A 72,089-nucleotide genomic window follows, 5' to 3' on the forward strand; every position below is an offset into this window, starting at 1 on the left:
GTACATAATACTTCTTGTGATGTTGCTTTCTGTTTAAACTTTGGGAGATGCTTCCAATTTTGCAAACCTGTAGAAATTGCGTCAGTACAGGCATGTTTTGAAAGGTTACAGATTGGACCATTTTGGAGAATAAAGTCGAGCAGAGTGGCGCAGCGGGAGCGTGCTGGGCCCATAACCCAGAGGTCGATGAATCGAAACCATCCTCTGCTAACCAAGAGTTGCACGATTGAACTGTTTCCACATCTGCAATGACTCTCTTTAAATGTTTATGTACCCCAAATTGCAGTATCCTGCCACAGTCCAAAACATATTGCAACTGGACCAGTCTCAAACCAAAGCAAAAGATCTTAAAGAAACTAAGTCAGTAAACATCCATTGCTTTCAAATCGCACTACACTTACCTAACTTGATGTTTGCAGAGTATTTACCAATTTAAATAACATGTAAACACGTGACAAGCAATTCCGTGATACGGCTAACTTGTGATTGTAGAAAAAGTGTCCTCCCAACTTAAGAGGTCAGTTTTTGACGGGCAACATTAAATATTTTCTTTGTGATAGAGTGGCCGAGTGGTCTAAGGCGCTTGATTAAGGCTCCAGTCTCTAAGGAGAAGTGGGTTCAAATTCCACCTCTGCCATTAACTCATCTTTCGCAACATAGATTTCAGAGAACGATTTATAGTCAATCAATTGAAATGAACTGCAATATGTTCATAATTGCTTCTTTGTGTACATAATACTTCTTGTGATGTTGCTTTCTGTTTAAACTTTGGGAGATGCTTCCAATTTTGCAAACCTTTAGAAATTGCGTTAGTGCAGGCATGTTTTGAAAGGTGACAGATTGGACCATTTTTGAGAATAAATGTCGAGCAGAGTGGCGCAGCGGGAGCGGGCTGGGCCCATAACCTAGAGGTCGATGGATCGAAACCATCCTTTGCTAACCAAGAGTTGCACGAGTGAACTGTTTCCACATCTGCAATGACTCTCTTTAAATGTTTATGTACCCCAAATTGCAGCATACTGCCACAGTCAAAAACATATTATAACTGGACCAGTCTCAAACCAAAGCAAAAGTTCTTAAAGAAACTATGTCAGTCAACATCCATCGCTTTCAAATCTCAAAACAATTACCTAACTTGATGTTTGCAGAGTATTTAACAATTTAAATAACATGTAAACACGTGACAAGCAATTCCGGGATACGGCTAACTTGTGATTGTAGAAAAAATGTTCTCCCATCTTAAGAGGTCAGTTTTTGATGGGCGACATTGAAGATTTTCTTTGTGGTAGACTGGCCGAGTGGTCTAAAGCGCTGGATTTAAGCTCCAGTCTCTAAGGAGGCGTGGGATCAAATCCCACCTCTGCCATGAACACATCTTTGGCAACATAGATTTCGGAGAACGACTTACAGTTGATCAATTGAAAGGAACTGCAATATGTTCATTATTGCTTCTTTGTGTACATAATACTTCTTGTGATGTTGCTTTCTGTTTAAACTTTTGGAGATGCTTCCAATTTTGCAAACCTTTTGAAATTGCGGACCATTTTTGTGAATAAATGTCGAGCAGAGTGGCGCAGCGGGAGCGTGCTGGGCCCCTAACCCAGAGGTCGATGGATCGAAACCATCCTCTGAGATCCAAGAGTTCACGATTGAGCTGTTTCCACATCTGTAATGACTCTCTTAAAATGTTTATGTACCCCAAATTGCAGCATCCTGACTCAGTCGAAAACATTGCAACTGGATCAGTCTCAAACCAAAGCAAAAGATCTTAAAGAAACTAAGTCAGTCAACATCCATTGCTTTCAAATCCCACTACAATTACCTAACTTGATGTTTGCACAGTATTTACCAATTTAAATAACATGTAAAACACGTGAAAAGCAATTCCGAGATATGGCTAACTTGTTCTTGGAGAAAAGTTGTCCCCCCAACTTGAGAAGTCAGTTTTTGATGGGCGACATTGAAGATTTTCTTTGTGGTAGAGTGGCCGAGTGGTCTAAGATGCTGGATTAAAGCTCCAGTCTCTAAGGAGGCGTGGGTTCAAATCCCACCTCTGCCATTAACACATCTTTGGCAACATAGATTTCAGAGAACGATTTACAGGCAATCAATTGAAATCAACTGCAATATGTTCATAATTGCTTCTTTGTGTACATAGTACTTCTTGTGATGTTGCTTTCTGTTTAAACTTTGGGAGATGCTTCCAATTTTGCAAACCTTTAGAAATTGCGTCAGTGCAGGCATGTGTTGAAAGGTTACAGATTGGACCATTTTTGTGAATAAATGTTGAGCAGAGTGGTGCAGCGGGAGCGTGCTGGGCCCATAACCCAGAGGTCGATGGATCGAAACCATCCTCTGCTAACCAAGAGTTGCACCATTGAACTGTTTCCACATCTGCAATGACTCTCTTTAAATGTTTATGTACCCCAAATTGCAGCATCCTGCCACAGTCCAAAACATATTATAACTGGACCAGTCTCAAACCAAAGCAAAAGATCTTAAAGAAACTAAGTCAGTCAACATCCATTGCTTTCAAATCTCACTACAATTACCTAACTTGATGTTTGCACAGTATTTACCAATTTAAATAACATGTAAACATGTGACAAGCAATTCCGTGACACGGCTAACTGGTTCTTGGAGAAAAGTTGTCCCCCCAACTTGAGAAGTCAGTTTTTGATGGGCGACATTGCATATTTTCTTTGTGGCCGAGTGCTCTAAGGCGCTGGATTTAGGCTCCAGTCTTTAAGGAGGCGTGGGTTCAAATCCCACCTCTGCCATTAACACATCTTTGGCAACATAGATTTCAGAGAACGATTTACAGTCAATCAATTGAAATGAACTGCAATATGTTCATAATAGCTTCTTTGTGCACATAATACTTCTTGTGGTGTTGCTTTCTGTTTAAATTTTGGTAGATGCTTCCAATTTTGCAAACCTTTAAAAATTGCGGACCATTTTTGCGAATAAATGTCGAGCAGAGTGGCGCAGCGGGAGCGTGCTGGGCCCATAACCCAGAGATCGATGGATCGAAACCATCCTCTGCTGACCAAGAGTTGCACCATTGAACTGTTTCCACATCTGCAATGACTCTCTGTAAATGTTTATGTACCCCAAATTGCAGTATCCTGCAACAGTCTAAAACATATTGCAACTGGACCAGTCTCAAACCAAAGCAAAAGATCTTAAAGAAACTAAGTCAATCAACATCCATTGCTTTCAAATCTCACTTCAATTACCTAACTTGATGTTTGCAGAGTATTTACCAATTTAAATAACCTGTAAACACGTGACAAGCAATTCCGTGACACGGCTAACTTGTGATTGTAGAAAAAATGTCCTCCCATCTTTTTTTTTTTTTTTTACCGTGTCCTGTGTGGCTGTGAAGCAAGCAGAATTGATGTCTGAATGCTGGTGACAAGCCTTACAGATTTATTCTCAGGTGGAGCATCAAAGCGTTTGCTTTTAATGTCACGCCTGATACTTAAAACTTTATTGTTATTGTTGTTGAATGCTTTGTAATTCCGACCAGACACGGAGACAGAGGTGAAAGAGAAAGGAAGAGAAAAGGTGGAGGGAGAGGAGGGGGGGGGGGGGTTCCACAAAAATAAACAATGAACAAGTGTCTGCTTCTAAACCTGCAGAAAAAGACAAAAAAAAAAAAAAACAAAAGGACACAAAAAAGGGACACAACAACAATACAACAAGATCTACCTATCACTGCGTCAACTTGATGAAAAAAAAAACAAAAAACAATATATACATATATATATATATATATATATATATATATATATATATATATATATATATATATATATACATATATATATATATGTATATATATATATATATATATATAATCAACATTGCTTAACTGAAGAATCACGATAATAAATCACAATGCATTAAGTGCCCCCCATAGTCTTAAGACATGTGTTGAACGTGCCCAAGCCCAAACTTTTGAGAGCACCATGTGAGCACCTGTGTGTGTACACGCGCTTGTTTATTTAAGGTTTCTCTATAGGAGCATCCAACAGAGAGTGTGAGGGACCACAGATCCGCCCCCCAAAGATGCGCAGGAGACGGGGGGAGCTCCAAGTCCCAGAGATCCAGGCGTTGCCCCAGAATGCAGGAACCCCAAGGAGACTGCAACCAGAAAGGCCCCCGCCCCCCTCGAGAGGCACAGAGGATCGCCCCGGGGGGCCACAACCAGCAGCCGGCAGAGTCCCTGGAGATATCAGCGGCAAGCCCACAGGCCCGCCCGCAGCCTCCCACCCCCTAGCCGGCCGAGCCCGGGACCCAGCGACCCGGGACCCAGAGGTGACCACCCCCGCCGGGGACCCAGCAGAGCCCAGGGACCCAGACCCCACCAGGCAGCCACCGGGATCTATCAGGCAGATGCCAAAATCTTAAACCCCCAGACCCGGTTGCCACGAACACTCAGGCAGACCATGGCACAAGCCCCCACACCAGGTGTGGCAGGGGGAGGGGGGACAAAGATCTATATCATCAAGAGAAGTTCCAGGAGAGGGGAGGACCCAAAGGCCCCACCTGACATATACAGTCATACACAAACACAGTCACACACTCCCTCCCTCATGCTCACACATACACATACAACCCAAGACTTACAAAAATGCACGCCGGACACCCACTCATGCTCCCCATACACACCCTATTCACTCTGGTCCCGGTACTGCTGCACATTGGGTACAACCATCACCGGTAACCAGAGTTTGACCCTTTCTGCTGGGGTGCTGATGAGCAGGCTCCCCCGCCCAACGCTGAGCACAGCAACCCACCACCCCAGACCCCAACCAGACGGCCAGATCTCCCTCCTAGCCTCCAGCCCCAGGAAGCCTAGCAACAACAGAGGTGGCTAAGACCCCTAGTCTCCCTCCACCTGCTCCAATATAGTGTTGTGTGATCATGAGGTGTATTCCATGGCTGTGGTGAGTGGGCAGTGCGGGCATCATCCGGCATATGCCAGCTGATGCCACCGCACCACCCCACTTACACCCTCAGCCATCAGTGTCTAAGTGCAGTTTAAAATTGGAAGTGGGCACCGGCACTCGGGAGGAGGCTGAAATATCCCCCTGCCAAATGCCGTTGAATGTGCTCACTCCCAAGGCCCTAAGTGTGTGTTTGTGTGGAATGTCGTCAGTGGAAGTGTATAAGGTGCAAATAAAATTGGGGGGCAGGTTGCCACAGGAATGCGGAAATGGGGTCCATACCCGCACTCCCTGACTTGCCCACCCCCCAAGGTCCTATGTGTATGTTTGTGTGATGATGTGAGGGAGCAGGAGGAGAGAAATATGCGGGGATCAGGAGGAATTGCTGGTTGGGCTTAGCCCTCCAGGGAGCCAGCTCCCCTACTGGCCCCAATAGGCACCTCTGTTGTCAAACTGCCACCCAGGGCATGGAGACCCCAGCCCATCCTGCCAGGGCCCAAAGCAGCAGCATTACAGAGCCTCACGGAGTCCGAGGGCACCAACCCAGCCCCATCCCAGCAGAATATCTATGCCCACCCCTGCATTTGCACAACTTCCAGAATATATAAGACATGGGACATCCAGGTAAGGTTTGGTCCTCCCCGTCCTGGACCTCCCCCTCCCCTGTGATGGAACGGCAGAGGAGCCAAGGTCTACCTGATGCCCCCGAACCCGGGCCAGGCACTGCTGAGTGTTCCTGCCTTCTTCCCGGCAGCATACATGTCAGGACCTGACCCCCAAGGCCCCGCCCAGATCCCCACACGTGGCCGGCAACCCCCAAACACAGACCCCCAGGCCCCCACCCAGACCCGCCCAGGGGTATTGCAGCCGCCAGGCAGTGACCCATGGCCGCCGCCAAGATCCCCAAGGGGCCCCACTCACAACCGCCAGTAGTCCACCCCCCGAGGCAACCCAAGCACCTCCAGAGGGGGGCAACAGCCCCCCAGTCCCAGACACCCCCAGTGAACCCACCTCCAGGGAACATCCGGATACTCCAAACTCAGACCCCACACCCCCCCACAGGACAACATCAATGGCCCCCCACCCTCGCTATGTGATGGAACCGATCAAAGGAGCCCAGAGAGATTCATCTGAAGTGGAAGCAGAGGCTATATCAAGTGCAATATGATCTAACAAAAGATTTCTATACTGGTTAATGCAGAGACTTTCTCTATTTTTCCAATTCAAGAGGATAGTTTTCTTAGCGATGCATATGGCAGTCAGAACCACGTGAACCAAAGATGTTGCAATCGGGACATCGTGCAGCTGTCCCAGTAAACAAAGAGAGGGGGAAGCTGGGATATGACATTTCAGACATTTTGACAGATCCTCACATACTCTACCCCAAAATTCCTGGACAGGTGGGCAGGACCACAGTGCATGAATGTAATTGTCAGAAATGTTGTTTGTGCAGTGTGTACAGGTGTCAGACGACACAAACCCCATCTTGAACATCCGATGACCTGTATAGTGTACTCTGTGTAGAATTTTGTACTGAATTAATTGTACATTGGGGTGTCTGATCATTTTAAAAGTTTTTAAACAAGTTTGGGACCAGAAGTCCTGGTCAAAGCTAACTGATAGATCCACCTCCCATTTTTCAATAGGGATTGCAATTTTATCGTCTATTTTGGACAGTAGTCTTATATACTTTAGACAGTAGTTTGGGGGGTTTGAGATTATAAAAGTCTAATACCCTTGGTGGTGTTTGTAATTCTATTTTATTGAGCTTAAATTTTTGTTTGACTACAGATTTAATTTGGTGATATTCTAAAAAGCTATTCTTATCCATTCCAAATTGGGAGACTATTTGATTAAATGGGATGAAGTCCAATCCTTCATATATGTGTTCCAGGTATAGGATTCCTTTATTTTTCCAGTCCGGAAGGTTCATCATTTTGTTGTTTTGCAAAATGTCAGGATTGTTCCAGATAGGTGTGCGTCTGCATGGTACTAGTGAAGACTCTGTCATTTTAAGATACTCCCACCATGCTGTCAGAGAGGTGCTGATACTAATACTTTTGAAGCTTTCATGTTTTCTTATGCTTGGGCTAATAAATGGTAAGTCTGAAAGCTCTATCGTATTGCAAAGTGTCTGTTCTATATCTAACCAGGACTCGTCTAATGGGTTATCTTGCAACCATCTTGGTATATATTGCAGCCTGTTGGCTAAGAAATAATAATAAAAGTTGGGTAAATCCAGTCCTCCTCTGTCTTTGGTCTTCTGAAGCGTTTTTAAGCTAATTCGTGGAGGTTTATCCTGCCAAAGGAATTTAGTAATTGAGGAGTCCAGAGATTTAAACCAGTCAGCTGGAGGTTTGTTTGGGATCATCGAGAATAAGTAATTTATTCTGGGTAAGACCATCATTTTAATTGTAGCAACTCTCCCCATGAGTGATATTGGTAAGGATTTCCATCTTGCAAGATCATCTTCCACTTTCCTTAAAAGTGTAATTCAGTTTGGTTAGATCCGCTAACTTGGGAGAGATATTAATTCCCAGGTATGTGATATTCCCTGACTCCAATTGTGTTTTAAGCAAATTGACAAATGAGAAATTAATTGGTAGAACTGTGGATTTTAACCAGTTTATAGAGTAATCTGAAACTCTGGAAAAAGAGTTTATCAGTTCTATTGCTTGGGAGAGAGAGGATTGAGAATTCTGGAGAAAGAGTAAAACATCATCTGCATAAAGACTGATCCAGGGACGAAATTTTGATTTCAGAAGTGGGGGGGACACAGCAGGCTTGTGCGGATTTGGGGTGGGGGGTGTTATGTAAAGACCCCTTGACACGTCACGTGCCCATCTCAATAATTTTTCCATCCTTATTGAAGTGCAGTTTTGGCTGTTGACAATGGATAGGCCATTGCATTTATTGTTTTGGGTCTTTTTTTATTGTTTTTGGTGCAACATTTTCTAACAGGGAGTTAGATTCCTTTTTTATTTAATTTTTGTTTGTTATTTTTATTCATTTAGAAGTTCTGGTTCTGGACATTTCAATGTTAAATGAAGGTTCATTTGTTGCATTTTAAAGGGTGTACTTGCATTATTATGATATATTAACATTATATTAGTGGTTATTTTGGTCTAGATAATGTTGACAATGATATCGTTTATCATCAACAATTTGTTGGACAAAATATCGTCCAGCAAAATGTGTTACTTTCCCAGGCCTAGTCAAAAGTATAAAAATTATTTATACAAAAACGGTCCTCCTGAGATCTGGCCGTTTGTTCATTTGCTGTGTTAGAGGACATGCTGAACTAATGTTTTACACATGATCATCACCCTAACATTTGAGTGTATAAAAACATATTAAATATGTTTTTTCCCTTAAAAGTGTTTAAACAGTTGTTGCATTTCAACACACAAAAAATAAAAGGAAAAAATAAGATACATCTAATGAAAAGTGTACATCTTTGACATTAAGCTTAAAAAAATCTGTTGACGATGATGATACTGTTCATTTTTCAGAGCTTTTTAATGTGAAAATATGCATTGCAATAGATAAGTTTACAATAAAGTTAAATGATAAAAGTTTTCAAGTTACACTTCTACTACTACTACTACTAGTAATAATAATTATGATAATAGTAATAATAAAAATAATAATAATTATAATAATACGAATAAATTGTGTCTGAGGAGTCAGTTATGTGGAGATGAGTTTGTAAAAGTTAGTTTTGAGTATGTTTGTGAAGGAGGAGGTGAGTCTGAGCTTAATGCAGGGGTGTCACATGTCCAACTTACGTTTAGACTTTGAAAGAAGTCTCTTATATCCACTTTTCGTTTTCTTGACATGCTGCCTCCTGGCTGTGCCTAACTACCAAAGACTCACAAATGAACACTTATTCAAATGTTATGTAATGGAAGCTGAGCTGAGCTCTGATATTACACAGCGTCTAGTTGACGATGTGACTCAGTACCGGTGTTCCCTAGCGGCTCCAAACTAGCAAAACAACGTGAGCACGTTCTGACTGTTTACAACTTGAGTGACAGCAGCAACAGCCAATAATACGTTAGCAAGTATCAGCAGAGCCAATAGATTAGCTTTTGGGCGGGTCTAATAGTAAACCGGTTTCCGTTTCGGTCCTAGTGCTCAACCAAATCCATTTAATGGAGCGTAACATTGTTTTTGGATGGAAAAAAGTGCGGGGGACCAAAACTGCCTTTTGAAAAAGTGGGGGGGACATGTCCCACCCGTCCCCCCCCCCCAAAATTACGTCCCAGGACTGATCTTATGTTCTATTTTCTTACACTTTATCCCTTTAATATCTGTTGTTTGCCTAATTGCTGCTGCTAGTGGTTCAATAAAGATAGCAAATAGTGAGGGGGAGAGTGGGCATCCCTGCCTGGTCCCCCTCTGAAGACAGAAGCTAGCTGACATTTGATCGTTCGTCCTGACACGTGCTGTTGGTGAACTGTATAATGTTTGTAGCCAGTTTATGAAGAAGTTCCCAAAACCAAATTTATGTAAAGTTGCAAATAAGAACTTCCAGTTAACTCTATCAAAAGCTTTTTCTGCATCTAGAGATAATATACTAGTTTCTATGTTTCTACTGTAAGAGAAATCTATCAAATTAAGTAATCTACGTGAATTTGTGGGTGATTGTCTACCCTTAATGAAACCAGTTTGGTCAGGGTGTATTATGAAGGGGGTTACCTTCTCTAATCTTTTGGCCAGGGCTTTACAAATTATTTTGAGATCAACATTAATAAGAGAAATTGGGCGATAGCTGGTTGGAAATGCTGGGTCTTTGCCTGGTTTTAACAAGAGACTAATATTGGCTGAGTTCATGTTTGGCTGTAATCTGCTGCTCTCTTCGATTTCCCTCACCATTCTGAAAAATATTGGAGCCAGAATGATCCAGAATTCTTTGTAGAATTCTACTGGGAACCCGTCTGGACCTGGAGCTTTCCTATTCGTCATGGATTTAAGGGCTTCCTGGAGCTCCGCTGATGTTAGTGGCGAGTCCAGGACTGTAACTTGGCTGTCTGATAATTTAGGAAGTGTTATCCTGTCAAGGAACTCATTGATCTCATTATCTGATGGGTTTATCTGTGGTGAGTACAACGTTTGGTAAAAGTCTCTGAAGGTGTTGTTTATTCTTTCAGGGTCATATACTATATTCCCGGTTGAGTCTTTAACAGCAGATATGGTAGTTTTCTCTTTATTTATTTTTAATTGGCTAGCTAAGAATTTACCTGATTTATTACTATGTTCAAAGTTTTCTATTCGTAGTCTTTGTGCTAAAAATTGTGTCTTTTTGTCAATAATTCCATGAAGTTCTAATTTAGCTTCACGTAATTTGCTCATTAACTCTTCTTCTGTGGACGCCTCTAAAGACTTGACGATTTCTTCTAACTCCTGAATACGTTTGTTTTCTGTTTTTTTCTTATGTGATGAGAAAGAGATTATTTTACCTCTCATCACTGCCTTTCCTGCCTCCAAAATAATAAATGCTGATGTTCCAGGCAGGTCATTATGTTCTAAATATAAACCCCATTCCTTTTTAAAAAATTCTATAAAACCTTGTCTTTAAGCAGTGATGTATTAAACCTCCAGTTTTTGCTTGGTGGGATTGTCTTTTTATTTACCAGAGTTAAAGAAACCGGAGCATGGTCGCTGACAACTATGGGGTGTATCTCAGTGTCTGAAATGTCAGCCAACAATGAGCTGCTGACTAGAAAATAATCCAAACGTGAATGAGAGTGATGGACGTGCGAAAAAAAAGTATACTCTCTACGGTTAGGATGAAGAGATCGCCATGCATCACAAAGCCCATAATCACTCATGTACTGTTTAACTATGTTAGTGGATTGCCAATTGCGCTGAGTCCCAGCTGTACTGAGCCTGTCTGTTAAGGAATTCATCCAAAAATTAAAATCACCTCCAAGTATAAGTGGACAGTCCAAGTGTTCGGAGAGTACAGAGAAAAAATTATGAAAGAATGGAGGGTCATCAATATTTGTTCTGGTGAAGAACCTCGAGCAGATGAAGTCACCCCTAAAATCCCAGAAGCTGTTTATCTATAGAATCTAATAATTCTAATATGTCCTTACAGGGAGATGAGGCCTCAGGCGAGTCCTGAGGACGGCTCCTCTTGGTCCCAGGTGTTTCGGGTTCAGCTGCTGATTTCTTCGGACCCATAACGAAAAACTCAAAAACTCCGTCAATATAGTTTTGTAAACTTTCTAAATTTTCTTCACTTATCTCCAGGTTGAGTGAGTTATACTTACCAGATTATTTTTTGAGTTGTCAGTAGATAAATTAGGCGAAAATGCGTCTTAAGTGTGGATGTTTGTTAATGAGCGGCCATCTGCTTCAAACGCTGCCATGTATCCGGTGATCGGCCGTCAACGCATGCTCCTCTCTGGAAGGAAGAGAAGATTGTAGGTACAGCTGTGTCCTTCAGGCAAAGCCTCCCCTAAAATAAAAAATTAAATAAAAAAATTGATTCACACACACACACACACACACACACACACACACACACACACACACACACACACATACACACACACACACACACACACACACACACACACACACACACACACACCAGACAAGGTCAATTTCTATTTCTCAAAAACCCACTGGTACAACAGAGCACTGTGTGTGTGTGTGTGTGTGCTTGCGTGCATGCATGTGTGTGTGTGTGAGTGTGTGTGTGTGTGTGTAAAAGCCGTGTGGAGAGTGTTTGTTATTTATAAAGCATATGTTGTTAGATTTTATCCAGAATCCAGACTTTTACAATATATATTATAATTACAGTTTGATTTATTTGACACCAGTAGAATGTTTATTATTTTGTTAATTTCTCCTTAAATGCGTCACGTTTTAGCTTAAAATGAATATTTTTCATTCATCCCAATACAAAACCTTACACATTAAAGACTGACAAAAAATGTATTTGTTTATCAGAATAAATATCCATAGAATTAGATGGAAATTAATAACGTGATTGTTTCCCCATCTAAACAGCCCTAGTCACAGACAGTTCAAGGGAGGCGGAAATTTTTTTGTTGTTACACAGCAATGTAACATCTGTATATTACACAGCTAATGCTTCAATTTTTTCAATCTTAACCAAAATATGAAGTAATGTGTTTGTACCCTGGAGTCCGTGGTGAAGTGATGACTCTCAAAGTGTTCACTGCACAAGCGGGAGTGTGAATTGGGAGTCCAGCACTCTCTTCTTTGGTTACTTACCCAAAGGTCAAGCTTCTCTGGATCACCTAGAGATGAACTTCATACAAAGAACTACTTAAGCATATGGGTTTAAAATACTTAATAGCTTATCATGGTCTGTAGTAAAAGGTCTAAAATTAGGATAAAGAGTAATACAAAATGCATACTTTATACACACTTGAGTCTATCGCCTTATTGGATAGGATATGAACCTTTTAATGATCAATTTTATTTACTAATTTCCATTTTATTAAACTGCACTAGTTCCCATGAGAACAGGGCACCCGGTCACGGCTCTTTGTGGACAAATTAGTTATTTAGTCGCTCCCCACCACCACTATTTTACAAATATGCAAAAAATAAAAAACAAGCGAGTTTATCTTATGGCATACAGACTTCTGGAGACTAACATCAAGCACTATCAACCCACTCACTGAGCTGCAGTATTTCTGTGGTCAGGTCTCTCTCCGAGTCCAAGATCTCCACAAGCGGTCAGCCGGCGCAGCAGACAGGCGCCGAAGTGGTCAGAGATGCGCCGGGCTGACCGCTGGGGAGAACCGGGTGCAAGAATGGAACACAGAAGTCTCCCTCCGAGAGCTCCACCAACATGTCATATTTCAACCTATTTTTATGTTAAATGCACTGGGTTTTACACCCATCGACATATACCCTATTAATTATTTTACCGTGTTACATCTAAATTTCATGGATAAACAGTACATGTTAAAATGGTAGTTAGCTAGCTACTTTGATAAGCTCAGCTAGTGCAAAAGCAGCAGTGACCTAAAATACATAAATATAATTTTATTTACAGAAAAAATGAAGTGGAGACTCCTTTGACGCTCTATTAGTGCAATTGATGCCACAGCAAGTTATTTTGTCCAACAATTGCACAAAAAATATCCAAAAAAAGAATACACAAACACAGAGACTCAAAATTCCAGAACAGTTTCCAAGCCAGACCGAGGCTCTACTGAGGCCTTTCCACGGAGCTAGCTCTGTGGTCACGTGGGTCTGAAGCTGCGGTCACGTGGGTCTGATGCTCATTAATTATACAGAATTTTAAACTAAAACAGAAGAGTGACAAGAACATTCACCCCCCTCAGAGTTGTCATGAGTATAAACCAAATCAATTAAACCAAAAACATGTTTTGGATCCAGGCTGTAAACATGTTTATTTCTGCTGTGAAATTGGTATTTTTAACATGGGAGTCAATGAGGATTTGCTCGCTTCTGACACCAGCCCCAGCGGATGAGGGTGGAACTGCAATTCATTTCACTTCCGCGTTGGCCTCAATTTTCAGACCCGCATTGTGGGGGCTTGGTTTCTATTCACCACGCACGACTATGAGATGACAAGTGTTTTGAAAGAAAGAAACTGACAAAATCTGATTGGCTGTTGGCAGCCACTGACAGTAAACAAGTTCAGCCTCTGTCAACCTGACAAGCTGATAATCTCATTCACCATTTGAACATCATTTGAGATGTGGTGGTTGTCAGCACCACAAGTAGGAGAGTTTTACAGTCTTTATTGTGATGCTGCTTTAAATTTGGATGTTGTTCTTCTCTGCAATGAGAAGTGTGACACAAACACAGGTAATGCAATTGTGGCACTATGTGAAAGACAGAGACATGAAAATAGTAGCCCCCCATTTTATTTTAGCCTCAAAGACACTTTCTTTTAGTAAGGCCACTACGTCAGTTCTATTGTTATATACGTTCCGCCAGCAGAGGGCGCTCAGTCCTGTACACATCGGTAGCTGACGCTACACTAGAAGAAGTAGTGTCAGTGGTGGAGAGGCTGAGTACGGCCTGCGTGCTGAAAGAACTGGTTAATCAGATATTTTTCTGTCTTTACAGGTAAGCTGGGGGGTTGCTAAGAATCTTAATCTTATAAATTAATTAGTGTTATCAGTGAAAACACTAATTAATTTATATTTATATTAATCAGAATTATTATCGCGGGCGGCCGCCGCCAATTAATTCGCGGACCTCGCAGTAAAAACAGGTTCACTCTGTGTGGATATTTCAGCTCCTTCCCAGTCATGGACCAGGACAAACTTGGTATCGATGGATTCGTGGTAATCTCAGGAATGAGAAGCTGCCACTGTTTTTCGTATAGCATGATGACACTGGTGTTAGAGGATTGTTATTGACTTGGTTAGATATTTTAAGCCTATTTTAAATTTCTTTATATTTGATGTTGAAAACCGACAATCTTATAATTGGGCTGATAATGCAGTGATTATAAAATTTAGAGTACATTACATTTACAGAGAGAACCTGGTTTATTTCATGTCATAGGTATTTAATATATCAATACATATCAGCAAAGCTTAACATCATGAACCATGACAGACATGACTGAAGAGCAGATGAAGATATCATGCCAGGCACTGATGAGAAAATATTACAAGAATCTCACAGCTGAATTTGAGAATGAGATGCTACACCTGAGAACAATATATGGTGCCACATTTCCACACATTCGGTCTCCTCTTGAGCTGCTTAATGCCATACAGGATGCAATTACAGAGCATTTTTGGAGAAGTTTGTATTGGACTGAGGATATTTTGCACACTACCTGTGACTGTTGCTGGGGGTGAACGGGCTTTTAGCAAACTGAAACTGGTGAAAAATTATTTGAGATCAACAATGTCCCAGGATAGACTGAACAGCCTAGCTCTTCTTTCTATTGAAAGCCAGTTAGCCAAAGGATTGGACTTTAAAGATCTCATAAGTGATTTTGCTAACATGAAGACCCATCAGTGGGCATTTAGTGGAAAATAAATTCCAGGATTTTTGTTTGAACATATTGTTGGCAAATAAAAATAATTATATGTGAAGTCTGGGCATTTCACTTTTATTATGCTGGCATTTGTATTTGCTCAATACAGAGGTTAAACTAAGATCATATTTATTATCTTGTCTTATAACATGACAAAAAAATGTGTAAGAGAGATATTAAGTAATTGAGTATGGGGGCCCACCTAGAAGACTTGTACCTAGGGCCCAGAATTTGGTGCTACGCCCCTGGCTAAGATAAACAGATGTTATAATGGTGACAGACAGCAGTGGCAATTAATGACGAGTGTCTTGTGTGTGGTGAATGTTAGGCTAAAGAGCTAATTTCCAAGTTGGTCCAGTTGTTAGCCTGTGCCGATTCAAGTGTTAGACTGTACCGAAAACTGGCGAGTTCATGGCAGGTGTATTTTTTGGTTAAAGCCACAAGAGGTATGTTTTGCACAATAAGAGAAAATGCCAATTGATGCATGCTTAGTTCCTGAAAAGTGAATGCTGTAAAAATACGCTAAGGAAAGATGTTTATCTGAAAGAAATCTAGTTTGATTAATACAGTTACGAAGACAGGTTCATAAATAGATTAAAACAGTAGTAAAAACAACCAGATAAACCTAATGAGAGTTCACTGTGTTATTCGTTGGTGTAGTAAAATGTATTTTGGTGATTTAACCAGTTATTAAAATTGGTGCATATGAATATAGAACTGTAAAAGTTACTTGTATAAGGTAATGTCAGCGACACTAGAAGAAGTAGTGTCAGTGGTGGAGAGGCAGCGTACGGCCTGCGTGCTGATAGATCTGATTAATCAAATATTTTTCTGTCTTTACAGTTTTTCTGTAAAAATAAATATGTTGCACGGGAGATGAGTTGGCCCATCATTTCAGAAGTGTAACACAATGAATATATGAAGACAAGAGAAATGGGAACAGAGTGATACTATCAATGAATACTAGCAGGTGTTGGCAATATCTGAGCAAGAAAATACATGTATGTTTCCTTTTTGCAAAAGAAACATCGCAATAGCTTAGATAATGCATCTACTCACTTAAACCAAACCGTGTCTGTCTCTCTCACTCACACACACCCACAAAAATGATGTAAACTCCAAAGAAACACAGTATAAAACTGACAATAACATATTCAGTCTGCAAGCAGAAAAAGAGAGAGGTGACCTGAGATCTCTGAGTGAATAAGCTGATGGTTTACAGAAAAATCGGGGGATAATAAGAGCAGGTTGGTCATGGTTCAATTATCTGACTGATTCAAAGTGACTGTCCACTCCATTTGGAAGAACTATGTTGACCAGTCTGCAGAAACTACGGCTCAGTGATTTTGAAGTTTCCTTTCTCTCTGTTTCTTTACTACGGAGCCCCTCTGATGACATGGTCCAAAAAATAAATAAATTGTGGCCACGAAATACTATTTTGAGGGCACGAAATACCTATAACGTGCCCACGAAATACTTATTTTTGGGCACGTTATAGCTATTTCGTGCCCTCAAAATAGTATTTCGTGGCCACGAAATAGCAGGATGAGGTAATCCCGCCAGTCACCAGTAGGGGAGCTGTGGGTATAAAAAGCAGACTCGGGCAGTGTTTCCTTCCTTGTTTACGGAAGTAGCTGCACTACCCAAACAGAAGCTGTATGTTGGAACAGTGGCAGCGTAAGCTGGATGCGTGTAGATCGCGGTGTGTATTCTGATCAGCTGTTAAAAAGCAGATCGGTGATAACTGATATAGGCTATATACAGACAGAGGCGACATTTGGAAGCCTGACGAAAGCTGTAACGTTACCGCGTGCTGTTGGAAAAGAAGCGTGCTTGCCTTCTAGGTGATCTATTGCTGTCGGCGTGGTATGTATGTGCGGCACGCCCCCCCTTGCACGCTCAGTATGAATATTCTTTTCTTGGGTTAATAAGGTTTATTACGATTTTTATTTTTAGGACCCGAGGTGTTGTGGTGCTATGACAAAGTGTTTTGAGTCGCTGCTGTGACCCCCCCTCAACCGAGGAGCGGTTCGATAGAGCGGACCAACCTATTGGGATCTGTTTGGGCCGCCGCTCACTCGGAGCATAACCGAGGATTTTAACCAGTGCTGGTGCTCTGCCGCCAGACGTTCTCCCACCCAGCGTGTTGGTTGGAGTGGAAAGGGAGATCCTTTCTCCCCTCTGACGCATGAGGATTCTGGAGCACTATTGTACATTTTAACAGAGTTTATTTTATTGTGGTTTTTAACTTTGATTTGTTTTGTCCAGGCTGGAGCCAAGGGTGGTGGCAGTGGTTCTTCTGTGTGCGAGTTGGTGTGGGCCCTCCTTCACATCTGAGTGACCGTTCACTGGTGCTTCGGGTGATTTTTAGTATTTAGTTTGTCTTGTTGCTAGAACCTCCAGTGGGTCCACCGGTAAGCTCCAGCCTGGTAATACTAATTATTTTCTTTCCCTTGTTTTAATTCTTCTTTTCTATTTTTAAATTAGTAGTTTAAATTGCTGTCCTTTTAACAAAACATGAAATAAAATTGTGGACTGTGCGTACACCTTGTTTCTGCCGCCTTTGTGAGAGCATTGAACCTATGTGTGCCTAAAAGGTACCAATTTTATTTTCCTTGGGTGAAATTCCCAAGGTGGCGTTGTTTTAATCTTTTTACTTAACATTCTGTTTAGTACCAGTAAACCCCATACCACCTTTGCTTCGCCACATTAAGATATTAGCTTCTATTTTGAGATGACGTATTAAAGTCGGGTCCGCTCCAGCCAGTGACTCCGAACCTGACCACAATTCCCGTTACTGCAGCATTTGTTATTCCAGTCCGCATGGCAGCGGATCGCAGATTCAGCCACACCATAAAACAGCAATAGGTTGGTCTGAGGCAAAAGTGAACCTCATGGCTATATCTTTTCCCTACAGACATTTGATTACGCACAAGTAGGTGATCAGCTCAGGTTTACGCAGAGCAGAAGGAAGGAGAGAGCTCTGGCCGCACAGGTTAAACGTTCCTACTTTAAGAAAACCGTTAAATTGCATTTTTTATGTGCTACCTGGGCACTATAAATATTGATTTAAAATGAAATCAAAGGAAATTGTAATGGGATCGAATGTTTATGAATTACTATTTTAAAAATGAAAGTGATGGAGAAAAAGGTCGATCTATGACAGCTGCAGACGCGTTCCAGCGGAACCACGGCTCACGGGTGTACAAGTGAGCACATCTGGGCTGGGCAGCTATTTCGTGGGCACAAATAAGTATTTCGTGGGCACGTTATAGCTATTTCGTGGTCTCAAAATAGTATTTCGTGGCCAAAATTTATTTATTTTTTGGACATGTCATCAGAGGGGCTCCGTACTTTACAGTCCACTCTAAAAGGGGTATTTCAACATGATGCCATCCTCCGCTAACCAACATACAGTATGTCCAGTCCACAAAATATAAAAACTTATAGATTGAAAGAAATAATTTTATGAGACCAACTAAGTGATTTTATTCAGAGAGTAAAAGTCTTGTCTTCTGCTTGGGACCTTGGGTTTACAGCTCAGATAAAGGAGTCAGAAGAAGGACCTTATTATGGCTTCCCTTCTTTGTAACTAGGTCATAGAGCAGTGTGTTTTCTGGTTTGGAGATCAGACAGATAAGATGTGGCACCCAATACTCCAGGCAGATGAAACAGCCTGGACACTTCTGTGGGATGACTTCTGACCTTACAGTGGAAACATACCTTTGTTGGCGTTTCATTCGTCACACTTGTGACGTGATCCCGTATATTGCTTTCATGCTGCCTTCCTGGACCAGGTCACTCATTTCAATACTCTGCAAACATCAAGTTAGGTAACTGTTGTGAGATCTGAAAGCAATGCATCTTGACTGACTTAGTTTCTTTAAGATATTTTGCTCTGGTTTGAGACTGGTCCAGTTGCAATATGTTTTGGACTGTGGCAGGATGCTGCAATTTGGGGTACATAAACGTTTATAGAGAGTCATTGCAGATGTGGAAACAGTTGAATAGTGCAACTGTTGGTTAGCAGAGGATGGTTTCGATCCATCCACCTCTGGGTTATGGGCCCTGCACGCTCCCGCTGCACCACTCTGCTCGACACTTATTCACAAAAATGGTCCAATCTGTAACCTTTCAAAACATGCCTGTACTGACACAATTTTTAAAAGTTTGCAAAATTGGAAGCATCTCCCAAAGTTTAAACAGAAAGCAACATCACAAGAAGAATTATGTACACAAAGAAGCAATTATGAACATATTGCAGTTGATTTCAATTGATTGACTGTAAGTCGTTCTCTGAAAATGTTGCCAAATATGTGTTAATGACATAGGTGGGATTTGAACCCACGTCTCCTTAGAGACTGGAGCCTTAATCCAGCGCCTTAGACCACTCGGCCAGTCTACCACAAAGATAAATTCAATGTCGCCCATCAAAAACTGACTTCTCAAGTTGGGGGGACAACTTTTCTACAATCACAAGTTAGCCGTATCACGGAATTGCTTGTCACGTGTTTACATGTTATTTAAATTGGTAAATACTCTGCAAACATCAAGTTAGGTAATTGTAGTGAGATTTGAAAGCAATGGATGTTGACTGACTTAGTTTCTTTAAGATCTTTTGCTTTGGTTTCAGACTGATCCAGTTGCAATGTTTTGGACTGAGTCAGTATGCTGCAATTTGGGGTACATATAGATTTAAAGAGAGTCATTGCAGATGTGGAAACACCTCAATCGTGCAACTCTGGATTCGCAGAGGATGGTTTCGATCCATCGACCTCTGGGTTATGGGCCCAGCACGCTCCCGCTGCGCCACTCTGCTCGACATTTATTCATAAAAATGGTCTGCAATTTCTAAAGGTTTGCAAAATTGGAAGCATCTCCCAAAGTCTAAACAGAAAGCAACATCACAAGAAGTATTATGTACACAAAGAAGCAATTATGAACATATTGCAGTTGATTTCAATTGATTGACTGTAAATCGTTCTCTGAAATCTATGTTGCCAAAGATGTGTTAATGGCAGAGGTGGGATTGGAACCCACGCCTCCTTAGAGACTGGAGCCTTAATCCAACACCTTAGACCACTCGGCCACTCTACCACAAAGGAAATCTTCAATGTCGCCCATCAAAAACTGACTTCTCAAGTTGGGGGGACAACTTTTCTCCAAGAACAAGTTAGCCATATCTCGGAATTGCTTTTCACGTGTTTTACATGTTATTTAAATTGGTAAATACTGTGCAAACATCAAGTTAGGTAATTGTAATGGGATTTGAAAGCAATGGATGTTGACTTACTTAGTTTCTTTAAGATCTTTTGCTTTCGTTTGAGACTGGTCCAGTTGCAATGTCTTGGACTGAGTCAGGATGCTGCAATTTGGGGTACATAAACATTTAAAGAGAGTCATTGCATATGTGGAAACAGTTCAATCGTGCAACTCTTGGTTAGCAGAGGATGATTTCGATCCATCGACCTCTGGGTTATGGGCCCAGCACGCTCCCGCTGCGCCACTCTGCTCGACATTTATTCACAAAAATGGTCCGCAATTTCTAAAGGTTTGCAAAATTGAAAGCATCTCCCAAAGTTTAAACAGAAAGCAACATCACAAGAAGTATAATGTACGCAAAGAAGAAATTATGAAGATATTATAGTTGATTTCATTTGATTGCCTGTAAATCATTCTCTGAAATCTATGTTGCCAAAGATGTGTTAAAGGCAGAGGTGGGATTTGAACCCACGTCTCCTTAGAGACTGGAGCCTTAATCAAGTGCCTTAGACCACTCGGCCACTCTACCACAAAGAAAATCTTCAATGTCGCCCATCAAAAACTTACTTCTCAATTTGGGGGGACAACTTTTCTCCAAGAACAAGTTAGCCAAATCTCGGAATTGCTTTTCACGTGTTTTACATGTTATTTAAATTGGTAAATACTGTGCAAACATCAAGTTAGGTAATTGTAGTGAGATTTGAAAGCAATGGATGTTGACTGACTTAGTTTCTTTAAGATATTTTGCTTTGGTTTGAGACTGGTCCAGTTATAATATGTTTTGGACTGTGGCAGGATGCTGCAATTTGGGGTACATAAACATTTAAAGAGAGTCATTGCAGATGTGGAAACAATTCACTGATGCAACTCTTGGTTAGCAGAGGATGGTTTCGATCCATCGACCTCTGGGTTATGGGCCCAGCACGCTCCCGCTGCGCCACTCTGCTTGACATTTATTCACAAAAATGGTCCAATCTGTAATCTTTCAAAACATGCCTGCACTGACGCAATTTCTAAAGGTTTGCAAAATTGGAAGCATCTCCCAAAGTTTAAACAGAAAGCAACATCACAAGAAGTATTATGAACACAAAGAAGCAATTATGAACATATTGCAGTTGATTTCAATTGATTGCCTGTAAATCGTTCTCTGAAATCTATGTTGCCAAATATGTCTTAATGGCAGAGGTGGGATTTGAACCCACGCCTCCTTAGAGACTGGAGCCTTAATCCTGCGCCTTAGACCACTCGGCCACTCTACCACAAAGAAAATCTTCAATGTTGCCCATCAAAAACTGACTTCTCAAGTTGGGGGGACAACATTTCTCCAAGAACTGGATAGCCATATTTCGGAATTGCTTGTCACGTGTTTTACATGTTATTTAAATTGGTAAATACTGTGCAAACATCAAGTTAGGTAATTGTAGTGAGATTTGAAATCTTTGGATGTTGACTGACTTAAGCCGGGCGTACACTGTGCGACTTTTTCACTTTTTTGAGCCGATTTTCCAGTCGTGCGAGAAGCCACGACATCGGGGCGAGTTTTGCGCCGAGCGGTCGTGTAGTGTACAGGGGGTTACGAGAGGCGATTAACACCACGTGACCAGCCGCCGATCAGCAGTGTGAGGTCGCAGGGACTTCTGGTGTGTTTAATATTTCGCTCGTCCCTCGTGAGGGTATCGCACTGTTGAATCGGCGCTGCGAGCAGCTGCGAGCAGCTACGATCCAAAAAGTATCAGAACCGCTCACGGCGCATGCGCGCGCAATCCTGCATCAACGCCGGCCGGTCGCTCGCTATTTCCCTAATAACACACGCTGTTCGTTTTTGTTTCTACACGTTTTTTTACTCACAAAGATTGTCAAGAAAGCGTGTTTGTCGTGTTCATGTCAAATTAAACTGATCATAAAACACAGATTCACTTTCTTTATTTCGTTTTCCTCATCCAACCCCCATAAATCCCTGTGTGTCCTCCTGCAGCACTGCCGAAGGACAACAGGCAAGACAAAAAAGTCTGACGTGTTGTGTAAAAACTGCTATTTTTAGCACATTTTAGGGCCGACGTGTTGCTACCAGACGTACAGTGTGAGCAGTCAGGTCGCATGCGAGAATTGGGTCGTACAGTGTGAGCACACGACTCGTGAGATCTGCTCTGCGAGGAAGTCGTACAGTTTGAGCTGAAGCTGAACGCTGCGAGTGAAAAAGTCGCACAGTGTACGCCCGGCTTTAGTTTCTTTAAGATCTTTTGCTTTGGTTTGAGACTGGTCCAGTTATAATATGTTTTGGACTGTGGCAGGATTCTGCAATTTGGGGTACATAAACATTTAAAGAGAGTCATTGCAGATGTGGAAACAGTTCAATGGTGCAACTCTTGGTTAGCAGAGGATGGTTTCGATCCATCGATCTCTGGGTTATGGGCCCAGCACGCTCCCGCTGCGCCACTCTGCTTGACATTTATTCACAAAAATGGTCCAATCTGTAACCATTCAAAACATGCCTGCACTGACGCAATTTCTAAAGGTTTGCAAAATTGGAAGCATCTCCCAAAGTTTAAACAGAAAGCAACATCACAAGAAGTATTATGTACACAAAAAAGCAATTATGAACATATTACAGTTGGTTTCAATTGATTGCCTGTAAATCGTTGTCTGAAATCTATGTTGCCAAAGATGTGTTAATGGCACAGGTGAGATTTGAACCCACGCCTCCGTAGAGACTGGAGCCTAAATCCAGCGCCTTAGACCACTCGGCCACTCCACCACAAAGAAAGTATTCAATGTCACCCGTCAAAAACTGATCTCTGAAGATGGGAGGACATTTTTTCTACAATCACAAGTTAGCCGTGTCACGGAATTGCTTGTCACTTGTTTACATGTTATTTAAATTGGTAAATACTCTGCAAACATCAAGTTAGGTAATTGTAGTGAGATTTGAAAGCAATGGATGTTGACTGACTTAGTTTCTTTAAGATCTTTTGCTTTGGTTTGAGACTGGTCCAGTTATAATATGTTTTGGACTGTGGCAGGATGCTGCAATTTGGGGTACATAAACATTTAAAGAGAGTCATTGCAGATGTGGAAACAGTTCAATGGTGCAACTCTTGGTTAGCAGAGGATGGTTTCGATCCATCGACCTCTGGGTTATGGGCCCAGCACGCTCCCGCTGCGCCACTCTGCTTGACATTTATTCACAAAAATGGTCCAATCTGTAACCATTCAAAACATGCCTGCACTGACGCAATTTCTAAAGGTTTGCAAAATTGGAAGCATCTCCCAAAGTTTAAAAAGAAAGCAACATCACAAGAAGTACTATGTACACAAAGAAGCAATTATGAACATATTACAGTTGGTTTCAATTGATTGCCTGTAAATCGTCCTCTGACATCTATGTTGCCAAAGATGTGTTAATGGCAGAGGTGGGATTTGAACCCACGCCTCCTTAGAGACTGGAGCCTAAATCCAGCGCCTTAGACCACTCGGCCAGTCTACCACAAAGAAAATCTTCAACGTCGCCCATGAAAAACTGACTTCTCAAGTTGGGGGGACAACTTTACTCCAAGAACAAGTAAGCCAAATCTCGGAATTGCTTTTCACGTGTTTTACATGTTATTTAAATTGGTAAATACTGTGCAAACATCAAGTAAGGTAATTGTAATGAGATTTGAAAGCATTGGATGTTGACTGACTTAGTTTCTTTAAGATCTTTTGCTTTGGTTTGAGACTGGTCCAGTTATAATATGTTTTGGACTGTGGCAGGATGCTGCAATTTGGGGTACATAAACATTTAAAGAGAGTCATTGCAGATGTGGAAAGAGTTCAATGGTGCAACTCTTGGTTAGCAGAGGATGGTTTCGATCCATCGACCTCTGAGTTATGGGCCCAGCACGCTCCAGCTGCGCCACTCTGCTCGACATTTATTCACAAAAATGGTCCGCAATTTCTAAAGGTTTGAAAAATTAGAAGCATCTCCCAACGTTTAAAAAGAAAGCAACATCACAAGAAGTATTATGTGCACAAAGAAGCAATTATGAACATATTACAGTTGATTTCAATTGATTGCCTTTAAATAATTCACTGAAATCTATGTTGCCAAAGATGTGTTAATGGCAGAGGTGGGATTTGAACCCACGCCTCCTTAGAGACATGAGCCTTAATTCAGCGCCTTAGACCACTCGGCCACTCTACCACAAAGAAAATCGTCAATGTCACCCATCAAAAACTGACTTCTCAAGTTGGGGGGACAACTTTTCTGCAAGAACAAGTTAGCTGTGTTACGGAATTGCTTGTCACATGTTTACATGTTATTTAAATTGGTAAATACTGAGCAAACATCAAGTTAGGTAATTGTAGTGAGATTCTAAAGCAATGGATGTTGACTGACTTAGTTTCTTTAAGATCTTTTGCTTTGGTTTGAGACTGGTCCAGTTATAATATGTTTTGGACTGTGGCAGGATGCTGCAATTTGGGGTACATAAACATTTAAAGAGAGTCATTGCAGATGTGGAAAGAGTTCAATGGTGCAACTCTTGGTTAGCAGAGGATGGATTCGATCCATCGTCCTCTGGGTTATGGGCCCAGCACGCTCCCGCTGCGCCACTCTGCTCGACATTTATTCACAAAAATGGTCCAATCTGTAACCATTCAAAACATGCCTGCACTGACACAATTTCTAAAGGTTTGCAAAATTGGAAGCATCTCCCAAAGTTTAAACAGAAAGCAACATCACAAGAAGTATTATGTACACAAAGAAGCAATTATGAACATATTATAGTTGATTTCATTTGATTGCCTGTAAATCGTTCTCTGAAATCTATGTTGCCAAAGATGTGTTAATGGCAGAGGTGGGATTTGAACCCACGCCTCCTTAGAGACTGGAATCTTAATCCAGCGCCTTAGACCACTCGGCCACTCTACCACATAGAAAATATTCAATGTCACCTGTCAAAAACTGACCTCTTAAGATGGGAGGACATTTTTTCTACAATCACAAGTTAGCCGTGTCACGGAATTGCTTGTCACGTGTTTACATGTTATTTAAATTGGTAAATACTCTGCAAACATCAAGTTAGGTAATTGTAGTGAGATTTGAAAACAATGGATGTTGACTGACTTAGTTTCTTTAAGATCTTTTGCTTTGGTTTGAGACTGGTCCAGTTATAACATGTTTTGGACTGTGGCAGGATGCTGCAATTTGGGGTACATAAACATTTAAAGAGAGTCAATGCAGATGTGGAAACAGTTCAATGGTGCAACTCCTGGTTAGCAGAGGATGGTTTCGATCCATCGACCTCTGGGTTAAGGGCCCAGCACGCTCCCGCTGCGCCACTCTGCTCGACATTTATTCACAAAAATGGTCCGCAATTTCTAAAGGTTTTAAAAATCGGAAGCATCTACCAAAGTTTAAACAGAAAGCAACATCACAAGAAGTATTATGTGCACAAAGAAGCAATTATGAACATACTACAGTTGATTTCAATTGATTGCCTGTAAATCGTTCTCTGATATCTATGTTGCCAAAGATGTGTTAATGGCAGAGGTGGGATTTGAACCCACGCCTCCTTAGAGACTGGAGCCTTAATCCAGCGCCTTAGACCACTCGGCCACTCTACCAGAAAGATAATCTTCAATGTCGCACATCAAAAACTGACTTCTCAAGTTGGGGGGGACAAGTTTTCTACAAGAACAAGTAAGCCGTGTCACGGAATTGCTTGTAACATGTTTACATGTTATTTAAATTGGTAAATACTGTGCAAACATCGTTAGGTAATTGTAGTGAGATTTGAAAGCAATGGATGTTGACTGACTTAGTTTCTTTAAGATCTTTTGCTTTGGTTTGAGACTGGTCCAGTTATAATATGTTTTGGACTGTGGCAGGATGCTGCAATTTGGGGTACATAAACATTTAAAGAGAGTCATTGCAGATGTGGAAACAGTTCAATGGTTCAACTCTTGGTTAGCAGAGGATGGTTTCGATCCATCAACCTCTGGGTTATGGGCCCAGCAGGCTCCCGCTGCGCCACTCTGCTCAACATTATTTCACAAAAATGGTCCAATCTGTAACCTTTCAACACATGCCTCCACTGACGCAACTTCTAAAGGTTTGCAAAATTGGAAGCTCTCCCAAAGTTAAAACGGAAAGCAACATCACAAGAAGTACTATGTACACAAAGAAGCAATTATGAACTTATTGCAGTTGATTTCATTTGATTGCCTGTATATCATTCTCTGAAATCTATGTTGCCAAAGATGTATTAATTGAAGAGGTGAGATTTGAACCCACGCCTCCTTAGAGAATGGAGCCTTAATCCAGCACCTTAGACCACTCAGCCACTCTACCACTAAGAAAATCTTCAATGTCGCCCATCAAAAACTGACTTCTCAATTTGGTGGGACAACTTTTCTCCAAGAACATGTTAGCCATATCTCGGAATTGCTTTTCACGTGTTTTACATGTTTTTTGAATTGGTAAATACTGTGCAAACATCAAGTTAGGTAAATGTAGTGGGATTTGAAAGCAATGGATGTTAACTGACTTAGTTTCTTTAAGATCTTTTGCTTTGGTTTGAGACTGGTCCAGTTGCAATGTTTTGGACTGAGTCAGGATGCTGCAATTTAGGGTACATAAACATTTAAAGAGAGTCATTGCAGAAGTGGAAACAGATCAATCATGCAACTCTTGGTTAGCAGAGGATGGTTTCGATCCATCGACCTCTGGGTTATGGGCCCAGCACGCTCCCGCTGCGCCACTCTGCTCGACATGTATACACAAAAATGGTCCAATCTGTAACCTTTCAACACATGCCTGCACTGACGCAATTTCTAAAGGTTTGGAAAATTGGAAGCATCTCCCAAAGTTTAAACAGAAAGCAACATCACAAGAAGTACTATGTACACAAAGAAGCAATTATGAACATATTGCAGTTGATTTCAATTGATTGCCTGTAAATCGTTCTCTGAAATCTATGTTGCCAAAGATGTATTAATGGCAGAGGTGGGATTTGAACCCACGCCTCCTTAGAGACTCGAGCCTTAATCCGGGGCCTTAGACCACTCGGCCACTCTACCACAAAGAAAGTCTTCAATGTCGCCCATCAAAAACTGACTTCTCAATTTGGTGGGACAACTTTTCTCCAAGAACATGTTAGCCATATCTCGGAATTGCTTTTCACGTGTTTTACATGTTTTTTAAATTGGTAAATACTGTGCAAACATCAAGTTAGGTAAATGTAGTGGGATTTGAAAGCAATGGATGTTAACTGACTAAGTTTCTTTAAGATCTTTTGCTTTGGTTTGAGACTGGTCCAGTTGCAATGTTTTGGACTGAGTCAGGATGCTGCAATTTGGGGTACATAAACATTTAAAGAGACTCATTGCAGATGTGGAAACAGTTCAATCGTGCAACTCTTGGTTAGCAGAGGATGGTTTCGATCCATCGACCTCTGGGTTATGGGCCCAGCACGCTCCAGGTGCGCCACTCTGCTCAACATTTATTCACAAAAATGGTCCAATCTGTAACCTTTCAACACATGCCTGCACTGACGCAATTTCTAAAGGTTTGCAAATTGGAAGCATCTCCCAAAGTTTAAACGGAAAGCAACATCACAAGAAGTACTATGTACAAAAAGAGGCAATTATGAACATATTGCAGTTGATTTCAATTGATTGCCTGTATATCATTCTCTGAAATCTATGTTGCCAAAGACGTATTAATGGCAGAGGTGGGATTTGAACCCACGCCTCCTCAGAGACTAGAGCCTAAATCCAGCACCTTAGACCACTCGGCCAATCTACCTCAAAGAAAAAATTCAATGTCACCCGTCAAAAACTGACCTCTTAAGATGGGAGGACATTTTTTCTATAATCACAAGTTAGCCGTATCACGGAATTGCTTGTCACGTGTTTACATGTTATTTAAATTGGTAAATACTGTGTAAACATCAAGTTAGGTAATTGTAGTGAGATTTGAAAGCAATGGATGTTGACTGACTTACTTTTTTAAATATATTTAGCTTTGGTTTGAGACTGGTCCAGTTGCAATGTTTTGGACAGTGGCAGGATGCTGCAATTTGGGGTACATAAACATTTAAAGAGAGTCATTGCAGAAGTGGAAACTGTTCAATCGTGCAACTCTTGGTTAGCAGAGGATGGTTTCGATTCCATCGACCTCTGGGTTATGGGCCCAGCACGCTCCCGCTGCGCCACTCTGCTCGACATTTATACACAAAAATGGTCCAATCTGTAACCTTTCAACACATGCCTGCACTGACGCATTTTCTAAAGGTTTGCAAAATTGGAAGCATCTCCCAAAGTTTAAACAGAAAGCAACATCACAAGAAGTACTATGTACACAAAGAAGCAATTATGAACATATTGCAGTTGATTTCAATTGATTGACTGTAAATCGTTCTCTGAAATCTATGTTGCCAAAGATGTATTAATGGCAGAGGTGGGAGTTGATCCAACGCCTCCTTAGAGACTCGAGCCTTAATCCAGCGCCTTAGACCACTCGGCCACTCTACCACAAAGAAAATCTTCAATGTCGCCCATCAAAAACTGACTTCTCAATTTGGTGGGACAACTTTTCTCCAAGAACATGTTAGACATATCTCGGAATTGCTTTTCACGTGTTTTACATGTTTTTTAAATTGGTACATACTGTGCAAACATCAAGTTAGGTAAATGTAGTGGGATTTGAAAGCAATGGATGTTAACTGACTTAGTTTCTTTAAGATCTTTTGCTTTGGTTTGAGACTGGTTCAGTTGCAATGTTTTGGACTGAGTCAGGATGCTGCAATTTGGGGTACATAAACATTTAAAGAGACTCATTGCAAATGTGGAAACAGTTCAATCGTGAAACTCTTGGTTAGAAGAGGATGGTTTCCATCCATCGACCTCTGGGTTATGGGCCCAGCACGCTCCAGCTGCGCCACTCTGCTCAACATTTATTCACAAAAATGGTCCAATCTGTAACCTTTCAACACATGCCTGCACTGACGCAATTTCTAAAGGTTTGCAAATTGGAAGCATCTCCCAAAGTTTAAACGGAAAGCAACATCACAAGAAGTACTATGTACAAAAAGAGGCAATTATGAACATATTGCAGTTGATTTCAATTGATTGCCTGTATATCATTCTCTGAAATCTATGTTGCCAAAGATGTATTAATGGCAGAGGTGGGATTTGAACCCACGCCTCCTCAGAGACTAGAGCCTAAATCCAGCGCCTTAGACCACTCGGCCACTCTACCACAAAGAAAAAATTAAATGTCACCCGTCAAAAACTGACCTCTTAAGATGGGAGGACATTTTTTCTATAATCACAAGTTAGCCGTATCACGGAATTGCTTGTCACGTGTTTACATGTTATTTAAATTGGTAAATACTGTGTAAACATCAAGTTAGGTAATTGTAGTGAGATTTGAAAGCAATGGATGTTGACTGACTTACTTTTTTTAATATATTTAGCTTTGGTTTGAGACTGGTCCAGTTGCAATGTTTTGGACAGTGGCAGGATGCTGCAATTTGGGGTACATAAACTTTTAAAGAGAGTCATTGCAGAAGTGGAAACAGTTCAATCGTGCAACTCTTGGTTAGCAGAGGATGGTTTCGATCCATCGACCTCTGGGTTATGGGCCCAGCACGCTCCCGCTGCGCCACTCTGCCCGACATTTATACACAAAAATGGTCCAATCTGTAACCTTTCAACACATGCCTGCACAGACGCAATTTCTAAAGGTTTGCAAAATTGGAAGCATCTCCCAAAGTTTAAACAGAAAGCAACATCACAAGAAGTACTATGTACACAAAGAAGCAATTATGAACATATTGTAGTTGATTTAAATTGATTGCCTATAAATCGTTCTCTGAAATCTATGTTGCCAAAGATGTATTAATGGCAGAGGTGGGATTTGAACCCACGCCTCCTTAGAGACTGGAGCCTTAATCCAGCGCCTTAGACCACTCGGCCACTCTACCACATAGAAAATATTCAATGTCACCTGTCAAAAACTGACCTCTTAAGATGGGAGGACATTTTTTCTACAATCAGAAGTTAGCCGTGTCACGGAATTGCTTGTCACGTGTTTACATGTTATTTAAATTGGTAAATACTCTGCAAACATCAAGTGAGGTAATTGTAGTGAGATTTGAAAGCAATGGATGTTGACTGACTTAGTTTCTTTAAGATCTTTTGCTTTGGTTTGAGACTGGTCCAGTTATAACATGTTTTGGACTGTGGCAGGATGCTGCAATTTGGGGTACATAAACATTTAAAGAGAGTCAATGCAGATGTGGAAACAGTTCAATGGTGCAACTCCTGGTTAGCAGAGGATGGTTTCGATCCATCGACCTCTGGGTTAAGGGCCCAGCACGCTCCCGCTGCGCCACTCTGCTCGACATTTATTCACAAAAATGGTCCGCATTTTCTAAAGGTTTTAAAAATCGGAAGCATCTACCAAAGTTTAAACAGAAAGCAACATCACAAGAAGTATTATGTGCACAAAGAAGCAATTATGAACATACTACAGTTGATTTCAATTGATTGCCTGTAAATCGTTCTCTGATATCTATGTTGCCAAAGATGTGTTAATGGCAAAGGTGGGATTTGAACCCACGCCTCCTTAGAGACTGGAGCCTTAATCCAGCGCCTTAGACCACTCGGCCACTCTACCAGAAAGATAATCTTCAATGTCGCACATCAAAAACTGACTTCTCAAGTTGGGGGGGACAAGTTTTCTACAAGAACAAGTAAGCCGTGTCACGGAATTGCTTGTAACATGTTTACATGTTATTTAAATTGGTAAATACTGTGCAAACATCGTTAGGTAATTGTAGTGAGATTTGAAAGCAATGGATGTTGACTGACTTAGTTTCTTTAAGATCTTTTGCTTTGGTTTGAGACTGGTCCAGTTATAATATGTTTTGGACTGTGGCAGGATGCTGCAATTTGGGGTACATAAACATTTAAAGAGAGTCATTGCAGATGTGGAAACAGTTCAATGGTTCAACTCTTGGTTAGCAGAGGATGGTTTCGATCCATCAACCTCTGGGTTATGGGCCCAGCACGCTCCCGCTGCGCCACTCTGCTCAACATTATTTCACAAAAATGGTCCAATCTGTAACCTTTCAACACATGCCTCCACTGACGCAACTTCTAAAGGTTTGCAAAATTGGAAGCTCTCCCAAAGTTAAAACGGAAAGCAACATCACAAGAAGTACTATGTACACAAAGAAGCAATTATGAACTTATTGCAGTTGATTTCAATTGATTGCCTGTATATCATTCTCTGAAATCTATGTTGCCAAAGATGTATTAATTGAAGAGGTGAGATTTGAACCCACGCCTCCTTAGAGACTGGAGCCTTAATCCAGCACCTTAGACCACTCAGCCACTCTACCACTAAGAAAATCTTCAATGTCGCCCATCAAAAACTGACTTCTCAATTTGGTGGGACAACTTTTCTCCAAGAACATGTTAGCCATATCTCGGAATTGCTTTTCACGTGTTTTACATGTTTTTTAAATTGGAAAATACTGTGCAAACATCAAGTTAGGTAAATCTAGTGGGATTTGAAAGCAATGGATGTTAACTGACTTAGTTTCTTTAAGATCTTTTGCTTTGGTTTGAGACTGGTCCAGTTGCAATGTTTTGGACTGAGTCAGGATGCTGCAATTTAGGGTACATAAACATTTAAAGAGAGTCATTGCAGAAGTGGAAACAGATCAATCGTGCAACTCTTGGTTAGCAGAGGATGGTTTCGATCCATCGACCTCTGGGTTATGGGCCCAGCACGCTCCCGCTGCGCCACTCTGCTCGACATTTATACACAAAAATGGTCCAATCTGTAACCTTTCAACACATGCCTGCACTGACGCAATTTCTAAAGGTTTGGAAAATTGGAAGCATCTCCCAAAGTTTAAACAGAAAGCAACATCACAAGAAGTACTATGTACACAAAGAAGCAATTATGAACATATTGCAGTTGATTTCAATTGATTGCCTGTAAATCGTTCTCTGAAATCTATGTTGCCAAAGATGTATTAATGGCAGAGGTGGGATTTGAACCCACGCCTCCTTAGAGACTCGAGCCTTAATCCGGGGCCTTAGACCACTCGGCCACTCTACCACAAAGAAAGTCTTCAATGTCGCCCATCAAAAACTGACTTCTCAATTTGGTGGGACAACTTTTCTCCAAGAACATGTTAGCCATATCTCGGAATTGCTTTTCACGTGTTTTACATGTTTTTTAAATTGGTAAATACTGTGCAAACATCAAGTTAGGTAAATGTAGTGGGATTTGAAAGCAATGGATGTTAACTGACTTAGTTTCTTTAAGATCTTTTGCTTTGGTTTGAGACTGGTCCAGTTGCAATGTTTTGGACTGAGTCAGGATGCTGCAATTTGGGGTACATAAACATTTAAAGAGACTCATTGCAGATGTGGAAACAGTTCAATCGTGCAACTCTTGGTTAGCAGAGGATGGTTTCGATCCATCGACCTCTGGGTTATGGGCCCAGCACGCTCCAGGTGCGCCACTCTGCTCAACATTTATTCACAAAAATGGTCCAATCTGTAACCTTTCAACACATGCCTGCACTGACGCAATTTCTAAAGGTTTGCAAATTGGAAGCATCTCCCAAAGTTTAAACGGAAAGCAACATCACAAGAAGTACTATGTACAAAAAGAGGCAATTATGAACATATTGCAGTTGATTTCAATTGATTGCCTGTGTATCATTCTCTGAAATCTATGTTGCCAAAGACGTATTAAAGGCAGAGGTGGGATTTGAACCCACGCCTCCTCAGAGACTAGAGCCTAAATCCAGCGCCTTAGACCACTCGGCCACTCTACCACAAAGAAAAAATTCAATGTCACCCGTCAAAAACTGACCTCTTAAGATGGGAGGACATTTTTTCTATAATCACAAGTTAGCCGTATCACGGAATTGCTTGTCACGTGTTTACATGTTATTTAAATTGGTAAATACTGTGTAAACATCAAGTTAGGTAATTGTAGTGAGATTTGAAAGCAATGGATGTTGACTGACTTACTTTTTTTAATATATTTAGCTTTGGTTTGAGACTGGTCCAGTTGCAATGTTTTGGACAGTGGCAGGATGCTGCAATTTGGGGTACATAAACATTTAAAGAGAGTCATTGCAGATATGAAAACAGTTCAATGGTGCAACTCTTGGTTAGCAGAGGATGGTTTCGATCCATCGACCTCTGGGTTATGGGCCCAGCACGCTCCCGCTGCGCCACTCTGCTCGACATTTATTCACAAAAATGGTCCAATCTGTAACCTTTCAACACATGCCTGCACCGACCACAATTTCTAAAGGTTTGCAAAATTGGAAGCATCTCCCAAAGTTTAAACAGAAAGCAACATCACAAGAAGTATTTTGTTCACAAAGAAGCAATTATGAACATATGTCAATTGATTTCCTGTAAATCGTTCTCTGAAATCTATGTTGCCAAAGATGTGTTAATGGCAGAGGTGGGATTTGAACCCACGTCTCCTTAGAGACTGAAGCCTTAATACAGCACCTTAGACCACACGGCCACTCCACCACAAAGAAAATCTTCAATGTCGCCCATCAAAAACTGACTTCTCAAGTTGGTGGGACAACTTTTCTCCAAGAACTAGTTAGCCATATCTCGGAATTGATTTTCACGTGATTTACATGTTATTTAAATTGGTAAATACTGTGCAAACATCAAGTTAGGTAATTGTAGTGGGATTTGAAAGCAATGGATGTTGACTGACTTAGTTTCTTTAAGATATTTTGTTTTGGTTTGAGACTGGTCCAGTTGCAATGTTCTGGACTGAGTCAGGATGCTGCACTTTGGGGTACATAAACATTTAAAGAGAGCCATTGCAGATGTGGAAACAGTTCATTCGTGCAACTCTTGGTCAGCAGAGGATGGTTTCGATCCATCGAGCTCTGGGTTATGGGCCCAGCACGCTCCCGCTGCGCCACTCTCCTCGACATTTATTCACAAAAATGGTCCAATCTGTAACCTTTCAACACATGCCTGCACTGACGCAATTTCTAAAGGTTTGCAAAATTGGAAGCATCTCCCAAAGTTTAAACAGAAAGCAACATCACAAGAAATACTATGTACACAAAGAAGCAATTATGAACATATTGCAGTTGATTTCAATTGATTGCCTGTAAATCGTTCTCTGAAATCTATGTTGCCAAAGATGTATTGATGGCAGAGGTGGGATTTGAACCCACGCCTCCTTAGAGACTGGAGCCTTAATCCAGTGCCTTAGACCACTCGGCCACTCTACCACAAAGAAAATCTTCAATGTCACCCATCAAAAACTGACTTCTCAAGGTGGTGGGACAACTTTTCTGCAAGAACAAGTTAGCCATATCTCGGAATTGGTTTTCACGTGTTTTACATGTTATTTAAATTGGTAAATACTGTGCAAACTTCAAGTTAGGTAATTGTAGTGGGATTTGAAAGCAATGGATGTTGACTGACTTAATTTCTTTAAGATCTTTTGCTTTGGTTTGAGACTGGTCCAGTTATAATATGTTTTGGACTGTGGATGGATGCTGCAATTTGGGGTACATAAACATTTAAAGAGAGTCATTGCAGATGTGGAAACAGTTCAATGGTGCAACTCTTGGTTAGCAGAGGATGGTTTTGATCCATCGACCTCTGGGTTATGGGCCCAGCAGGCTCCCGTTGCGCCACTCTGCTCGACATTTATTCACAAAAATGGTCCAATCTGTAACCTTTCAACACATGCCTGCACTGACGCAATTTCTAAAGGTTTGCAAAATTGGAAGCATCTCCCAAAGTTTAAACAGAAAGCAACATCACAAGAAGTATTATGTACACATAGAAGGAATTATGAACATATTACAGTTGATTTCAATTGATTGCCTGTAAATCATTCTCTGAAATCTATGTTGCCAAAGATGTGTTAATGGCAGAGGTGGGATTTGAACCCACGCCTCCTTAGAGACTGGAGCCTAAATTCAGCGCCTTAGACCACTCGGCCACTCTACCACTAACAACATATTCAATGTCGCCTGTCAACAACTGACCTCTTAAGATGGGTGGACGCTGAGAGGTGAGCATGCGCTGACAGCCGATCACCGGATACACGGCAGCGTTTGAAGCTGATGGCAGCTCGTTAACAAACATTCACAAATAATTAAGACACATTTTCGCCTAATTTATTTACTGACAACGCAAAAAATAATCTGGTAAATATAACTCACTCAATCTGGAGGTAAGTGAAGAAAATTCAGAAAGTTTACTAAATTATATTGACGAAGTTTTTGAGTTATTCGTCATGGGTCCGAAGAAATCAGCAGCTGAGGCTGAAACACCTGCTGGGACCAAGAGGAGCCGTCCTCAGGACTCGCCTGAGGCCTCATCTCCCCGTAAGGACATATTAGAATTATTAGACTCTATTGATAAACGGCTTCTGGGATTTAAGGGGCGACTTCATCTGCTCGAGGTTCTTCACCAGGAGTTTCAGAACCTCCGAACATCTCTGGAGTTCAGTCAGGAGCAGGTTGAACGGCTCGCTGCTGAGAACGCGTCTCTGCGGGAGTCCGTTTCTTCCCTGGAAGAGGGAATGACGCGGATCACCCAGGACAACAAGACTCTGAAGGAGACGGTTTTGGACCTTCAGGCCCGCAAAATGAGGGATAATCTGGTGTTCGCAGGTCTGCCGGAGCAGGCGGGAGGGGCGGAGAACTGCGAACATACAATCAAGAACTTTCTCCAGACAGAAATGAAGATTCCAGAAGAAACGATAAAAAGCATCACATTTCACCGGGTACATCACCTTGGAGCTAAAAGAGGGGACAGCAGAAGACCTCGTCCCATCGTGGCTAAATTTGAACATTTTAAGCAGAAGGATCTTGTTAAAAATCACGGAAGAGAGCTCAAAGGAAAAGATTTCAGCGTGAATGATCAGTTCCCGAAGGAGATTCTGGATCGACGCCGGGTTCTCTTTCCGCTGCGTAAAAAGTTTATCCAGGATGGGAAGAGAGCTGTCATCTCGCTGGATAAGCTTTATGTGGACAATAAACTTTACAAGGAGCGAGGAGTGACTGACTGGCTGTATTAGCCCAACATCAGGTCAGACATTTATTATACTTATCAGGATTCACTGGAATTGATCACGTCAGGATTAAACAGCTGCTAAATCCGTATTCTAGATGATAAGATCACCTGTTCTTCACCACTTCACACCCCATCACCCCTTCTTTTTAGTTCTTTCTTCTTTTCTAACCTGTATCTGTACTTTCCCTTCCTCTTTACTTGGTTCTGTTCCTTTACACCTGTATGGCTCAACCACACAACTTTCCAACACTGCGTCAGACTCGACACACGCACACACGCACACACACAGCACGCACACACACACACACACACACACACACACACACACACACACACACACACGCACGCACACACACACACACACACACACACACACACACACACACACACACACACACACACACACACACACACACACACACACACACACACACAGATATATTAAATTCATAGCACAATATCATAATTTATGCGTCAAATAATACAACCACAAACACTGTTGGATCTTTATTATTATTATTATTATTATTTACTTTTTTGTTATTTATTAACATACTATTTATACATTTATATACTTATTCCATCCTATTCACATGAAGGCGTCATATTTTAGCTACTCACACACACATCTATGGCTGCACTAAGGTTTGTCTCATGGAACGTACATGGGACTGGCTCTAGAGAGAAAAGATTAAAAATTTTTGATCAGTTAAAGAGAGTGCAAGCAGACGTAATATTGTTACAAGAGACTCATAGATCTGCCACATCCGCAGATGAACTTAAGACACCTGAGTTTCCCAGCATGTTCTCTGCCTGCTATAACTCTAGGCAAAGAGGTGTAGCTATTTTAATACACAAAAACATCAATTTCACAGTATTGGACACAGTTTCTGATCCAGAGGGTAGATTTATAATGTTAAAATTATCTGTACAGAACCAACGCTTATGTATCGTCAGCATATACTGTCCAAATATTGATGACCCTCCATTCTTTCATAATTTTTTCTCTGTACTCTCCGAACACTTGGACTGTCCACTTATACTTGGAGGTGATTTTAATTTTTGGATGAATTCCTTAACAGACAGGCTCAGTACAGCTGGGACTCAGCGCAATTGGCAATCCACTAACATAGTTAAACAGTACATGAGTGATTATGGGCTTTGTGATGCATGGCGATCTCTTCATCCTAACCGTAGAGAGTATACTTTTTTTTCGCACGTCCATCACTCTCACTCACGTTTGGATTATTTTCTAGTCAGCAGCTCATTGTTGGCTGACATTTCATACACTGAGATACACCCCATAGTTGTCAGCGACCATGCTCCGGTTTCTTTAACTCTGGTAAATAAGAAGACAATCCCACCAAGCAAAAACTGGAGGTTTAATACATCACTGCTCAAAGACGAAGGTTTTATAGATTTTTTTAAAAAGGAGTGGGCTTTATATTTAAAACATAATGACCTGCCTGGAACATCAGCACCTATTCTTTGGGAGGCAGGAAAGGCAGTGATGAGAGGTAAAATAATCTCTTTCTCATCACATAGGAAAAAAACAGAAAACAAACGTATTCAGGAGTTAGAGGAAATCATCAAGTCTTTAGAGGCATCCACAGAAGAAGAGTCAATGAGCAAATTACGTAAAGCTAAATTAGAACTTCATGGAATTATTGACAAAAAGACACAATTTTTAGCACAAAGACTACGAATAGAAAACTTTGAACATAGTAATAAATCAGGTAAATTCTTAGCTAGCCAATTAAAAATAAATAAAGAGAAAACTACCATATCTGCTGTTAAAGACTCAACCGGGAATATAGTTAATGACCCTGAAAGAATAAACAACACCTTCAGAGACTTTTACCAAACTTTGTACTCACCACAGATAAACCCATCAGATAATGAGATCAATGAGTTCCTTGACAGGATAACACTTCCTAAATTATCAGACAGCCAAGTTACAGTCCTGGACTCGCTACTAACATCAGCGGAGCTCCAGGAAGCCCTTAAATCCATGACTAATAGGAAAGCTCCAGGTCCAGACGGGTTCCCAGTAGAATTCTACAAAGAATTCTGGATCATTCTGGCTCCAACATTTTTCAGAATGGTGAGGGAAATCGAAGAGAGCGGCAGATTACAGCCAAACATGAATTCAGCCAATATTAGTCTCTTGTTAAAACCAGGCAAAGACCCAGCATTTCCAACCAGCTATCGCCCAATTTCTCTTATTAATATTGATCTCAAAATAATTTGTAAAGCCCTGGCCAAAAGATTAGAGAAGGTAACCCCCTTCATAATACACCCTGACCAAACTGGTTTCATTAAAGGTAGACAGTCATCCACAAACTCACGTAGATTACTTAATTTGATAGATTTCTCTTACAGTAGAAACATAGAAACTAGTATATTATATCTAGATGCAGAAAAAGCTTTTGATAGAGTTAACTGGAAGTTCTTATTTGCAACTTTACATAAATTTGGCTTTGGGAACTTCTTCATAAACTGGCTAGAAACATTATACAGTTCACCAACAGCACGTGTCAGGACGAACAACCAGATATCAGCTAGCTTCTGTCTTCAGAGGGGGACCAGGCAGGGATGCCCACTCTCCCCCTCACTTTTTGCTATCTTTATCGAACCACTAGCAGCAGCAATTAGGCAAACAACAGATATTAAAGGGATAAAGTGTAAGAAAATAGAACATAAGATCAGTCTTTATGCAGATGATGTTTTACTCTTTCTCCAGAATTCTCAATCCTCTCTCTCCCAAGCAATAGAACTGATAAACTCTTTTTCAAGAGTTTCAGATTACTCAATAAACTGGTTAAAATCCACAGTTCTACCAATTAATTTCTCATTTGTCAATTTGCTTAATACACAATTGGAGTCAGGGAATATCACATACCTGGGAATTAATATCTCTCCCAAGGTAGCAGATCTAACCAAACTAAACTACATCCCACTTTTAAGGAAAGTGGAAGATGATCTTGCAAGATGGAAATCCTTACCAATATCACTCATGGGGAGAGTGGCTACAATTAAAATGATGGTCTTACCCAGAATAAATTACTTATTCTCGATGATCCCAAACAAACCACCAGCTGACTGGTTTAAATCTCTGGACTCCTCAATTACAAAATTCCTTTGGCAGGATAAACCTCCACGAATTAGCTTAAAAACGCTTCAGAAGACCAAAGACAGAGGAGGACTGGATTTACCCAACTTTTATTATTATTTCTTAGCCAACAGGCTGCAATATATACCAAGATGGTTGCAAGATAACCCATTAGACGAGTCCTGGTTAGATATAGAACAGACACTTTGCAATACGATAGAGCTTTCAGACTTACCATTTATTAGCTCAAGCATAAGAAAACATGAAAGCTTCAAAAGTATTAGTATCAGCACCTCTCTGACAGCATGGTGGGAGTATCTTAAAATGACAGTCTTCACTAGTACCATGCAGACGCACACCTATCTGGAACAATCCTGACATTTTGCAAAACAACAAAATGATGAACCTTCCGGACTGGAAAAATAAAGGAATCCTATACCTGGAACACATATATGAAGGATTGGACTTCATCCCATTTAATCAAATAGTCTCCCAATTTGGAACGGATAAGAATAGCTTTTTAGAATATCACCAAATTAAATCTGTAGTCAAACAAAAATTTAAGCTCAATAAAATTGAATTACAAACACCACCAAGGGTATTAGACTTTTATAATCTCAAACCTCCCAAACTACTGTCTAAAGTATATAAGACACTGTCCAAAATAGACGATAAAATTGCAATCCCTATTGAAAAATGGGAGGTGGATCTATCAGTTAGCTTTGACCAGGACTTCTGGTCCCAAACTTGTTTAAAAACTTTTAAAATGATCAGACACCCCAATTTACAATTAATTCAGTACAACATTCTACACAGAGTACACTATACAGGTCATTGGATGTTCAAGATGGGGTTTGTGTCATCTGACACCTGTACACACTGCACAAACAACATTTCTGACAATTACATTCATGCACTGTGGTCCTGCCCACCTGTCCAGGAATTTTGGGGTAGAGTATGTGAGGATCTGTCAAAATGTCTGAAATGTCATATCCCAACTTCCCCCTCTCTTTGTTTACTGGGACAGCTGCACGATGTCCCGATTGCAACATCTTTGGTTCACGTGGTTCTGACTGCCATATGCATCGCTAGGAAAACTATCCTCTTGAATTGGAAAAATAGAGAGTCTCTGCATTAACCAGTATAGAAATCTTTTGTTAGATCATATTACACTTGATATAGCCTCTGCTTCCACTTCAGATGAATCTCTCTGGGCTCCTTTGATCTGTTCCATCACATAGCGAGGGTGGGGGGCCATTGATGTTGTCCTGCGGGATGGTGTGGGTGGGGGGGTGTGGGGTCTGAGTTTGGAGTATCCGGATGTTCCCTGGAGGTGGGTTCACTGGGGGTGTCTGGGACTGGGGGGCTGTTGCCCCCCTCTGGAGGTGCTTGGGTTGCCTAGGGGGGTGGACTGCTGGCGGTTGTGAGTGGGGCCCCTTGGGGATCTTGGCGGCGGCCATGGATCACTGCCTGGCGGCTGCAATACCCCTGGGCGGGTCTGGGTGGGGGCCTGGGGGCTCGGGGTTTGGGGGCGGCCGGCCCCGTGTGGGGATCTGGGCGGGGCCTTGGGGGTCAGGTCCTGACATGTATGCTGCCGGGAAGAAGGCAGGAACACTCAGCAGTGCCTGGCCCGGGTTCGGGGGCATCAGGTAGACCTTGGCTCCTCTGCCGTTCCATCACAGGGGAGGGGGAGGTCCAGGACGGGGAGGACCAAACCTTACCTGGATGTCCCATGTCTTATATATTCTGGAAGTTGTGCAAATGCAGGGGTGGGCATAGATATTCTGCTGGGATGGGGCTGGGTTGGTGCCCTCGGACTCCGTGAGGCTCTGTAATGCTGCTGCTTTGGGCCCTGGCAGGATGGGCTGGGGTCTCCATGCCCTGGGTGGCAGTTTGACAACAGAGGTGCCTATTGGGGCCAGTAGGGGAGCTGGCTCCCTGGAGGGCTAAGCCCAACCAGCCATTCCTCCCCATCCCCGCATATTTCTCTCCTCCTGCTCCCTCACATCATCACACAAACATACACATAGGACCTTGGGGGGTGGGCAAGTCAGGGAATGCGGGTATGGACCCCATTTCCGCATTCCTGTGGCAACCTGCCCACCAATTTTATTTGCACCTTATACACTTCCACTGACGACATTCCACACAAACACACACTTAGGGCCTTGGGAGTGAGCACATTCAACGGCATTTGGCAGGGGGATATTTCAGCCTCCTCCCGAGTGCCGGTGCCCACTTCCTATTTTAAACCGCACTTAGACACTGATGGCTGAGGGTGTAAGTGGGGTGGTGCGGTGGCATCAGCTGGCATATGCCGGATGATGCCCGCACTGCCCACTCACCACAGCCATGGAATACACCTCATGATCACACAACACTATATTGGAGCAGGTGGAGGGAGACTAGGGGTCTTAGCCACCTCTGTTGTTGCTAGGCTTCCTGGGGCTGGAGGCTAGGAGGGAGATCTGGCCGTCTGGTTGGGGTCTGGGGTGGTGGGTTGCTGTGCTCAGCGTTGGGCGGGGGAGCCTGCTCATCAGCACCCCAGCAGAAAGGGTCAAACTCTGGTTACCGGTGATGGTTGTACCCCATGTGCAGCCGTACCGGGACCAGAGTTAATAGGGTGTGTATGGGGAGCATGAGTGAGTGTCCGGCGTGCCTTTTTGTAAGTCTTGGGTTGTATGTGCATGTGTGAGCATGAGGGAGGGAGTGTGTGACTGTGTTTGTGTATGACTGTATATGTCAGGTGGGGCCTTTGGGTCCTCCCCTCTCCTGGAACTTCTCTTGATGATATAGATCTTTGTCCCCCCTCCCCCTGCCACACCTGGTGTGGGGGCTTGTGCCATGGTCTGCCTGAGTGTTTGTGGCAACCGGGTCTGGGGGTTTAAGGTTTTGGCATCTGCCTGATAGATCCCGGTGGCTGCCTGGTGGGGTCTGGGTCCCTGGGCTCTGCTGGGTCCCCGGCGGGGGTGGTCACCCCTGGGTCCCGGGTCGCTGGGTCCAGGGACTCTGCCGGCTGCTGGTTGTGGCCCCCCGGGGCGATCCTCTGTGCCTCTCGAGGGGGGCGGGGGCCTTTCTGGTTGCAGTCTCCTTGGGGTTCCTGCATTCTGGGGCAACGCCTGGATCTCTGGGACTTGGAGCTCCCCCCGTCTCCTGCGCATCTTTGGGGGGCGGATCTGTGGTCCCTCACACTCTCTGTTGGACGCTCCTATAGAGAAACCTTAAATAAACAAGCGCGTGTACACACAGGTGCTCACATGGTGCTCTCAAAAGTATGGGCTTGGGCACGTTCAACACATGTCTTAAGACTATGGGGGGCACTTAATGCATTGTGATTTATTATCGTGATTCTTCAGTTAAGCAATGTTGATTATATATATACATATATATATATATATATATATATATATATATATATATATATATATATTGTTTTTTTGTTTGTTTGTTTTTTCATCAAGTTGACGCAGTGATAGGTAGATCTTGTTGTATTGTTGTTGTGTCCCTTTTTTGTGTCCTTTTGTTTTTTGTTTTTTTTTTGTCTTTTTCTGCAGGTTTAGAAGCAGACTCTTGTTCATTGTTTATTTTTGTGGAACCCCCCCCCCCCCTCCTCCTCTCTCTCCACCTTTTCTCTTCCTTTCTCTTTCACCTCTGTCTCCGTGTCTGGTCGGAATTACAAAGCATTCAAAAACAATAACAATAAAGTTTTAAGTATCAGGCGTGACATTAAAAGCAAACGCTTTGATGCTCCACCTGAGAATAAATCTGTAAGGCTTGTCACCAGCATTCAGACATCAATTCTGCTTGCTTCACAGCCAGACAGGACACGGTATTAAAAAAAAATTAAAAAAAAATTTGTTTCATTCGCACCTAAAAATGAATGAAAAGATTGTTTAAAAAATCATGGTTGAAGATTTCATAATTCATGCATCAAAGGGTTAAATGCGATGCATGCTGACTTGTTTTTGGTACAACTTATAATAGCTAAAATACACCACTTTTCTTTTATTGTCAACAATGTCAATCACTGTGTCCTTCAACTTTTTTTTCTCTTTTGGGGCGTCCATTTTTCCTAGTGATGTCCTACCTGTTACCTCCGGTAGGAGGCTACCGCTACAAACATAAGCCGTTAGCATTTCTGTCTGCTACTGTGTGGTTCTTTTCCAGCCACAGGATTATTATGATTGTTTTTTATCTGTTCTCAGTATCAAAGGTTTATATCAATCTGTTTTCTTATGTCCATTTAGGTAAAGTTAATTAAACTCTAATCTTTTACCAGTGTTCCCATTCAGCTTTGCTTTTCGTTTCTGCAAATAAAAGCTTGTGGCTGGACTAACTCCTTCAGTCTCGTTGATGTATAATAATGTCCACTCTACATTATGTAACTTAGATAAACCTCTTAAAAATTGAACGCCTCTCTACGTGAATGTTGCTAATCTGCATGGATGCCTTCTTAGCTGACATTAGCTGGTTTAGTTTTCCATAACATTTAACATGATGAGAATTTTCCCAGCTGTGCACACTTGCATCCACGCTGCATTCATAATGCCGTTTGCCCGGCCGCCCTTGACTTCTACGGCTGACACGCTGCGGTAACTGCCATCTTAGCAAACTTCAAAGGCAGTTAGGCTGCGTGTACTACATGTTTGTGACAGTTTATGTAGATGAAGAAGATAGTGTCATGTTGGCAAGTCAGACTTAATCATCACTAAAACTAGTCTTTTTATCTTTTCTATAAGGCTTTTGCTTTTCAATGTTTATTCTCTTTCTGTAATAAAAATCTGTTTTTTTCCTCTTTTATTGTCCACATTCTACAGATTTGATGCGGTTGTCTCTTGCCATTAATATTACATTAGAGCAATGCCGCAGAAATGTATGGAGGAGTAGGATTGAAATGGTACACACTTAATTTTGCAACCATGCACAGATTCTGATGAAAATGGACCATTTTACTAGAATATTTATTGCATCTAGAAACGTAGGATGATCTATATTAACTATTTACTCAACAGTTTAAAACCAAAGGGAAAAAAAAAGATTTTTCATTGTGTCCTTTAGAAGGAAGCACAGCAATAGTCACCACCTCTCTTTAACTAGCATATGCACACCACTAAAAATAGATGGATGGTTGATTATTTCACTTGTGGTGGTGGTCTTTTCTGTCATCAGCAATAAAAGCCAATGTTCCTGCAATGAAGGCATGTCACTAAGGAGGGAGAAGGATGAAAGTAAAGTCACGGTGATGATGAATACACCAGGCAGGGGCAAAGTAATTATTTTGCTGCTGTGAAGTAACATTACAGGCGTCTCCCAAAGCATCATAGTAATCTTATTATCTAAGGAATGAAGGGGGAAGCTAGAAGGGGACGTGGAGAGAAGGTGGGAATTAGAGATTTTAGAGCTTGTGTTTGTTTGCTAAAATTCTTCTGACCAGAAAGGTCTCAACCATGAAGCAAAACAAAAAAACAATGCAACTCATTTGTTACAACGTAGCTATAGTTCCGTAAATTTAAAGAACAACAAAGCAATGGTTTACATCACTTTATGCCCTCTTAATTCCATTTTGAGCCCAGTTGTTCAATTTAAATGCCATTTTCTTCTAAACCACACTAATTCAGTAGCCAGGCAAGCCATCCTATATATGTGAATATATAGGATGGCCATGACCCATAATCTCAATCATGTAATCTACGGTTGTCTTTCAAACCGTCTCTGCATGTTATTGGGCAATGAACAATGTGACGTAGAAAAAGAAGACGTGATGTTTTATATAGCACCTCTCAAGATAAAAATCAGGTACTTCATAAAAACAAAATAAAAAAAATAATAAATTATTATAAAAATATCATAATCAAAATGAGAAAAATATAATTAACATTAAAGGCTGTGAAGAAAAAAAGTGAAAAAGGTAATTGTGGCATCCCAAACAGACAGATTCGATAGAAACATCAGCATGAAGGTGAATATGTTTTCAGCTGCTTTTTAAAGGAGACTACTGAGTCCACTGTTCTCAGGCTCAGGGGGAGAGAGTTCAAGAATTGGTCACCTTTAGTCTTTAGCCTGGTGCGCTCCACATCCTGTAGGCTTTGATCACTGGACCTCAGGAACCTGCTGGGGGTGTAGGGACTGAGAAGATCACCAATATAAGATGGTGTCAGTTTAGGGCTTCCAGGGAAGCCCATCACCCTTTCAGGGGAGCCGAGTTTTGGTAAAACCCCAATACCTCACTGTATTCAACTGTCAGCAAATATGTACTTTTAGTTGATGTCTCACATAAGTCTGACATAAATGTATTTTTTTCTTGTGTGGAAATATAACTTGGAACATTTGATTTATTTGCTTGCAAATTTCTAATCTGTGTCGCTCTTTCAGAAATGTATTAATGCAGTTTAGAAAAAAAAATTCTCAGTTTATTTAAACATGTCTCACTTTCTGACCAATGACACTTTCATACCATAATATTTCCTTATTTTTCCAGGCGAGACTTGTTGAGATGCCAGATCTCATTAGCATGAGTGACCTGGTCCAGGAAGGCAGCATGAAAGCAAAACAGGGGATCACGTCACAAGTGTGACGAATGAAAGGCCAACAAAGGTATGTTTCCACTGTAAGGTCAGAGGTCATCCCACAGAAGTGTCCAGGCTGTTTCATCTGCCTGGAGTATTGTGTGCCACATCTTAACTGTCTGGTCTCCAAACCAGAAAACACACTGCTCTATGACCTAGTTACCAAGAAGGGAAGCCATAATGAGGTCCTTCTTCTGACTCCTTTATCTGAGCTGCAAACCCAAGGTCCCAAGCAGAAGACAAGACTTTTACTCTCTGAATAAAATCACTCTTAGTTGGTCTCATGAAATTATTTCTTTCAATCTATAAGTTTTTATAATATTTTGTGGACTGGACATACTGTATGTTTAAATCCAAAGTGTTTAATAATGTTGAACGCATTAAGAAGAATAACCTCTAAGTGTTTAGAGTAGGGGTGCCAAATCCTGGTCCTGGAGGACCGGTATCCAGCTTGTTTTACTTTTAACTCTGCTTCAACACACCTGATTTGAATCAGCATGTGATTACCAGGCTTCTGCGGAGCCTGATGAGCAGCTGCACAGATGATTCAACCACTGAATCAAGTGCGTTGGAGCAGAAAAAACACAAAACCTGCTGGATACTGGCCCTCCAGGAACAGGGTTGGATGTCTGAGTTATTTTGTTAACGCCCTTTAAACATGTCAAATTCTGAATTGTCTAAATTTGTAAACAACAGTTTATAAATTAGTGTTCACCTCCTGAACTAACCAGTTCTCAGCCAGCTTCCTGGTTTGGCCAATGGGGTAAGCAAAGCACAAGGCACCATCCTCTCTTTTGACTCAAGGTCGAAGCCTTCTTTGCAACACTTGCAAGTGGCATCAGGCGCAACATCTCATCAGACGCGGAACTTCTTACTAGCAGACCCTGGTAGCATCTTATGGCCGATGATAATTGAATTCAAAGGGAACTACGACCTTTGAGATTCCAGGAGCCAATACATCCGGAGACATCACCAACCTGGCTGCCTCTTCTCCAGACCGCAGAGACCCTTCTCTACATGTGTATCGTAGATCTGCACAATGGCGTTGGATGGTTTTTCATGAATAATTGATAGCTTGTTAAAACATACAGTCAAACTGATTTTACAACCCAGACATCACAAATTTCTCAAGATACTTTCTAGGGATGGACATTTGGTGCGCAGCAGTAGAATGCAGACCAGGACGGTTTGACCATTTTGAAAATACATATTCAGATAAGAAGAGGTCAGACCAAGGAGAGACTTATAGACAAAACACACCCAGTGACTAAATTTGCTAGTATAAAGAAAGGGGCAAAAAAAAGCAGCACTGTATAGAGAGCAGGCATGTACACAGTGACCAGAACCAGTGACAAAATGTAGTGTACTATGATATAATGGGTCCAGGTTTTTCAGCCATCTACCAGGTGCAATCAAGTTGATCAGCACAATCTACCAAAGGTAGAAAAGTTGCAAAGACAATGTGTTTCCTTTTTTTCAGAGAGAAGCATAATTTATCATATTTAGAAAACCTAGTTTCAGTTTCAGCTTTTTGGCAGTGTTTTCTATATGTAACTGAAATGAAAGGTTCTGATAAACTATAACTCTAACATAACTCTGACCTAACCTTAACCTAACTGGAAGGTTGGTTGTGATTTTCTTACTAATTGAGAATAACATGCATTTGAAATTTTTGGGTATTCAGTACCAATTTTAGATTGGTTAAATGAGATTGTACTACCTCAGGACCTGTCTGTAGAAATTCCAGAGTTTGAGTAATGGTGGGAGATGAAAAGTAAACAACAGTGTCACCATTACAATTTATGTAAATTGTAAGAATAAGAGGTACTTCTAAACTACAACTGATTGATGTGTTTTGAACAGATGAGCTGGGGCATGTGTGAAAGTTCAGCTGAATCCTGGAGCAACCCAAAAAAGAATCAACCAAACATGAAGTGAATTTGTTCTGTAATCCCAGTCCTATCATACTGAGTCTGGTGGACTATCCCAATGAAAGCACTTTAATACAAAATGGGTTTAGGGTAAGTTCCAGATGCAAATATATGAATAATTCAAAATGGAATTCTTTGTGCAAATATTTTAACAAGCTCAAAATTTTGGAGACAGGACAGCAAGGCTCCTGCAAATACACTGAGAACTTTCGTGCATGATTGAAGACAGTAAAGAAACTCATTCACTAGACCATTAGCAATTTGTGTCTAACAGTTGCAGCCCACTTAACTACTGGTAATGTAGTCCCCCACTTGAGACCTGTTTGGAAATGTTTTAAACATTCCCATTGGAAACAACAACAGTTGATAGCTTTGAATGGTATGAAAAAATAGTAAGAATCCAATATATGGAATGGAAACAAGTTCAAGCTATTACTTCAAGCAAAAGTCCCTGAAATGTTTTAAACATCTATCTAAAATACCTCGTTGATTAAGAATGTCCCACAGTGTTCCCAGATCACCCAGTCTCTAACTAGTTTAGTAGAGCAATTATGATAAAGAGATGTTAATATAAGGCAGGAAGCAGAATTTTGGGGGGATATTAAGATTGAGTGTACTGCTGTTTGGCATTTATCTTAAAGAATATTGCTGCTGTTTGAGTAATCAGATTGGTCACGGGCTTAACACATTGTTAATACTCACTATGCAATAGGGCTTTAAGTGTCAGAGTTGTAGTGCATGAGAACGTAAATGCTCAACACAGAAAACGATGGACCTAAATTATGGTTCTTGGCAACAGAATGAGCTGAGACACCCAAACAGGCATTAAGAGTCCAAACCAGAGAGCAAATGAGTAATGGGCAGTCATGAAACACAAAGATTGATTTACAAATCAAGATGGGGACTATGAATGCAGCCTGAGGCTGATGTTACACATGTCAAAACAATAAATGTAAGTAAACGGACAGGCCAGAAAGAGGATTAAAAAATCATACAGCATGGAATGACAACGATGTCTATTTTGCAGTGAGCAGAACAAAGACCTAGATAGAATTGATAACAGCATGGGAGAAAGGGTTAACCTCTATACGGACAGCATTTACTGATTTAAAAAAAAAAGGTTGTTACCTTAAGTCAAGGACATCCTGTCAAAGGAAATCAAACTCTTTAGGTCATTAAACATAAATGTGCAACAGACATCAAATATTTCTAGCCGGGTTGTTCGATATCTACTTTTTAACCCTTTGGGGTCCATGGACGCGTATCCGCGTCTTTTGAACGGGTCTGATTTGGGACGCTGTAGCAGCAAGACTCCGCCTTCCTGAGTTTTGGTTTCAATTCAGCTTTAAAAAGGAGATTATAAACTATACCCCAGTTTTTAAATTGTGTTAATAAGCAACGTAAAAGCGGAGTTATACTAAACTAAAAAACGACCTATTTTTAGACAATCTGATAACTTGTCAAACAGCAGTTTAGTAATCCGTGAGAAGGAATGTGCTTGTGAACATAAAAAAACCACAAAAATATTAGATCCTTTTGCTGTTGGTGAAAGTATCCCATATTCAATTGATAAAAAGTATCATTATGTAGCTGAGAGAGAGAGGAAGGCTGCACGAGTAACCAGATGTGCGCAAAAAGGAGCCGCTTTGCGGGGAAAGGTGTGGTGCGGACGGAGTAACAACAAACAATTAGACAGATATTGATGGTAAACTTCATATTTTGGAGCGATCCGGACAGATCTATTGTCTCTGCAGTTTAGTAGACTTTTGTTAGGCTTATATGATGATGAGAAGGATAAATGTCCACCAGGCAGTTCAGATAGAACGGAGACTGAGGCAAATAGCGAGGATGTTGATGACGATGTGGTAGATCCATCATTCCTCACAGAAGAGGGATCATGATGAGGTAGAGGATGAAGGCAGAGATCCAGCTCCTCGGAGATCCAACAAGAGGAGTGGGCAGCACCGCACAGCTGTCAGATCTCGATCTCCGCGGCGTGAGACAGAGCCACTCCCCACTCCAAAGTGCATGTACATTATTGCCAAATTAATAAAATAAGTATAAATTCGGATAGTCCAGGATGTCCTGAAAAAAATGATACCCCATAAGGCAATATTTATTGTTTTATTACAAAATACAAAAGAAAAACCAAAATGAGTCAAAAACGGTGATTTACACCCTGGACCCCAGAGGGCTAATAATTTTTTAAACAATTGTTATTTGCTATATTTAGTCATTTTTTTAATAAATGTACAGTCTAGATTACCATTCTAAATTATAAAAAACATCTGTCATAAATGTTTGTTGGTTTCACAGTAAAATAAACAACTTTTTTCCAATTCGGATTTTATGTTTTTGAGTGATTTAAGGTTTAATATGCAACCCCTTTATGTCCAAATATAAAACATAAGTATAAATTCATAAAGTCCAGGTTGTGCTGAAAAGATTGATACCACATAAGGCAGTGGTTATGGTTTTTGTTTTGGAAATACAAAGGAAAACTCTAAATTAGTGAAAAACCGCAAATTACACCCTGGACCCCAGAGAGTTAAAATTGATTTCAGATATACCGATAGAGTCTAAGTCCTAATTAATTTCTGAAACTGATAGATTATCCAGAGTTATCTCTGTAGTTATGCTGCTATAGGCTTAGACTGCTGGAGGATACACTGACCACTTTTCACACTCTACTGCTTTCTTCTACAATCTGCTCTTTAACTGTATTATTTCCTGCTATTTCAGCTGTTAACTTTATTTTCTCTCTAAGTGTTTTTCTCCCCAGAATTAACTACAGTGATGTTCTGCTGAGCTGTGGTGGCCTCACGGAGGGGGCCATCGTCTAGCACACTGCTGCTAACCACTTAAGTATTCTCCCTCTCCTGATAATAACTTTTTGCTTTCCTTGACGTTGGATGTGCTACTACTAGTTTACCCGTTTAATTATAGATCCACTAGGATAAATACAATAAAGTTTATGTCTCACCAAATAGAATATTTACTAAGAAATCACAATATAACTATAGACACATTACTTTGTTGTGTGTGTGTGTGTGTGTGTGTGTGTGTGTGTGTGTGTGTGTGTGTGTGTGTGTGTGTGTGTGTGTGTGTGTGTGTGCTCTGTCTTCTTGATCCCCAGTGAGTGGTGGAGGATGGCTGCTTATACTGAGCCAGGATTCTCTGGAGGTTTCTTCCTGTTAAAAGGGAGTTTTCCTCTCCACTGTTGTTTAATGCTTGCTTAGTATGAGGATTGCTGCATAGTCACTGACACTAGTCAGTGACGATGCAATTTGCTGGGTTCCTTACATAGAAAACATTATTTCTGATTGGCTTAATGAACTGACCTGAATTGGAATGTTTATTACGTGAAGTTCCTTGAGACGACTCTTGTCGTGATTTGGCGCTTTATAAATAAACTTGAATTGAATTGAATTAAAGCCTCCTTTCCATCAGATGTGAAAGCTTTGCGAAATGGTCAGGAAACGTACATCACGGCAATTAGTGGATGGGTTTTTTCCATCGGCCACAAAGTGTAATGTTTTGGATGCGTCCCAGAAGCAATGGGTCTATTTTTACACACTTCACTTGCAAAACACGACAAAGTCTGCAGTTTCGATTGGGCCAGACAGGAAGTTAAACACTGAAGCAGTGTAAAACTGCTGGAAACTTTCAAAATAAAACTTGAGTATTCCTTATTTGTTGCACTGAATTGGCAAAGAGCTTTAGAACATTTAGTGGATGTTTTGAGGTTGCATTGTGTTTTCTGTTATTGTCATTCTTGGTCTTAATTTTTCCCTGTTATGTTTCCTTAATTTTACTGCATCTATCACCCCTGCTGATCGTCCTGTTAATCAGTGTACCTGCTTTGCTGCCCAGCTGCATCCACTCTGTAATCAACCTCCTATCATTTAAACCGTCTTTTAGTTCATTGTCGGTGTCATATTTGTCTGTTATTTTCGAAGTTTCTGATATGACACAACCCAGTGCCTCTTGCAGTTCTGCTATGCACCATCTTCTTTCTTATTGTTTTAACAGATCCTTTAAAATTTTGATGAGTCTTGTTTTATTTGATTGATTTTCCTGCCTTTGAATCTGTAAATTGAGCAGATACCATGGACATTTTCACTCAATATGATTTTAATCTTCTTTTTTTTCAGTTCTGCTTTTCATGTATTACATGACTAGAAACAAATTCATATGTTTTTTCTCCATTATTTAGGGGTTATTGAAAGGTTTTTAGGACTGGTTGCATTCTTAAAAAATATTTTTTCAAAGAATATTAGAATTAAGCTCTTGATCTCCTGATAAACAATTGCACTGTGTGTCTAAAACACACAATAAAAGCAACTACGGCTTCACTGATACCAGTACAGGTATCGTAAAAGTTAACCAGTACCAGAAACCAATCCCAATGCAGTTGCCTGAAAGTGGCTTCACTGTAACTTGTCCTTTCTGTTCACCTAATATTTTAGTTTTGTGATCATTTCTAGTAATAGATTTTATTTTTTACCTACCTCACAGCCTTTTCCTGTTGAAAGCAGAGAAGAAATTAAAACCTGTATTCCAATTCATTGCATTTTTTTGTGTGGTAGAAGTATCGATAATAAGTATCGGCGAGTACTCAGACAAAAGTATTGGTATTGTATCAGTTTGGAAAAAAGTGGTATTGTGTATCCCTAAAAGCAACACTATAATGGAGAACTGTACTGTTACTACTTTAAAGAAAAAAATAGTATAGGGAACTTAAGAAATAGGGCGTGCAGAAAGGTCAGGAGAAAATAGCCTTCAATTACATAATAAAACCTCTCTTGAAAAAGTTGTTTTTCTTTTTCCTGTTTTCACAATAACAGTTTTCACAAAAGTTATCTATATTTTTCTTTCTTCTCGTACAATATGTACAACTTTGGCTGCACAAATATAAACACCCAAACATGCAATACACAGACACTCCTTCCTGATCCCATGACTTCAGGCTATCCAGTAAAAGGGATGTCTAATAGCCAGAAAAATGAATATAATAGAGCATTGGTATTACATTTCTGCCACTACACACGCGTGCTTTCTATTTGGGGTTTTAATTTGACAGAGGACTAAAAAATTAAAAATTATACATAATGTTTGCATTTAAATTAATATTTGTTGTGGTATTATTAGTCAATGTTTCATAAGCCCAGTCATTGTTTCTCTCTCTCCGGTGTGTGTGTGTGTGTGTGTGTGTGTGTGTGTGTGTGTGTGTGTGTGTGTGTGTGTGTGTGTGTGTGTGTGTGTGTGTGTGTGTGTGTGTGCGTGCGTGCGTGCGTGTGTGTGTGTGTGTGTGATTAATTTTACTTCATGCCCTTCCTACTAAAGTTCCTCTCCAGTGTGTTTCTTGTTTGTTAGCAAATACTACCTGTAGGCAAAGAGCATGAATGAACAATTGATGGAAGAAAACAAAATACAGGTTAAACTACAAAACTAGAATATCAAAGTCCTTTTATTTCAGTAATATAGTGAGAGACCATTTAAAGCTACAACGGCAAATCTGCTAAACAAGCTAGCTTCAAACTTTTTTTTTCATATCTCTTAACGACATTATATAATAATATAACTATAAATATTTTGTGGAGATAAAAAAAGAAAATAATAATAAAGTGGTTCTCTCAGATTTGTCTAAAAATCTCAGCCAAATACACGGCTTGCCCCGAAACCAACAATTGTGCTATTTGGTTTTCTGTCTCACCAGACAACCGCTCTCCTGCACTTTCCTGAATCCTCCACTCATTATGTATTTGCATATTTAGCAACGGAACACCACTGGTGGTGTGACAGGTTGTGTGCTCAGTGATATCAGAGAAGGAGAAACAGCCAGCTGCTACTTCTTCAACTTTAGGACAAACTCCCAAAAAGAAAAATGCCACATAATGCCACGGGAAACAAAAGATGTTTAGCACCCTCTCATTTATCATGGCAATGCGCGTTCCCATATCAGGGGGGTGTGGCGTAGTGATGACAGCTGACAGGTGGGGTGAGAATTCTGTAACTGTGTTTGTGTGTAAAAATGTGCTTGTGTTGCAGATTTTCCATTGCAGCATTAAAGGCTCAGGAACCCCTGACAGTCGTTTGGATTCATTAGCTGATTAAGTGTGACACTTTGAACCTAGAATATTGAACTGCTTCACAATCTTCTAATTGTCTGAGATTTAGAATTTGGGGTTTTTATAAGCTGTAAGCCATAATCATCAGTTATAACAAATGAAGGCTTGAAAATACCTCACCTTGCATGTAATGAGTCGATTTGATATTAGTTTCAGCTTTTACATAGAATTACTGAAATAAATGAACCTCTGCGTGATTTTCTAATTTAAGGCGTTTCACCTGCATTCTACAAACCTCAGTTTACTCTGTGACTGGCTGTCACAATTTAACCTTGACTTTTTCTGTGCGCTGCAGGAGCTCAGTGTAAATCATGTATCATCACCTCAACACAGTGAGATACTCATTTGGTTCATTAATAATTTTAAATTAAAACTGCCTGGCAGATTCTTCATTTTGCCTAAAAATTGATCCAAAGAATTGTCCCCAGAGTCACCTCTACCTTTGCTAATGCTTTGGTAAACAAGCTGTGCATTAATTCATGATTTATGGTTTAGACATGAAATGTTCTCACATGTCCTTCTGCACTGACTATCAACAACAAACTGTGTTAAGAAAATTAGGAGTTTACGTCTGCATAGATGGATAAGAATAAAGAGAATGGTTTCAACTGATAAATACGTCTGATTTCCAGAAACGTCTTGTTTTTAGTTTTGTTAGCACTGGGTGAGTACAACTAAAAAAATTATAAACACAGAATGCAAATGTGTTTTCCAACATGTGGATGAAATAATGCTGTTAATGAAGAAGGTGGTGGGTTTGGTTTCTATAATCTATGATGAGCATACATGACCCAAAATTCTGTTCTGGCAGCATAAGCATCACTCTGTACAGTAAATGTATTCTTAGCAGAAAACATGGTGGTTTTAGTTGGAAGTTAGAACCAAGGTGGTTTCAGAGTTATGAATATGTCAGAAAGAGTGGTGTCAGCGAGTGCCGGTCCCTGAGAAATGGATCCGGGGTGTCAAAAACAACATTCTTGCCAACAAATTTTTGTGTTTATTTAATGTCCTGTAAAAGCAACTAAATTTTCTGAGGGAATCTGAATAAAATCCTGAGACCTGTCAAACTTCTATAATGTGTATAGAATGTAACATTTGATCCTGTCCAGAGAGCCACCATCTTTACCAAAATGGATGGATGGAACCAGAGACAGATCGGGAGGAGTCGGTGTACTGGAAACTGGAACTGGGGCAGAGAGGTTAGCAGACAGGAGGCAGTGAGACAAACAATACGGGCTCCAGGATGAAATCTGACTTGTCTTCCAATCAATGTGAGGATTATGGGTGACCAGCCAGTATGTCCCAAAACAACCAGAGATTGGGGCGAAGGGAACACAAAGAAGGTTATTGTTTCATGATAGTTGCCAGAAATTATTAATTTTACTGCAGATGTCTGGTAGGTGATGGTTGTTAAGGAGTTACCGTCCAGAGATGATGCCACCTGAGGGGTGGTGAGCGGAGTGGTTGGTATGTTAAGTTGGTCCACAATTGTCTGGTTCAGAAGGTTCCTTTCACAACCTGAATCCACCAAGGCCTTTGTGGGAAAACAGTCCTGATTTAAAAAGACAAAGCAGGTTAGAGCACACCGGGAGGATTTATCGTCCATACTACCACCCACCAATACTCCCGGAATTATTGGTGGGCTCTCCCTCTTTGGGCGAACCGGGCAACTAGACAGGAAGTGACCGGGCTTACCACAATATACGCAAAGCTGGGAGGAGAGTCGGTGTTGTCTTTCCTCAGGGGTGAGACTGGCCTGGCCTATCTGCATGGGCTCGTCCGGAAGGGCTAAAACGTGAATTGGTTTAGGGGGTGATGTGGAAAGGACAAACTGATTTGGCGAAGCTGGCTGATAACATGGCTGGGCAGGTTTTGGGCAGCTTCTTAGCCTCTTTTCTATGCGGACGGCTAAACTGATCAGGTCCTCCAATGTTTCTGACTCAGGACAGAAAGCTAGATTATCCTGTATATTATTATTGAGAGCTTGGGTGAAAGCCCCTTTCAGGGAGTCTGGGTCCATTCTTGAGATGGTAGCAAAGGTTCTAAAATCGATGGCAAAATCCAACACTGTTTTCCCTCTTTCAGGTTCCAGATGGTTCTAGCAATCTCAGCTGATGTCTCAGTATGGTCAAAGTACTTTGAAACTCAGTGAGGAAATTGTGCAGGGATCCTTTAAGAAAATTGGGGTCTCGACTCATTACTTCCGCCCATTGTAGGGCACGGCCGCGGAGCAGACCTACGATGTAGGAGATTTTAATTGGGTTACTGTTGTAAGTTCCTGGAAACGTTCTGAATGTTAATATACATTGGAGAAGAAATCCTCGTACTTGGCCGAACTCACCCCGGTAGGTGTCGGATGGAGAGGACTCCGGGACCCGGAAATGCAAACGGGGTGATTGAACAGTTTGAACCGGAAGCTCTTGAGCGAATGATGGAGGGACGGAGGGGATGGACCCAGTAAGCTTCTCGTTTAACTGCCGGATAATGGATTCTAGCTGGAATACATGTTGGTTTGTCTTTGACTGATAATCGAGGAGGGACTGGATGGAGTTTTCATGCTTGGATAATGTTGTGGCGAGGGCAGGCAGAAAAGATTCTGCGAGTGGGTTGGATTTATGGCCGGATGATTCTGTCATGTTGGGTTGTAGTTCTTTGACCCACGACATGCAGAATCGCACATGAAGACAGTCGGTAAGTAAAACAGGTTTATTTTTGTATGGTGGAGGTGAAGATGAAGGTCGGAGTTCGGGTGGTTCCGGTGGAGTTAAAGCAGAGACAGGAGTGAGTAATTGCAGTTCGACAGCTTAAAGAGTTATGAGATTCGGCTTACGGTTTCCAGGTTGTTGGAGAAAGCTTTGAGAAGATGGTAAGTCAAGGCTGGCTGAGCGAGTCGAGTGAGAGTCAGAAGTAATGGCTGGGAGCTGAGCACCAGAGTCCGAGATGTCCAGGTTGGCAGGTGGGGGTTGGAGAGCAGGCGGTCAGGGGCAAGCGACAGGGCTGGCAGGCAGGGTTTGAATCTGATGAGTCTATTTCTTGATGATGGAGGCTGGCTGGTGGAGGAGAAGTTCCTGAGGAGGTCAGAGGAAACAGGACAGGTAAGTACAGGGAGACGAGGTACATAGGAGATAAAAACGAACTTAGATACAGGCAAGGAGCTGGCAAGAGTACTACCCAATACTGAGTAATAATCCGGCACTGACGAGTTGTCAGTCGCTCCTTAAATCCCCTGACCACTGATGAGCAGATCAACAGCAGCTGCTCTACGGACACACCAACCTGCACACAGAAAGACTCAGCACAACACAGAGGTTAACTCAGCACAGACCATGACAATATCAAGAAAAGAACCCTGTTCCTACTGTGAAACATGGAGGCTCTGTTATATACTGGGGCTACTTTGCTGCATTTGGCACAGGGTGTCTTGAATCTGTGTCTGGGTTACAATGAAATATCTAGACTATCAAGGGATTCTGGAGATAAATGTGCCAGAAAACTTGGTCTCGGTCGCAGGTCATGGGTCTTGCAGCAGGACAATGACCCAGAACCAGGTGCGCAGATGGGGGGGGGGGGGGGGTTAGTCTTTTGAAAATCATAGGGGGTGAGATGTTCCTGGCCAGACAGGGAATTGCCTTTAGGGAGCATGATCATCGTCAAGGTAACCTTGACCAGCTTTTAAAATATAAAGCTGAAGATGATTCATCTTTCACAACGTGGTTGTCTGCAAAAAGGGGAGTACACACATCTTGGGATTGTCAAAATGAAATTATCAGTTTGATGAGTTCATCTATTATCAGAGAAATTGCAGATGAAGTTCGGTCCCTCCCAACATTACAGTACTCCATCATTATGGATGGGACAAGGGATATCTCAGGTGTGGAGCAGCAGGCCCTTTGTTTGCGTTATGTTGACCATGATTTGCTGGTACATGAAGAGTTTATTGGGTTGTATGAGACAACTTCTACAACTGGTGAAAATCTTGCCAGGATAATTTTTGATGTACTTTTGAGGTTGAATTTGTCAGTTTCATGTCTTAGAAGTCAGGCATATGATGGTGCTTCAAATATGTCAGGAAAATACTCAGGCGCACGGGCAGTTATTCAGCGAGCATAGCCATTAGCACCATATGTACATTGTGGTGCTCATTGTGTAAATTTAGTTACACAACACGCTTGCTCAGCCTCCCCTGTTGTACGCAATGCACTTGACTGGATTCATGAGCTTGGCACATTTTTTGGTCAGTCTGGTAAGCTGAAAGACACATTTAAAGTCGTTGCTATTTCAGAAGGGGAAGGGTCATTCCAGACTATCAGACCTTTATGTCCCACAAGGTGGACTGTACGCTCACCTGCTATTCGTGCCATTCTTTGGCAATATGGGATAGTACTGGAGTCACTAGATCAGATGTCCACAAGTACCTCTGAATCTGCCAGTCGGGCAGAGGGCTTACATGCTCGACTGCAACAGGGTAATGTAGTACTGGGGCTTAGGCTTGCATTAGACGTGATCAGTGAACTAGAAATGCTGAATGCATTTCTCCAGAAAAACACACAGACGATGGAAGGCATGCTCTCTGCAGTTTCCCTTGTCAAAAACAGTTTAAAATCAAAAAGAAACACGGAACACTTTGAGGTGATCTTTAAGAAGGCAGAGGACATGAGTGACAAACTGTCTCTAGAGCCCATTGCTCTACCACGCACACATAGGCTCCCTAAAAGATATTCTGAGCAAGCTCCTGCACAAACACCTAGTTCATCTGTGGAGTTTTACAGAACAGAGTACTACCGTGTCTTAGACACAGTAGATGCTCAAATCAGTCACAGGTTTATGCAACCAGGCATCCAAACTCTGAAAGAATTGGAGGCCTTGCTCCTGACTCCCACAATGAGCGATGCAGCAGCTCAGAAATACCCTGAACTGCAAGTGGAAGGCTTGAGAGTACAATTGGCAATGTTTAAAAGCAAGTACAATGTCCCCACAACTGCAGATGCTGCACATGCTTTAAAAGAAATGCCCCTTGAAGTTTGTGCCCTATTTGATCAGGTTGCGACATTAGTGAGACTGTTGATGGTGGTGCCTATATCATCTGCTGAGTCAGAATGCAGTTTCAGTGTGTTACGGAGGCTAAAAACATGGTTGCGGTCCACCATGAGTCAGAAAAGACTGAATGGAGTGGTCATGTGCCATATTCACCAGGAGAGGCTGGACAGTTTGAACAGATGCAAAATTGCCCAGTAGTATGTACAAGGGACTGAAAGAAGGAGAGGGGTTATTGGGTCCTTTACTTAATCATTTTTTGGGCGGTTTATTTGTTTGCCTGAGTGAATTTAAAACTATCTTGTATACTACATGTTTTTATACGTATATGTATGTATATATATAGTTATTGGCAAGGCATTCTAATTCAGTAGTTCTCAAAGTTGGGGATGGGACCCCTCTTGGGGTCACAAACATGTAAGTGTGCGGTCTTGAAATCCTCTTGAGAAAAAAATGATAATATCAGAAATGTAAATATCTCAAATGGCAATTAGAAAGTGACTAATTTTTATAAATCAAAGCAAACTGATAAAAGCAAATATATTGGTGATGTTGATTGTGTTCTCATTGTGCTACTTTTTCAACTAACTCAGAAACCAAGAGTCGAGGTGGTAGGCCTCATAAATTAAAATGTTGTTGGTCAAAGACTGAAAAGTTTGGAAACCAGTTCTCTAAGTGATAAGTGCATATCGTTCCTTATTATATTTTATGTGCAGTTTTTTACATAGGGCCTTTTATGTTTTCTGTAAAGTTTGGTATGCAGAAAATCGGTTAATGTTTAAATAAAACGTGTTTTGCATAAAGCATGACGTTTTGGTTAGTTATTGATTGGGGGAATAACAAATGACTGACTTGAATAGTGTTGATCAGGCAGAGCTTTGTTGCCAGCGTTCCATTGCACAATGGCTTCAAACACTTGTATAATAGTGTTCGTTTTTTTGTAAACCACACAAACTGACTGAGCTCTAGTTAAGGCTGTTGCAAGTGCTTGTGTATGTGTATGTGCGTGTGTGTGTGTGTGTATGTATTTGGGGGAGGGTACATTGGAACTTTGTCCCCCCCAGTTTGAAAATCCTATCTGCGCCCCTGCCCAGAACACACAGCTAAAACCACCCGAGAATGGCTTTGAGGAAAACATTGGATTATTCTAAAGTGGCCTTCTATGAGTCATGACCTCAGTCCTATTGAGCATCCTAAGGAGCTGAAACATGCCATCTGGAAAAGGTGCCCTTCAATCCTGAGACACTTAAAGCAGTTTGCTCATGAGTGGGCCTAAATACCTGCTGAGAGGTGCAAAAGTCTCATTAACAGTGGAATCGTTTGATTACAGTGATTGCCTCAAAAGGTTCTGCAACAAAATATTACGGGCAACATAATTTTTTTCCAGGCCTGTTCTAAGAGTTTATTTAATTAAATTATTCATGGTTGAAAAGCAATGCCTGACTTTCATTTGTTAAATTTCATGGAATTATTATTACTTTTGTCAGATTCACATTATTTTTGTGACCATTGTGGTTTTTCTTTCACTGACTGAAGGATATCAAAATTTTGGTCCACATCTGTACATGGTCTTGAGACTTTGATCAAACCCAAAAATAACCTTTTCCAAAACCAGCATGAGATGCCTTAAAATTATGCAGATTTTTTCCAAAAGTGATACTTTGCCTTACCAGTCCTCAAGTTTTTGTGCACTTTTTTACCAAAATGTACACACTTTGCACTATGCATACCTCCTTGTGTGGTAAGATTAAGTAAATAATTGATGTTCTGATGTAAACTTTGCTTTTTTATTTTATTCTACTTTTCTTAATTTGCTCATGGCCATCGTCTTTAAATGCAAAATGCAAGAAAGACATCAACTTTTATGAAAGTTCAGCTCTTATAGCTCCAGTTAGTGATTTTAGGCTAAAAATGTGTTGTTACATAAAATATTGATGCACATTTAAGCTAAAGAAGAGAGACAGGCACCAGGCTCTTGCTGACAAGTCATGTTGCTAAGGAAAATAAGATGTGGCCTCTGAAGGAGGCAGAACCGAGAGTTAATAATCTTTTTGTATGCAAAGGCCATGGTTCAAAAGACTCTGAGACGATAGGAAGTGGCAAACTGCCATTATCTCCATGACAGAGTCTGTCACAAGGAGTATGCTTTGTTCTCTTTTACTCAAATCTCTTTTTATTTCTTGGTCGCGGTTTTTCATCCTCGTTTTCCAGTCTCACGCCTTTCTCATGTTCCTGTTTCAGACTTCAGATCCATCTCTATCATGGTGTCATTTTGTTCTCACTACCATTTTTTGCATCCCACGTTTTCATTTTTGTTATTTCATCTCCCTTTTATAATGATAATAGCAGGTAAAATGGATTAAATAAATTGCTTTAAGCTATTTATTTATTATTAACACTACTTTGGACCAATAGCTGTGATAATCTATATAAATATAGATGTTCCTCTGCTTGGTCTTAAGATGATTAGGCAGAAGATTCTAGGATTCTTTGTTTATTCAGGGACTGTACACACTTCGCTTTGATTCAAGAAACAGGCAGGTTTATAAGCAAAATAAGAATTTATTTTACAAACAATTAAGCCTTGACAAATTATTATTATTATTATGACAAAACTATTATTTACTGTGAGTGGATGCTAACTAAGAGATGGGTGTCTGGAACCTAGGTGTGAATATGGTGTCAGAGTCAGAATCACGAGAAAGCTGAGTTCTGGATGGAAAAGCTTTGGTTTGTATATAAGCTATAAAGTTATTACTATCAAAACCACATACAGACACTATCTCACTGTGTTCTGCGTACCCAAGTGGAGATGCCCTTTGGATTCGAGATGCCAGGAGGGGGTCGGAGGCCCCGGTACCGGAGTCCGTAGACTAACTCCTAGTACGACCAGGTCAGTCCAGGATCGTGCTCCAGGTAACAACAGTTGGAAGGAACCGAACATCTGGGGACTCTTAAGGAGTCTAAACAAATCAGCTTTCCTGCAGGAAAACTATCTTGTTGTTCAGCTTCGCAGGTACAAAAAAGGTTTAAGGTTTTGACGACGTGTCAAAATCCTTCTGGTTAAAGAGGTGCACAGATGGCTGGTCTGAAGCTTTTCTCTAGAACCCTCGAACTGTTGACTGTTTGAACTGCTGTAAAACCAAAGGGATCTGGTTTTTAGCAATTGATGTTATCTTGGTTAGCAACCGAGAGTTGACAAGCCTGAGGATATTATGATTGACTAGCCAACCACAGATTGGCACATTTGAGGGTATTACCAAGCATCAGAAACACACCCTCGTGATGGAGACTCTGAATGTCGGCTAAAGGTTACCTTATGTGCCATGTATTAACGTAACCTTACTCTAAGTGCAAATGTTATGATCTCGTCAAGTAAACATACTAAAACCATCATTGAGCACAGATTAAGGAACATTTCATTATTTATAATTACTATCAATAGCAATAACAAAAGTTCATTCAATGATTCTTTTTTTTAATTATAAAAATATTCTTTTCTTCTTCCATCTGGGAATTAAGGAGTTTATTTGAGAAGAGTTCCTGTGATGGACCATGGAGGAGAAAATTGTTATTGTTTATTTCTTTATTATCTCTGCAGTCCATCTGGTGTGAGGAAGTAGGCTCTGATTAAAGGGCCTACGTGTAGACTCCCAGACTCCTGTCAGGGGAAAATATACGTAGGATGTTTGATAGCCAGGGTAAGTTGACCTGGCTGCGCATATGACCCGTGGGATCTCAAAATCAGGCCATTTAGTGACTTTACACTGTCCATGCAAAATTATTTTTGTAAACCTTAACAACTAATTTATTTGAACACGACATTTTTTAAAGTGCATGTGTCATGGTCCGTGGTGAGCTGAACTGCAAGTAACCTGGCTTTTCCCTCTGAGCATTGTTCCCACAGGTGGGCGTGTCTGAGAGCTCCAGCTGCAGCTGATCTCCTCATCAAGGCCCAGGGGATTTAAGGAGCAGTGTGACACTTCACCACGCCGGATGATTACTCTGTTTGGGTAGCTTCAGCCTCAACCGGACCTTGAAACTTGTATTCTTGTTAACCTGTCGCCAGTAAAACCCTTGATGCCCTCTCCTGCTCTCCTCCAGGTTCCTCTTAATTCATCATCAGCTCCAGAACAAGCCCGGATCTCGGTCTACCTGACGCACTGCTTCATCCCCTGGCCACCCGCTCTCAGCCGCTCACCAACCAACATCCATTCCTGCTCCTCCACCTCTGGACAACCAATACCTCACCTTTGGATCTCCTCAGCTCACCCGGACCCGACAATCCTTCCCGTACCATTACCACTACCAAGTAACCGTAAGACCAGTCTCCAGATAAGTTCCCATTGGGTTACGCCTTATAGTCACTCTGTCTCCCTCCTTAGAATCTCTCCTGGATTCCTGCTGCCAGTCCTGCATCTCGTCAGTTCCCGTCTCTTACTTCTTATTTAGTAAATAAAACCTTTTACTTACATTCCTGCTCTCCGTGTGTGGATTCAGCATGTCGTGGGTCAAGAAATTGCCACCCAGACGTGACAGCATGGTGTAAGAATAGCATACTGTAGGCAAACTTGTGTACTGCAGTGCATGTTTCAAAATGGTCTGTGTCAGTAAGGCAACGCGGACATGAAAGCAACTTAGCCCCATTGAATTACATTCTTTGTTCAGGACATCCATGAGCTGACTGGAAGGGAAGGAGCAGGCCTTTTCCAACGGCACTACAGAGTGACTTGGGTTGGTGCGGTTTGGTTTGGCCACTTTTCCCAATCCCACAGCTCGGCATTTTCTCTTTACTTTTCAGTCCCTTCTCCGTTGTGGTTCAAAGCACTAAGCTGGGCCGGCATCACGACTGTCGGCTGTTGACTGGCTAGAGGGTGAAGTCACTGGTGGCTCCAGAGCTGCTGCTTGAAGCCATTTCTTGGTTTAGAGTCTGACAAAAAGCCATAAAGATCACCTCACCTCAGTTTGCTTATCTCATGTTATTTTTGTCTCTGGTTAAGATTTTCCCCCTCCCTACCCATGTCACGCCCTGTCCTGTCTACTCTTAGGTTTGGTCTGTTCTCCGTTAATTGCTCCCACCTGCCTCTCGTTTCCCAATCACCATAGCTCCCGCTCCTCTTGCATGTAAACCCCTTCTGTTCTGTGTTCCCTGTCGTGTCATTGTTTCAGTGTCCAGTGTGTGTTTCTAATAAACCTTTGTGAAACAGACTCACCTGTTCGCCTTATTCCTCCCCGCGTTTGGATCCTCATCTGATCACCGCTCCACTCACCAGGTACGCACGCTCGTGACAACCCGCCAGTACCACAGATCACCCTTCATTTTCTAAATGTGAGAAACCAACAATCCCACAGCCAGCTGAGAAGGAAATCTACTTCAATATAATGTTTCTTCCAACATGACTGAGACATTAGAATGTTTTGTGATTATTTCAACCAAACACATGCAGAGACACTTTGGAAGACAATCTTCGATTACGCCCCATGGGTGAGCTGTTGCAATGGTTCGTAACCTTTTAAGGTTTGAGTCGTTGAAAGTTGGGATTCATTCTAAAAGGCCAACCTTAATTCCCACATGAGAAATTATCTTTGAATCTCCTAAAAAACTGAAATCACTTTGCTATCTGCTGCAAGTATAGATATGTACTACTCCAAAACTCACTTCAAATGAACTATCCATTCATGAATCAAGGTCTAAGCTCCTGTCCTGTGTGTCAGTGTTTATAAGCCACAAGATTTATTTAAATTTGGTTAGAAAAACCATTTTTCTTTTACAACAATTTATCACTTAATAGACAAATTGCCCAGCCTCAAAGGCAGGGCCAAAGACAGGGCATGACGTGTCAGAGACACCCAGCAAGACACATAATAATGGCCTGGACTCGCTGCCATTTAGTCCCTGTCATACCCGACGAGCTTCAAAATGCCACCAACAGCATGCATATAAATCATCTGAGGAAAACAAAACGGAAACAAAATACCCGGTGCATTTTGAGCTCCTACAAAGGGGAAGGAAGCTGAAGAAGTCTTTGAATATTAGGATGCTTTTTGTCCAAATTAGAATCCAATAAAACTGATGAGTAAGAAACCAATTGAATCTGCCAAATGTGTTTAAAAATAAAAAGGCATTAACTTGTTTAGCTTAAAAAAATCAGATTTAACTAGGGACAAATGAGGTGACGTATTCTCTCTCACACACACACACACACACACAAAACTTAATCAGTTATGGATTGCCAGCCCAAAGCCTGACAGTATTGAGCTTCCATCTTCAACTTGACAGAGAAAAAGAGATTTAAGGAGTCGGACAAAAAATACATAGGACCCCCATTGTCCAGGAGGGATCAGACAAATGAGCTCTGTCACCAGGTATTAGGCTTTGTTTTGCCAAGTGATCTCAAACCCTCCCTGATGATCAGCTTGTCCTATCCATCTTATTCAAATGATAAAAATGATAATTTGATGGAATATACTTCAAGCTAATGTTAATGCACATTAAATTACTTTATCACCGTTTTTATGGAACCTGTCAGATGTTACAATTAGTGGCACTTCTGAGCATTTTTCATATTGTCTTCGTGGTTGTGAAAGAAATTCTTCACTGACGACTACTCAACACCACCCAGAACAAATTGAGCTGCTTTAGATAAAGTAGTATACTGTCGCCATCTACTGACCAAATATAATGCAGCTGCAATGCAAAGTATTAATTTTAAATGAATGTTTTGTTTTACATTTTTTTACATTTTGTATTGTTTTGATGTCCCTTACGTTTTATCCTTACAAAGAGAATGGGGTGATCAGAATAATAATCCTGCTGCAGATGAACTTATTGCAAAGTTTTGGACAAATAGGATTAAATATTATTTCTGTCATCTGGAACAGTCATAAACATGCATGATTCAGATAGGATTTAAAAGTTTTAGATGAAAAATGGGGTATAAAACAAAACAACCTATAATCCTGACAATACTTTTGTCAAGAAGTAAACCCACGGCTATGACATCCCAAGTTATCTTTCCTTGAAAAGAATATGCAGAAAAAATAAGAATCATGAATAAAAAATAAAACATCATGAGGACATATTTTCATTTCTTGTTTGTTTTTTACCTCTCGTTCATTCTGGATTGTTGTTTTGGTACATTGACTAAATTTTATTTTCATTTATTTTTATTTAATGTAGTTTTTACCCTGATTAGTTTTTTTCTATCTCAGCATGAATTTAAAAGCATTTTAGATGAGAAGACATTTAAAATAACCATTTGAGGGCTTTATATGATTATATGAACAAGCAGAAATTATTTGCCTGCCTGGTGTGCATGACCCATAATAACCTTATTTATTACACACACTAATAATTTTGCGTCATTAATCATATTACATAGTTATACAAGTTCGTCGGGGTGTTGCCTCTATTTGCATAATGCTGAGTGATGCGATCTAACCACTTATTATGCGGAAAAGCGAGTTAGAACAACAACCTCAGCATTTCACTTCCTTCTGTGCAGTTTTCAGCCCGGAACATGACTTGTGTTCAGGTTGTGGCTGTAGGAACACTCTGGTGGAATAACTGGACTCTAGATCGTTTGATCTGCTAAACTTAAGAGAAGACTTGGACTGGATCGTCTTCTGAAGGTGGGATCGCGTTGTGGGCGCAGTTCTGCGGGGCCTACCTGTGCGGACTTGTCCGCAAACCCAAGGTGGGGGAGTGAAACTCACGTAGGCACACCTTTTTCTCTCTCTCTCTGTCTCTCTCCTCTCTGAAAGGCGGATGAGTGGCAGATCTAGACCTTGGAATAATGTCGGCAAATGAACGAACGATCCGAACTTTTAAAGAACTCCTGCTACGGACTGGGAATGATGGCTGCGCAGACTGCGGCGCGCCGGGTAGGTGTACGAAACGCGTTTAGAAGTTCCCGCAAGAGTTAAACCTTTTGTAGTAGTGATATCTAAGGCATTATATTCTCCACCCTGCAGTTAAATCATATATTTTATTTGTCTGATCAGCATAGAAACAAACTATTTTCCTTCGTATATTAACTGATTATGTAAAAGAATGAAAACATCTGAGGAGGAGGAGCTTTACTTGTTGCTGCTCAGGTAAGGCTGTTCTGGATTTAGAAGAAAAGCAAAGTTCAGCAAGTCCAGACGTGACTGTTATGTAGGACAGTCGGCTCATACTATTTATCCAGCAGACCTCCAGACATCTGGGCTCCTTATGTCTGCTTCAAAGTTAGGCACAAAACATCTCTGGAATTTTAAAGTTAAGGGAAATTACTGGGATTTGCAAGTGTTTTCCACGTTTGACCTTATTGCTTCACTGAACTGAAATGCATGTAAATATGCCAAGGAATGTAAATAATTGGATATAGAAAGAGGAAGAAACACTTTTTTGTCAGTTTTATCTTTTTGTGTGTGTGAAATCTTTAATTTGTTGTGAAATGTGAACATACATGCCACTCCCTACTGGTGCGACTTGGTGTTTGAATAAAGTGGTTGAAAATGCTTGGATTTAGTTAAGGTGCAAGAAGCCTGACTTAATATCCAAAAACATTAAGAGAAATGAATTTGATGTAGGGCTGCACAATATATCGCAATTATATCGTTATCGTGATATCAGCATGTGCAATATGCATATCGCAAAGAACGGATAACTATCGCAATGAATGGTCAGCTCAAATGTTTGCTACACATAATGCATTCTGTCAATAAAACAGAAGCATGATTTTTTTTATTTCATCAAATCAAATAGAGCTCTTCACCCATTTGGCCAATTGGGTTGGTTCTCATAGGTTATGTATGTATGCCTGCACCCGAGGCAGACGGCACTTATTTTTCATGGTTAGCAAACACCTGTTAGCTTTGTTCTGCTCTTTCTGCTGATTCTGCTTTTCCCGGGATCCTCTGATTGCCTTTCCTCACATCTTTTGCTTTTCTAATTTTTATGATTTTTTTGGGTCATTTTTTGATTTCTTTGTTTTTGATCATTTTTGCTCGTGAGTTAAGTTTTTATTTATCACAAGTAATATCATCAAAACAATTTGAATCACTGTTATCGCATATCGCAGGTTTTCCTAATATCATGCAGCCCTAGTTTGATGTCTGGGGTATGCAATGTTAGATTTTTAATAATTGTGGTTCACTATAAACCCATTTTTTAAAATTATTTCTGATTATAATCAGAGTTTTGCATGCAGGCTGAACATGAAAATAGTCTCACACCTATCTCCTGCATTAGCTTCTGAAAGAAAATAGAAATGGTGAAACTCTAGGATTTGAAAATCCTGACAGATCTACGTCACACTGTCACTTAACAATCATGGACTCACCCATCTTGATTCACAAGGGAAAGGCTGGTGTTTGTTTAGCATTTAACTCATTCACCGTCAGCCGTTTCCTGATCAGAAAAACACTTCACTGCCAGCGTTTTTCAGCATTTTCACAGTTTTTTTTAAGAATCACAGAACGTTGTACGCTAGGATGATGCCAACGCCAAAACTAACAAAACAAAGAGTAGACTTTCCTCATACATCAGGAAGAATCCGTGTGTTTCGACCATTATCCGTTCTTTTACAATCCGTGGTCGAATTATGATCGGCAGAAGCTTTTCCGGTTCACGCCTCACCTTTATTTACAGCAGCGGCCCGAAACGATCTCCTAACACATGGATTTTCTGCTTCCTGATAATGTGACGTGTGATGTACGCGGATGAAGATCGGCTTCAGAACTGGTATGTTTGTTCTCACGATGCGACTAAGGTCGTCACTGGCAGTGAACGGTTGGATTTAAAATGATAACTTTTGTCGTCAATGGGTAAATGAGTTAAGAATCAGGAAGGAATGTCCCTACTAGTTTAAGCTAAAAGTTAGCATTAGCAGCTTCACCACACGGCAGAAGCTCTTTCTGGCTTGTGTTATTTGTGTAGATAAAACTTCATTGAGTGTGTTTACATGCAGCCAGTAACCCTTTTAAAACCTGAATATTCACAATAACCCGGTTCCGCAGGTCCATGTAAACACTGCCAAAAACCTGGATATACTCATAACCGGGTTTTTAAAAACCCGGTTACTACAACTGGGGTAACCCTTTTCTAACCCGAATGTTTGGTCGTGTAAACGCATATCGGGATATCCCCATCAAAGCGTGTGTTCTGTGCATGCTCTGTTCGCAAGGAATCTTGGTCTTTTGAGTAGCGAGACGTCTTGTATGCACCAGAACACCGGAAGTAAACAGCAAGTTGGGAGCAACATGGCGAGTCGCGGCACAGCACCACACTTTTGGAGTGACGAGGAAACTAAAGCGCAAACAAACGCGGTCGCTATCTCTTCCGAACTGGGAAACATGTTGTTGTTTTCACGGATACCGGAACAAGAAGAACCGGAAATGACGCATATTGCGTCTGGACGTAGTCCATACGTCCTGACGCTACCCCAACGCCCGCATTTAATGGGTTATGCAAGTTAGGGGTAACTCTTTCTATTTATGCTTGTAAACGGGTTATTCTGATCAACTCAGAAACCCGAATACAGACCTTAACCCGATCATAACCCGGATATTGGCTGCATGTAAACGTAGTCAGTGTTGCAAACTGAGTTAGTGGTAGAATTGTGTTGCTGTTATCCAATCCGAGGCATGATGTCCAAATATCAGAAGTAAGACTCCAAAACCTGCTGTCTGGAGCTCAGCTGTGATGTGGGTAACTGCTAGTTATGGAAAATAGTGCACCAGTATACTTGTCTGTTTGTTTCGGTGCAGGGACACGCAACTCCATTATGCATTGGTGCAAGGGCTCTCTGACAGGCTCACGGATGACGGAGACAGCCAAGCTTGTGAATGGTCAGGACACCGTTTCCTGTAAATTTGTCAACAGCACCACCATTGCCTCGTCATAAAGTCTCTGAAATATATAAACACATTAGCAAATACACTATCATGGACCAAATACATGAGTGTAATGGTGGCATGATGCCACAGAAAAGGCCTATGCTCTTTGCTGTCCTGGTGGGGAATTGCTTTACAACGTTCCATGAGCAAAATGTCTCTGTGCGTGTGTGTGTCTCGCCCTTGCGGAGCTGAAGAAGTCTAAATCAGGCTTTACAAAGCATTCAGTTGTAGAGACCATTGCAAATGTATTGATTAACCAACTGTTCCTCACCTTTAACAACATGTAGCCTGCCAGATTTGCACCGGCATTGATTGTTTGAAAGTAAAAGTATTGATGCAAATGTTACATAAAACCAGATCACATCTAAACTGGAGAGTACAAAAATCTCTGCCTTGAGGATGTTCAACACACACACACACACACACACACACACACACACACACACACACACACACACACACACACATACACACACACACACACACACGCACGCACGCACGCACACACACACACACACACACATTTGTCTTTCTATCATAGTGAGGACCCTCCATTGACTCTCATTCAAGTTTATGAATCCACTATGCCTAACCCTAACCATAACCAATGCTGATCTATTCCTAACCCTAACCTTTACTAAAACTTAATTCACAACATACCTCCTAAACCAACTGGTAAGCTTCTAAAACAAGTGAGGACCAGAAAAATGTCCTCACATTGAAAAATGTCCTCACATTGTAGGGAAAATTGTCAAAATGGTCCTCAGTGTAGTAAGTACAAGAACACACACACACACACACACACACACACACACACACACACACACACACACACACGTTATCTCCTCACCGCATTGTGTTTCTGTTATAAACATGTCTTGAGAAACTGGATGGGTGTTGGCTGAATTTAAATGCTTTGCTGAAAAGTACTTCTAAGAATCAATCATGTCTGGTCGCATGTTAGTTTCAGTGCTCTCTAAATAAAATAATAATCTTTGTTAAAAAAAATTGTGATTCATTTTACTTTTTATTCTGCTTATCACAGTGGAATTCTGGTGGGAAATAAGGTGTGAGGTATGAGTATTAAATGATAAATGACCTGCACATTAACCAGCCAGTCACGTCTGAATGTTTATCAATATTTTACAATTGGACAAAGGAAAAAAATCCCACCTGCTCAGAAACGGATCATTTGCACTGATAAGGCAAAGATGTTCTTTTACACATAAGCTGAGTTTATGGGGAAACGGTCAAAAAGGTCACTGGGAAGATAAGATAGATGCGGTCAGAACAAAGCACACTTTTTCTCTCAGTAAGATAAGAAGTAACAAGTACGTACTTACTGAAACAGTGTTTCAGGTCAAGCTTCACGGAATGAATTATGCTCAGTGATTTAATAAAAGATTTGGCTTTACTTGCATCCAAGCCTTGTTAAGGTACCAAAAATACATTTTTCAGTGAGGTTACTGAAATCTGAGACTATCATTTAATTTAAAAATCTACTGCCAGTAAATTTCATCAACATCCAGTCATATCGTGTGATTGTCTTTTAAAATGAATCTTCCATAGTTGTTTAACTACAGCCTGTTTCAGGAGATTTATCACAGCTGCTCAAGAAGAACATGCGACATTGAGTAAAGAAGGCTAGATGCTAACATTGAGCAAAGAAAAGAATGCTAATGGTGAATTAGCATCAAAATTTTCAATTACCAACAACTCAAAATTACAGTGAAATGTATCCATCTACTTATCATTCTACTGTGTATGAGTTGTTTTGTTTGGCATCTAGAATTTTCTGGCGCTGAGCCATAACTGGCAACAGCAATGAAACTCACAGAACGAGAGACAGTCTCGTGTTTGTTCTGAAAATGGACTGCAGTATAGGGAGCCTCTACGTCCGCACCATGGGTCCCCGGAAGAACAAGAAAATTAATGCAAGTCAACGGGGCTAAAAATGTTATTTTCTAATCCGCTTTGCCTTACGACCTGGATCGCATATATGTTGTACTGCAGTTTAAATGAAAAGGAATGATGGGTGTTTCGACCACGCCAGTCACGTACTATGAGATTTATTAGCTTGTAAAAGTTCGTAATTAGCATGACTGCA

At 41.1% G+C, this 72,089-nt stretch overlaps 1 protein-coding gene and 12 non-coding genes across 14 annotated transcripts in view; 2 read left to right on the forward strand and 11 right to left on the reverse strand.

Annotated features, from left to right (window-relative positions):
* The first annotated feature begins 1,977 nt into the window (after positions 1–1,977).
* Positions 1,978–2,059, forward strand: trnaf-aaa (transfer RNA phenylalanine (anticodon AAA)). Its single transcript has one exon. It is a non-coding gene; the product is annotated as a tRNA-Phe (tRNA).
* Positions 2,060–21,412: 19,353 nt separating this feature from the next.
* On the reverse strand, positions 21,413–21,494 carry trnal-aag (transfer RNA leucine (anticodon AAG)). Its single transcript has one exon. It is a non-coding gene; the product is annotated as a tRNA-Leu (tRNA).
* Positions 21,495–22,908: 1,414 nt separating this feature from the next.
* Positions 22,909–22,990, reverse strand: trnal-uag (transfer RNA leucine (anticodon UAG)). Its single transcript has one exon. It is a non-coding gene; the product is annotated as a tRNA-Leu (tRNA).
* Positions 22,991–23,637: 647 nt separating this feature from the next.
* On the reverse strand, positions 23,638–23,719 carry trnal-uag (transfer RNA leucine (anticodon UAG)). The gene has a single exon. It is a non-coding gene; the product is annotated as a tRNA-Leu (tRNA).
* A 1,343-nt stretch (positions 23,720–25,062) lies between these two features.
* trnal-aag (transfer RNA leucine (anticodon AAG)) lies at positions 25,063–25,144 on the reverse strand. The gene has a single exon. It is a non-coding gene; the product is annotated as a tRNA-Leu (tRNA).
* A 613-nt stretch (positions 25,145–25,757) lies between these two features.
* On the reverse strand, positions 25,758–25,839 carry trnal-aag (transfer RNA leucine (anticodon AAG)). Its single transcript has one exon. It is a non-coding gene; the product is annotated as a tRNA-Leu (tRNA).
* Positions 25,840–29,394: 3,555 nt separating this feature from the next.
* Positions 29,395–29,476, reverse strand: trnal-uag (transfer RNA leucine (anticodon UAG)). Its single transcript has one exon. It is a non-coding gene; the product is annotated as a tRNA-Leu (tRNA).
* A 645-nt stretch (positions 29,477–30,121) lies between these two features.
* trnal-aag (transfer RNA leucine (anticodon AAG)) lies at positions 30,122–30,203 on the reverse strand. The gene has a single exon. It is a non-coding gene; the product is annotated as a tRNA-Leu (tRNA).
* A 613-nt stretch (positions 30,204–30,816) lies between these two features.
* On the reverse strand, positions 30,817–30,898 carry trnal-aag (transfer RNA leucine (anticodon AAG)). The gene has a single exon. It is a non-coding gene; the product is annotated as a tRNA-Leu (tRNA).
* A 2,100-nt stretch (positions 30,899–32,998) lies between these two features.
* trnal-uag (transfer RNA leucine (anticodon UAG)) lies at positions 32,999–33,080 on the reverse strand. The gene has a single exon. It is a non-coding gene; the product is annotated as a tRNA-Leu (tRNA).
* A 1,364-nt stretch (positions 33,081–34,444) lies between these two features.
* Positions 34,445–34,526, reverse strand: trnal-aag (transfer RNA leucine (anticodon AAG)). Its single transcript has one exon. It is a non-coding gene; the product is annotated as a tRNA-Leu (tRNA).
* A 648-nt stretch (positions 34,527–35,174) lies between these two features.
* Positions 35,175–35,256, reverse strand: trnal-uag (transfer RNA leucine (anticodon UAG)). Its single transcript has one exon. It is a non-coding gene; the product is annotated as a tRNA-Leu (tRNA).
* A 31,339-nt stretch (positions 35,257–66,595) lies between these two features.
* The window catches only part of zgc:92360 (arf-GAP with dual PH domain-containing protein 1), a 14,187-nt gene continuing 8,693 nt past the window's right edge, over positions 66,596–72,089 (forward strand). Inside the window, exons 1-2 of one of the 2 annotated variants that reach the window (XM_015977340.3) lie at positions 66,596–66,733; positions 66,866–66,985. In XM_015977340.3, the coding sequence (XP_015832826.1) occupies positions 66,898–66,985 (88 nt within the window). In that variant the 5' untranslated portion in view covers positions 66,596–66,733; positions 66,866–66,897. Of the gene's footprint in view, positions 66,734–66,775; positions 66,986–72,089 lie in introns of those variants that run through there. The other variant, XM_015977339.3, reaches the window with a different exon arrangement.

This window comes from Nothobranchius furzeri, chromosome 4 (genome assembly GCF_043380555.1).
Source record: "Nothobranchius furzeri strain GRZ-AD chromosome 4, NfurGRZ-RIMD1, whole genome shotgun sequence".
Taxonomy (NCBI): Eukaryota; Metazoa; Chordata; class Actinopteri; order Cyprinodontiformes; family Nothobranchiidae; genus Nothobranchius; species Nothobranchius furzeri.